This window comes from Artemia sp. Qi Xiang Cuo, chromosome 11 (assembly GCF_049724085.1).
Source record: "Artemia sp. Qi Xiang Cuo chromosome 11, ASM4972408v1, whole genome shotgun sequence".
NCBI lineage: Eukaryota > Metazoa > Arthropoda > Branchiopoda > Anostraca > Artemiidae > Artemia > Artemia sp. Qi Xiang Cuo.
This window is the reverse complement of record NC_142804.1, coordinates 59,620,840-59,685,867: the sequence shown is the minus strand read 5'-3', so window position 1 is coordinate 59,685,867 and position 65,028 is coordinate 59,620,840. Positions and strand designations below refer to the sequence as shown.

The window sequence follows — 65,028 nt, the reverse complement described above, 5'->3', positions numbered from 1 at the left end:
TGAACAGTGAATTTTCATCTAGAATGGAATTGTCTGGGGAATTTTCATAGCAGAGGGGGGGGGGGGTTATTTTCCGTGAGAAGAACTTTCCATGTTGGGAAGGAATTTTCCATGAAGGGGGAGCCGGATTTCTAGGCATTATTTAAAAACGATTAGAAATTAAATGTGAAACAAAACAAGTTTTTTTAATTGAAAGTAAGGAGTAACATCAAAACTTTAAACAAACAGAAATTATTACGTACACAAGGGGATTTTCCCCTCCTTAATACTTCACTCTGTGCGCCAAAGTTTGATTTTTTGTCCTAATTCTTTAAGAACGACTCCTGAAACATAATTAATCAGAACAATAAGAAGCTTTTATGAAATACTAAAAAACTGAAGCGTGAAGATCAAGGTGTTGCATCGCTAGGCAGCGTTAGTGTGATAACCTTGGCAGAAAATAAAAGAAGATTCATCAATGCTAACAATATAAAAAATTTAATTTCCTTTTTTTCAAGACTGAAGGCTCATAATCTCCACGTAGGAGTTTTTTTTTTACCATTGTAGTTCCAATATTGTCATTTTATTTCGATCCACAGTCCTTTTATGGGAGTCTCAAGCTATTTTTAAAAAATTTCGGAAGTTTAATTTCGTAAAAAACTTTTATTTTTAGACAACTTGTATGATAGTTCTCATCCTTGAACAATCTTTAAGCAAAATCTTTCTCACTTAACAGGCTTTTTCTCTAAAAGTGTTTTAAAATTTTGATTACTTTGGACCATGCACTGGGTTGCAGCTACTTCTCCAACCATGATATGCTGTTCTTGGTCGCTGCTTAGTTATCGATTGTGGCCCTGACATCTTGATATAAAACATGAGCTGTACCGGATTATCGACAACTTCTACACTACAAAGGTCCTTGCGTCCCTGTAGTGTGTTGCTATAGCCATGCTTGATATATGGGTCCTGTAATTACCAAGCTAAAGTCAAACCCACTGGGCCACCACATTACATACACGATCTGTTAATCTTATCTTCCTAAATTTTATAATATTTGCAGAGGATACTATAATTTTGAATTAAATCACAGCTGCTATTGATTCCATGATATCATAAATAAGTTTTTTGTATCTCTAATAAACAAGTACCCAAAGAACTGAGGATTAGACCTAATGCATATGGTATAGATTAATATTTAAATCTGAACACAAAAGTTCAATTCTCATCTTCAAGATACCTGCCACATATAACGATTGTGGAGTATGTACCATTCTTTATATATGAGAAAAATTCCTTAGAAGTATATTAGTTATTATTATCCGACGATGACAGTAGTGTCAGGCTTTGCCTTTGACCAACGCGGTAAAGGGCTTTGAATTTGATCAGCCCTCTCTCGATATTTCCTTTTGAAAAAACTGTAGCCCAAACCCAAAATCGTCAAAATAATGGATATAACAATAAAACACCGGGTCCTATTTTCATTTTGATTTATACAGATGGTTACGGATAAAAGTGACTGCGCTTTTATTATTGTTTCAAGTTCTGCATCAGTCTCAATCAGCTTAGTTTTATTAGATGTTGTTGTAGCTTAAAGGAATTCAAAGCTTTGTTAAGAAGACTTGAGCATTTTGAATTATCAAATTAATGCTCGTTGTCCCATATATTCTAGCCACATATTTTGATTTTCTACATCTTGTTAACCCTTAATTCAGACATTCTTTCCATACCATCGGTTTAGCGCTTCCGATTCATTCATTGTCTTTGATAATTTCGAAAAGAGCTACTGCAGAGAGGTTTGAACTTCAATCCTCCACTTTTCGGAGGAGAGTAAATACATCGTAGGATTTAACATCAATCCTCCGTGTTACCCCTAGACTGCAGTAGCTGATAATCAACGACGCATCATTGAACAGATTATTATAATGAAGCCATAGATAAATAGAAGAGTAAAACTAGGATAAATTATATTGCAAATAATGCATAGCCACCTGTTTGATAAATGATCGGTTCAGATGCAAATCTATTGAACCCTAACAGTAAGAAAGTTAAAAAGGAGAAGTTCTATTTGAAAGAAAATTGACACAATTCTAGTGTCCCTTTTTATGAGCCGAAAGTCGTTGTGGTCCCCCGTTGTGTTATTTCCCCCTTAGTCCATTTTGGGAAATTTTGGGATTTTGAGAAATTTTCAAGAAAGTAATTTTAATCAAAGAATAAAGATAAAAATAAAATGAATCTCAGAATATTGTGGGGGTACCAAGGAACTGATGAAATCAAATATCAGAAGTACTTGTCGTGGTCGTCTTTGGCTTCGTGAAATTAACAAATGTATCATTTTGAAATAAATAATCTTGGCTGCCCCCTTAATGACAACCAAGTAAAAATTAACCCTATCCCACAGAAACAGAAATTAAAAAAAAACTGTTGTATAAAAAAATAACTAAAGGATAACTATAGTCCCCATTATTTACTTTCTTGACTGTTAGGGTGTTATGGTGTTGTTCAAACTCACAGCTGAAACATCATTTCAAACAGACGGCTATGCATTATTTATAATAAAAAATTGTTGTTTTGTTTGATAAATGAGAAACATTTTGTTTAAGGTCGTTCAAGGATGAAAAGTAGGTTTTGTCTAAAAATAAAAGTTTATTTCGAAAGTGAACGTCCGACAATTATGAAAAATGGCTTAAAACTCCTAAAAAGGAACTATGAATCGAAATAAAAACTGCACTATTGGAATTACAATGGTGAAAAACCCTTGCCTGGAAATTTTGAGCCTTCAGTCATGACAAAATTTTTTTTAGGTGGGTAGCTTTGATATCTTCTTTTATTTTCTGCCAAGGTTATCAGACTACAACTGCTTAGTGAGGCCTAAATAAACAGCGATGAGGACATAATGCAGTATTATTGTTATTTTTTATACAAAGCCAATTCGTATAGAAGAAGTTGTCGTAGAAACTTCGAAAGGAGCTCATTCGATTGTCAGTTGAAAGTTCTAGTGCCCTTTTTAAGAATCAAAAGTGAATGATGGGCAATCAGCCCCTCTCCCACGCCCATCATTTCCCTAAAAAATCCAAAATTTTCTTTAAGATATCCATTTTGTTCAGCATAGTTACAAGGGCCAGTAATTATATCTTCAGGGATGACAACCCCCCACAGCCCTCATGGCGAGGGCATAAGGTATGCTAGTTTCTCATATTAGATTTTTTTTTGGAAAGGGGTGGTCAAATAAACTTCGGAGGAGGCTCATTCGCTTGGAGATCAGAAGTTCTAGTTCCCTTTCTAAGAGTCAATAGTGGTCAAACGACAAACTGGCCACCCCCACGTCTCCTTTTCCCCAAATGCATCCGATACAAGTTTTGAAATAACCATTTCGTTTCAAATAGTCCAAAGATCTTATAGCAGGGTCTTAGGGGTTGACACAACCCTCTAGACCTTGGGGGAAAGGGCTGTAAGCTATAAGGTTTTAAGGGACGGGATGGTTGTATAAACTTTAGAAGAGGCTCATTTGATTGGAAATTGAAAGTTCTAGTTCCCTTTTAAGTATCAAAAGTGATAGTTGGGCAACTTGCTTCCCCCCCCTCTTTTTCCCCGACACCCCCCCTCCAAACATATCTAATAAAAATAGTGATATAACCAATTCGTTCAAAATAATCTAAAGATCCTATATCAATGCCTCCAGGCTGACAAAACCCATCAGAGCCCAAAAACAAGGGTATTAAGTTATGCCCAGGGGCATACAAGGTTTTGTGGTATGGGTGGTCGTATAACCTTCAGACAGTGCTCATTTCATTCAAAACACGTTATGGGCATAAAGGTTGTCAAAAGAACGTAATTCAGGAATGTATATTAATTTGAACATTCAGGAATCGATAAGGGAGGTAATCATACTACCACTACTAGGTAGTAGAAATTCTAGGAAACATATGAATATACAGGTTTCCAAAAGGAAATATCGGCAATGTCATAGCAACGGCTAATTGTATTAAACAGAAACTACCAGGAATTGATGAGAGTGATGTTCAAGTGAACAAAAGGTAATATGTTAATACTACTGCTGCTACTAGTACAAGTGCTACTACTACTAATGGTGCAACTAACAATACTAGTGCGACTAAAATTACAACTATGAATAAGGGTAAGCAGATGAAATTTCCAGGGACTATTGAGGGGGGAAGGTGAACTAATACTACTACTAAAGCTAAGGGTCTACTATCAATTCTGAGGCTCCTACCACTACTGTTGCTACTATTATAACCGGGACTGCTACTACTTGATACTAAAGCTAAAGGTATTAAGGAGACAATTTTGGGGGGAATTCAAACCGCATTGAACAAAATCAGAACAAACTATACCCATACAGGTTGTCAAGAGGATGTATGAACAATGCTTCAGGAACAGTTTATGGTATTAAGCTGTAACTTTTAGCATGTGTTCAAGGTCTTTCAAGGTCTAAAAGTCTTTTAGCATGTGTGAAAACGCGCTATGTGCATACTGCTACAAAAATACACTACAAACTATTGCTGCTACGCCAGCTAAAGGTTTGAAGGTAAAGCTTTCAAGGAATATTTAGGTGGATTAAATCAAAACGAACTATGAGCATGTAGATTGTCAAAAGGGTGAAAGCAACATCTCAAAAACGGCTTACATTAATAAGTGAGACCTTTCAGGGTAAGTTGTAGCGGATTTCGAACTAGCCAGAATGCACAATGTGTATACTTTTAATACTATTACTACTACGATTATTGTTGCCCATTATGCTTTAAACTAAATCATAAGGCACTTTGTGGATGGTTGCCAATAAGAAACCTCAGCATTAGAATATGACTCTACCATGCACAAAATTCATTTTTAAGTGGTTCGCTTTTTTACTTTAATAAATGAAAAAAATTACTGAAAAAAATTAATGTGGATTGAAATTTTAAAATAAAAATAGCCTACTGATATTGTTTCCTTAAATTCTTAATTAAAAAAAAAAAAAAAAACTCTTTTTTTTGGTAGCTTCCGCACGTTTTGAGTTCGACTCGGTTATTTATTGTAATTTCTGTTCAGTTTGAGTTCCACTCATCTATTGATTTATAGTAGTTTTACGCTTGAAAAATTATCAGACTTTATTTCTGCTCACCTTTGGTATAATGTAGCTCTTTACTTTTCTGTGGAAAAAGTTTTTTTTAATTTATTTCTGTTGATTTGGATTGATATAGTCTTTTTCATTGGTTAAAAAAAAGAATATTTTAATTAATCTCAGTTTGCCAAATAGTTCGTGGTAACAAAATGTGTAATTGAGGACCGACTCGGCCCAATAGTAACCAAAACTCTGAAAAAAAAATTGCTAACAATTAATGGTCCTTGGAGATTTGGAGAGGGCTAATTCAAACGGAAATTAAAATTGCCCGAGGAGAAATTGCAGGAGGAATTTTAAAAAGGAGGAGGGGAATTTCCTCGCATGACTTGTAAAACGGTCAAAAACTAATTTAAAAAAATTCCAACTTAACATTCAAACTTTTGCCTGAAAACAAAGCTTAGTACCTTATTCTTTTCCTTAGACATAATTTGTAATCAATTTGATCCCCCATCCCCAACACAAGCACCCCACAAAGTATCAAATCAATCCCTCCGCTCTGAGACAAAACGGGGTAGATATGTACCCTGTTGGTACAAAAATCATAAAAACCGTTACCGTATCATAAGCCTTCACCAACAAGGCATATATTCTCAAAATTTTACATAAGGAAAAAGACCTAAATTAAGGCAAAACCCAAGACCCCAAGAATGTGAGTCTAACACTCAGCCATCTGAGCAAGACGGGCTTATTAGTTGGTTTTACATGTTTGGAGAAATGACATATATTAATAAAATGAATTCCTATAAACGGGTTTCTTTGGAGTAAAACACTCTATTTTACCAACTGATACTTACTTCTTCGGGTTTTGAGATAAGCTTCAAAATTCGACCTCTTAACTGTTCTAGTCCAATGTTTCCACCAATGACTTCAACAGGGCTTCCTTGCTGATCAATAAAATATATCGAAGGCACTAATATTACTGGATCTAGGGCATGAGGAGTTAAGAATAATTTAAACACAAGAACTGAAAAATGCAAAAAAAAGAAAATAACAGTATTTATCATCATTGCCAATGTTTGGGGAAAAAATATTAATTTGTCTTTGTTCCCACAAATACTGTTTACCACAAAACACGTCCTTTTTGGTCGCATTACGAGCTATCCACCAGCAAATTTACATTAAACGGTGCTGTTAGTTCAAGACTAAATTGAATCAAAGACAAGTAATTTTTATTTTCTGCAGCTGATTTAAATATTTACATAAGACAGAAAAACTGAAGCAAAAAGAAACAGAAATTTCAAAAAAAAAAAACGGGGTGCTACCATTTCGGCGAACCGTCACAAACACGAAACCAAATAACATCGAACCGTCAGAACCTCGAACCACCATAACATCTAAAAAAAATTTATAAGTATATAAAATAGTAATAAGTATATTATAGTTTAGAGACAAATTTCGGCTATATATTTACTCATCAAGGGGGGGGGGGGGGTAAAGCATAGCATTTATTAAATACGTAACCTAACCTTGGTACCTTTCCCCCCTAAACCCCAAAAAACCAAAGTTTTTAAATTTTCAATGTTATGACGGTTCGAGGTTCTGACAGATTTTTTTTGTCGATGCTATGACGGACTTTGTACTGCTCCTGACGGTTCGATGTTATGACGCCTTCCACATAAAAACAATCACCATCATCGCTGCAAATGGTTTTATCAAAAAAATAAATTTGCCGCACAGCAACAACTTCACGCAAATTTTTCGCTTACATTATGATCAATCCGCCGACAGATGCATAATTGTAAGCAGCCAAAAACACATAATACTAAACATGTTGAGAAGGTGTAGCTCTCCTTTTAAAGTAGAGGTGTCGTTGGAATCAACGGCTCGTTAAACCCTGGATTTTTACGAACGAGAAGCGTTTTAGAATTCAACTAACCAGTTTTCCTTATTGATTCTTGCCATAAAACATGGCAACACTGACAAAAATGTAACACTGTCCTAAAAACTTCAGTTTTGAGAATTAAAGCTTCAGTTTTAATGGATGAAGAATCGTATGAATGAAAAAAAGTGTTTAGGAAAAAGGAAGATAAAATGTACTAGGAGAGAAAAAATTATGTATGTGAAGAATTATAAAGTGGAAAGCAATGGAACGTCGAGTAAGAGGTAAGATAGATAGGTAGTAAAGGGAATGAATAATAGAGAAATAGGGACAAATTCGATTACAAATAAGCAAGGAGTCTTAGATAAAAAAAAAAAGAAGAAAGAAACAGATTTTTTATTTTTTATTCTTTCAGAAGTGCGAAAAGGAAACAATAATCGGTTTGATTCTATACATCACGTGAAGTATCACCGACCCATTATTAACAAAACGAACAGGAAACGTAGAAAGGAGGACCAAATACCGCTGGATAAAAGAAAGAAAAGAAGAAGAATTTTAAATATGCATTAGAAAATGATTTTGTGTTTTTTCAATATTATAGTCCTTTTTTTAAAAAAAAAAAAAAAAACTTCAGTTTTGAAACAAACAGAACAAAAATCTTACAAAATCCAAGTTTTACTCCAGCTTTTTTGCCCTATCTTGGCTCAAAAAGCTGTTATTTTGACGTTCTTGGAACATCAACGTCAGAACGTTCTTAAACTTCAAGCATTACTAGCCTTAAATTCCTAAGTTAAATATTATTTTGATGTTTTACAACTTTTTTACTTTTGAAAGCTCATATTTAACTTTTATGTTTTATAGATATTATTACGTTATTATTTCTTTTGAAATTTAATATCCCAAATTTATTTCTGCTTGGCTTAGGTTTTAAAATGGTTCTTTAATTTTCTTTGAAAAAATGCTCTATCAGAAAAAATTCCTTAAAATAAATTTCTGTTCGTTTTTGACTGCCATGGTTTAGTTATTGATTAATATTATGAATATTTATTTAGATGTTCAGGTTTACTGTTTAAGAATTAGGAAATTGGATTCATATATAAATTATACTTGAATTATCTAATATGACTTTGAATTATATTGAATTAGCCTAAACCAAATTATATTTCATATTTGAAAAAAATTATGGATTTCGTAAAAGGATACAAATCTGAGAAAACTGGCTGCATTCGGGCGTGTCTAAGGTAAGTTGAATTTTGACAAAATTTTCCGAGTCCAAAATCCTCGTCATCTCTTCTGAATTGAGAAGCGAAGTGAATTCTTCAGTCTTAGTGTCACCATCTTTACCTAAAAAAATACTAAAATCATTTTTTTTTTTAATTATAAAAAAAATATGGTCTAAATAGAAACCTTAGAAAACTAAGAAAAACTCTATAACTTAGAAAACTAAGAAAAACTGAACAGAATTGACACGCTGTCAATTATTCCATGATCTTGATGGTTTATTTCAGTGTTTCGTGAACAGAGTTGCTTCAATTTTTCAAATTGAAATTTTCCAAAAAAAATTTCAAAAATTTTTCCCAAAAATCTTGATAGTTAATTTCAGTGTTGCATAAATTATAAATGATAGTTAATTTCAGCATTGTGGACTATTTTGCGGTCATAATTCGCATTTCAGACAGTTCGTGGTAACGAACTGTAAGTAAGAAGCGGCATGGCTCATTAGTAACCGAAACCCTAAAAACCAGTATTTTCATATCAATAAATATGTCAAAAGAATCGGCTTATTATGCTGATTCCAAATATTCAATATTCATTAAGGTTCCATAAAAGGCTACAAACCTGAGAAAATTTGCCTGATTTTCGGAAAAGGGGGGAAACATCAAATTAAAAGTCAAAGAATCTGAATGAAAATCAAGTATCATCAGATTCAGCGTATCAGAGAACCCCACTGTAGGGGTTTCAAGCTCCTATCTGCAAAAATAGTTCAAGTTCCAATCTGAAGAAAGATCATGGATGCATTTTTTTTTTTCAGGGGTGATCACATCAAGACAATGGTCCTAGTACATCGGGAGACAGCCAAGTGCAGCCTTCTCCCGATGTAGGTTGTTGGGCAGCACACAGACATTTTTAGAGGGGGGGGGGAGATTTTGTGCTTTGGGTGATCGTATCAAAACAATGGTCATAGAACATCCGGAGAGGACTCATTTGAACAGAAAACAACTAGTCCCCCACCCCTTCCACAACCCTGTTCTTCCCCAAAATCGTCCCAACAAAATTTTCAGATAGACATTTTGTTCAGCATAGTTGAAAAGTCAAAAAACTACGCCTTCGGAGATAACATGATCCCCCCCACCCCAATCCTGGGGATAAATCTTTAAGTTATAAAATTTGTCCATTGTTTACCCATAATATTTGTTATTAGAATGTATACAGGCATTTTTCAGGAGGGGGAGAGGGAAAATTCATGCCTGGGCTGAATTTCCGTGGGGTTAATTATCCATGTTGATGGAAATTTTCGGGGTGAACTTTCCAAGGGAAATTTTACATTGGGAGAATTTGAAAGAATTCCTATCCGAAATCATTTTTATTTGTCTTACTTTCTCTTTGCCTACTCAATTTTGCACGTGGATTTGTTCCGGGGAAAATTTTCACCGTGTTTGGATTTCCGGGAAATAATTTCCACGGAAGGGGGGTTTCCGGAGTGATAAAAAAACGATTAAAACTTAGTCTTTTTCAAATGAAAATATACTAAGGAGAATTTTTCAGGCTGAATCTTCTGCGAGAAGTTTTACAGAGAGAGGGGATTTTCAGCGAGGATAGAATTGCCCGGAAGGAATTTTACGGGGGTGTATTTTACATGGGAGGAACTTTCCAGGGAGGAATTTCCCGTGAGGGAAAGGAATTTTCCATTGATGGTGAACCAAACTTACCAACATTTTTGACAAACAATCAGGAATTAAATAAAAAAAAAATTTTTTTTTCGGCTGAAAGTAAGGTGCAACATTAAAACTAAAAACGAATAGAAATTATTCCGCATATGAAGGGGTTGCACCCCCTCCTCAATACCTTGTTCTGTGCGCAAAAATTTTGATTGTTTATCCCGATTTGTTAAGAATGACGTTTAATTTAAATTAGAATAGGAAGCTTTTTTAAGGTGCTAAAAACTTTAGCGTGAAGAGCAAGGTGTTAAGGAGGGGGCAACCCCTTTACACACGGAATCATTTCTATCCTTTTGAGTTTTAAAGTTGCTTCTTACAGCTCCCTAAATTAAGGTACATCGACTCCCTAAAATCCGCCAGTTTAACGTTGGATTTTCTTGTTTTAAAACAATCGAAAGTGGATAAGAACACTCTACATTTGGAAATACAACAGAAATGGAAATACTGAAAATACTGACTTAGTATTTTTATAACAATATTCGTACTTTAACTAGGTAGGTCAAATCGGCTGTAGTTTGATTAAGAAAGTTGGTAGCAAATACGGAGGGGGATGGGGTCTGCTGTATGAATAATTTAATTGTTTTAATTTTTGCTTTTCTTCTAATTTTCATAGCTTTTGTCGTATTAGAAATGGAATTTAGACATGACTAATAGCAACAGCAACTAGCCACAGGGCTGATTCAACTAAGGCATTGACAGCTAAACATTTCCAAAAATGTCAGACACTCATCCTTCACCTGACCCGTTTCAAATGGTTAGCTTAGGAAAATTTCATTAGTGCTTCAAATTCTCTTATTTGCAAACAAAACGCCCAATAAACGTTGACAACATCCTATTCGTTGCGTTTTGACTTCATATACTAATCCATAAATGTCGAATCATCTCCATTTACAATACTCTGCTTATTTATCGCTCCTTTCAGTTTTTATATAGCCTATTTCTTTTCACCAGTTCTGAAAATAAGAATTAGCATAAATGTATTAAGAATTATTACTGAAATTGTAGCATTTCAACCAACACCAGCGCTACTTGTAGGACATTGTATCAGCACATTGCACGAAATGTCTTTGAAAGTAGGACACAGTGAATCCGAAGAGTACAGATATTTAGAAATATTCTAGGCACATATAAACGGTATTCTATCATGGAAAAGGTGGGGTAGCAAAGTAGCAATGCTACTTGGCAGTTTTTAAAATTATTGGCAGACTTTGTCTGATACCATTTTTACATATTAAAATACTTTTTGCTCAAAGAAAAACTGTCAAAACACAAGTTGCGCTGCTAAAGTATTGGCAGCTTTTAGAATTCTGCTATTGGCAGCTATGGAACTTTGTCCATACCTGGCGGTATCAACCCCTATTCTTTTCTATTGTTATTAGTTTTAACAGGCAGTACCAGGAGATCAAGCTTCATTCGGTGAAGGGAACTTTAGAAGTAAAAACGCCCCACCTGGAACGGTCCAGGTGGGAACGGTCCCTCATACCTGATTTCTGCAGAAAAAAAAACAGTGTAATTTTCCTAGATTTACTGTATTTAAACATAGATGCAAATGGGAAGGTCATTTTCAAACTCTACGGGTTAATTCCCCCCCCCCCCGACCGGCATCCCAGATAAGTTTTAATTATTGCAAGTTTTCTGCCCCAATACCACCAATAATTATTTTAATTTTCAGGATATTCACTATCAAACAATGCCCGATGGGTAAGTTAATACTTATAATTTTAATTAACAAACACTTTTAAAATAAAAAACACAAATGCTATCTGAAATTTGGAAAAACTTTCAGGGGGAATTTTCCGTGGAGAATTTCCATGGCGGCGGTGGAGAAATTTCCACGGGAATTTTTTCCCGTATTATTTTCATCTGCAGCTTCAGCTGAGTAAATTAAATAAGAACCCGTTCTTTTTTCAAAATATTTAAAATTTCTTCAAAAAGTCAACTAAAGATCATGCAGTTTTTGAGAAGTTTCAGAATAGTTTCGAATCTTCTTATGTCGGGGATGGGCATGTCCCATTTAAGCTTTGCCTACACTGTTGGACAACTTTGAAGAAACTCTGACAGGTCTAGATAAAATTTTAGAGACCGACCACGATGCAGAGGGACAAGCCAATTGTATTAAGAAGAGTTTAGCTTCTTGTCTGGCCTACTCCTTTTAAGATGAGTTTTAATGCCCTGCGACACATTAGCGTCCATAAGTATGACTTATGAAGGGGTAAAAAGTGTCAAGAACAGTATTGTTGAAGTTCTTCAGTCCCTTCAATCACAAGAGTTTTTCCTCAAAGCATTCAGTCACACCTCTGATTTAGCTTATTAATTGTGGTTTTAGGGATCCTGAACTGCCCTGAAAACGTACATTTCGTTCAAAATTCGGTTGTGGCACAATAATTCCATCTGAGAAAGCGCAAGAGTTTTTCAAAAATGCAGTATTATATCCAGTTATTGCCGTTCTAAATACAGAGATTGAAAAGTAGCATGGAAGATCCTTTTTTTGCCTTCGATGGATGAAGACTTACTGCCGCAACACCACAGGACAAGTTCGGTTTTCTCTACTTTAACTGTTGGAAAATCAAAGAGAAGTACAAATTACCCTTGATAAAGTGATAAATGAACTTGGCGTACAAAAAGGCACACAAGTACGCTTTTTGTGGCATGTCTGTGTAATACAGAGCCAAATCATTGGTTTTTTATTCCAAGATTAAGTGTGTATTGTAAGTATAGTATATTATAAGAATCTGTAATAAATATTTTCACTTATCCTGTATTTATTTTTTTTTTATATATTTTTTTTTTTGCCTTGCTTTAATGTTACCTAGTGATATCAATGTTATTTATTAATTAGAATAACAATTTTCAATGGGAAATATAAAATCAATATTCTTTTTTTTAATATGGCCTATTAATATTATTGTTATTTATTTATTTGAATATTATGTTTAAAGGGAAATAACCGGATATATATTTTTAGAAATTTATCAGTTTGGGGCCTAGGCCCCTAACTGATAAATTAGAAAATTGAAAAGTAATTTTTTTTTTTTACTAGCTACTTTGTTTCAAGTCCTTGAGGTTAACCAAATTCTAGTGACGGTTCCATACATTTTAATACAAGCAAAGAAAACTGAGGTAGTGTATAAAAGATCTCATGAAAATTCAGCATTTGTGGGTAGTTCTTAGTTCCAGTGGTGGTTTCTACTATAGGTTCACTGGTTTAGCGAACCCTCTAGCAAATCAATTTAATAAAAATATAATCTTTTTAATAAATCAAATATAGTAAGTTTCGATCCAATAAAATCTGTTCAAAATTGCATGCAACTGAATGATGCTAGACACAAGGCTGTTAGAATAGTGTTTGGTTTAACTGCGAGAATAAGCATCCTGTGTTGGGCGTGGGGGTTGGGGAAAATGGAGGGGGATAGGCACTGCAATATTAGTCGCAAAGCTGGCAGTAAAAAGCGAAGCGTATACAAAATTCACCTTTGCCTACCCGAAAACCTGTTTGCACTACCCTACTGTCGTCTACAGCAACTCATTGTAGACAACTTCAGAAAAGCCGAGCATCAGCACTTAACTTCATGTTTGATTGAAGGGTGTCTACTCTTAATTATGTATTGTGTAATGTTTTCAAATTAACCCAGTAGCGTCTTTGCCAAATAGTAACTTTTCTTTGTTACCGCCTGAAGAAAAATATACTATTTAAGAATTAGGGCAGGCACTGCAATCTTTACTTTGGTCCATTGGGTGTTCATTATCCATTATAAAATAACAGAATTATCCAAGGACAATCTATACCGTTGTTTGACTGACCATATGTGCAGCAATATAAAACGTGTAAAAAAGTGATTTGGTCCCACTTTCTATAGGATGAAGATGATATACTGCCAAAGATTAAGCTATTTGCCCAGCTATCTGGGGAAAAACAAAAATAAGATCTTCCCCAGAATAAGGTGAAAAGCTAATGTGAAAGGATTTAAAAGAAATTAAAACTTCATTTGAGAAGGTAGAGAGTGAAGATTCAAATCCATTGGGGTGGACGAGGAGCATATACAGCTTTGTTGCCCTCTGCAGCATCAGTCAATAGCAGTTAGAGAAGGATAGTTAAAGCACAAATAAAAAAAAAACAAAAAAAAAAAAAACAAAAAAATACCACAAAACCTTTTTTTGCATACTGACCAAGGGTCTGTGTTGCCCAAGTAGCGATTTAAGCACAGATAGGTTGAGCAAAAACATACATTAGAATTACCTTTAACATAGACAACAAAATAGGATTTGGTTGACCTTGCTTGGGCAATAGCATCTGCTATAGGGCCAGTAACCCAACGCATCCTAAAAATGAAACATGCAGGAAGTTAAAAGATATTGGCTTCTTTCCAAGTTCTATTGGTGTAACAAAACTGTGAAAATTAATTACTATTAAAACTCAATGATAACAGTTTTTGTTCTACTAACACATTTCTTTTGAATTGCTAAGAGAAGTGAACAGCAAGGATGTATAGTGAAGAAACAATAACCAAGTTAAGCCTATGACTGAGAGTACCTATGGCAGGTTTTAATTGATTTGTATTAATTGATTTAATAAATTAAGTCAATTAATTTAATTTAATTCAATGAATCAAACAGTTTAATTAATTTGTTATGATTGCAAGTATGAATTGATCTTGTCTGTTCATTCTTTGAATGTATTCAGTTGGTTAAGCCACTCGGCGCCACTCCCTGTCTGCTGATATTTTGAGCACATCTACAATGGTAGAGGTTATTGTATTATCACTGAATGAGTTCCATGAGCTCACAACTCTATTGGTAAATAACTTGTTTCTCAGTCTGATGTTTAATCATTTTCAGAAAAGTTTATGAGAATGACCTTAAGTTCTTATTAAATCTTCACATTAAAATAGGTCAAAGATGGTTTTATTAGTATTCAGAATTTTATAAGCTGTAATTACATGGCCCCGCTTCTTGACTATAAGTGAAGCATGACATTTGAAACTATTTGATATTTGAAGCACCTATGTTATGACTAGTATTATTCTGGCTAAGTTTTTTCTTCTGAATATGGGATATTGTTGCAGAATTCATATGAGGTTATTATCCAACTAGCTCTCTATCCTCTAACAATGTAAAGCAAGTATTTTAAAACCTTCTCCAATTATTGGTGTAGGTATTTCTCTCTATGAATCTTCACTAACACCACCTTTTTTTATGTAGATCAGCGGGCCACCTGTATTTATCAGTATTTATAGCGTCATCTATATTACATTACAGTAAGGTGCATTGAGTCTTCTCTGGAAACAAGCAGAAGAGGGAAGGGAACCCACCGTAAAGGCCGTATTTGTACCCACCAGCATTCATTTATCCATAAATTGCAGGGAGTAAGCAAATGAGTCCTGACATATCCCTTGTTCTAGGATTTATGATTAGAAATCCAGATAGTTTTTTTTTTATATCCAAATTTATTCAAAGTAAGGTTCATATGAGAGTCAATATTCCTTCTTGGATGTATAAAACAATTTCCCTTCCTTACTGTGTTGTTACGTTCCTGACTAGTTTGTATACTGGTATCTTAATATGTTCTTTGGTTAGAGAAACAGTAGTTCTTATAGGTATCACTTCACAATAAGCATAATTTTCTGACACTGTTGATGTGAAAACACACTCAATTTCTTGAAACTTTGAAATCGGGCAATAAACAATACTGAACACTAACGCAAAGTCTGTTTCAAATTGTTTCACTGCTTTTACTTTCAGAAGAAGTTGATGGTTTTTAGAACTTGGAAAATTGGTGATCTGTCCTGATCTTACACTATAAAAACTATTGTCTGAATATGTACTAAGAAAACTATCATTCGCTGATGCACAACAGGAGAAATTATTTACAAGGCTAAGGTTCAGTTGAGATGAACCTTAAAAGAACCACTTAAAGTTTCACTTGAGCTGGTGGGGGTGATGGGTAGTTTTTGATTCCACAATATCCCTCTCTTTCTTTGCTCGCCCAACCTGGATCTCTTCTTAGAGTTTGGTTCTTTTGATAGGTTGACTTTTGATACATCATTTCTCAATTAAATTGCCCCTATTTCTGTTTTGTATGACTTTTAGAGGATGTGTTTCTTTGCTGCAAGATTTGAAACAGAAAATGATGGGCGTGTTGCTAGTTGGGCGTATTTATTCAGCACTGTTAAGCTATCCCTGTCTGGTAATTCAATTCTCGGCATGCCTCCACTTTAAGCAAGGGAGCAAAAACAATTCTCTGCAGAAAAGCAACAAAAGGAAAAATGAATAAAAGCAAAAAAGCAACATGTTTTTCAAATAAACTGATAATTTTCTTAAACCTTCTTCAAACAGGTTTGCAAGAAATAAAAATCCAGGAATGTCAATCTAGGTTTATGTAAGGACTGTAGATATCTTTTGGGGTTTTAACTTCTATAGATTTTTACGGTAATCCTTTTAACTGAAGTCAGTTAAAAGATCAAACACTTTGGATCACGCAGGCGTTAATAAATGTGCCCAAATCGGGCTGAAGGACCATACCGATGAATGGTTATGCATGAACTGTCTGCAAAAAAAATTCCCGTGACTTCGAAATCGTAAGCATCTACATCCCCACAAAAGCCTAGTGCAAAGATACCTGTGAGAGGAAGTGGAATCGGCACCTCTTCGCCACAAATTTCTTCGGGACCTAAAACCAACTAGGAGCTACCGAAAGGGACTAAGCCGTCTGCGGTAAGTGTGGACATTCTTAACTATGAATCCGAAACAATTCGTCTAAGTGAGAAAATTAAGATCCTGTGAAGCCAGTTTATTGGCATCTCAAGCAGAAAATCTAGAAATCCCGGACAAGACACTTAATGTTTCTGTCAGAAATAAAGTGTTCTCAAGTCATTTGGAGGTTAAAGACTTTCTTATAGCCCAGCTGAAACAAAAACTCTCGGTGGCTATCGAAACCCGCCCTTGTGACCCTTTGCAAACTTCCTGGGACCAAGTTAACATGTCGACGCAAACGGACAATGATTTCGCTGTTGCTAACCGAAATTCACCCCCTGATAGTGAAATGCAAAACATAAAATCTAGCCCAAGCGTAGATAACGACTGTATGATCTTAACGACGAAATGAATCCTGGTGTTTCATCATCAACTAGTGCAAGTGCACCCATTCCAACTCTCGCAGAGAAGAGTGACGTAAGACAGTAAAACGGACAGTGCCAATCGTAAATACAATACGCTTTGCCGGTTCTTTGAACGAGGGTTTTGCAGACGGAAGAAAAAGTGTCGGTTTTTAAATATATGCTTAAAGTTTAGATCAAAATGTTGCAGCAAAAATGACTGCAGTTTTGACCAGGTAGATTTGTGTAGTGTTTTAACTTGTACTGACAGAGAATGCATTTTCACTCATGCCACTCCTGAATTTCGGGAAATAAGAGGGCGTTGGCCACGAGCGCGCCATTATCACTCCCTGGTGATCGCGCTTGCCGGTGTCAGCGAGAACCTTGCGAATATCAGACAAAAAATAGTTTCGAATCTATGCCAATCTTTCAATCACCAGAATTCAATTCCCAAAGTCCCCCCTGAATACCCCTACTTTAGCATCTCCGTTCATTTTTCCTCCCCCTCCCCATATGCACTTCTCCCCCACCTCTTCCCACCATGCCCTGGCATAACCCTTTTCGAAACTTTCAGATAGCAGGCAGAACGATCTACAGGTAATGGCTACGTGCAGTTTCTAAATCTTCAAATAGTGAGACGAAAACTAATATATTTTCTGCTCCTTTGTCACCGTTTCCACCTTGTAGCTGTTTTCAGCCCTTCATGATGAATAAGATAGCCTAGTTATTGAATTAGATGAGCCTGAAGTCTATCTCTCACACCTAAACAGATTTTCCCAAAACAGACAAAAGTAAACAAACGTCAAGATGTAGAAAAGAAGTCCCTCAATTTTGGAGTATTCATTCAGTCATTGGACAGTTAACATCTCAAATAAAAAGTACATTTCACGGATTAACCGTTTACATGTGATAAATTACATCCCACGGATAACCTGTTTACCTGTGATAAACCTGGACAAGGAGCCTATTGATTTTTGCGTGGAATGAAAGAAATATGTTAAGGTAATATATGATTACACAAGTAACGAATGACCTTGAAAAAACTTAACCTTTATTTTAAAGATTGTGGTTATGCAATCATTCCGTTAATATAGTTAATGAAGTGGGTTAATAGTGGCCAGTGAAATGAACGAATAAATAATAACAAAATGTCACAGTAAATATGAAAATATAAAGAACTTTTGAACCGTGTGGCATATATTGATTGAAGATTGCCTTTTTTTTAGAAATTTATTTTGCCGTAATCGTCCATTAGAATGGGGAGAAAGAGAAATGATAAGAAAGTAAAAACTGATGGTGGTAATGAGAGTGGTGATAAATCAAATGAAAGACTAGCGTCAACCCCAAAATCTCTAACAGGGAAGAAAAGGCCTTCGCCAGAAGATTCTATTCTGGATTCGAGTGGCGAATGCTTACGACAGGAATGTGAGAAAACAAATGCGGAAAATATCGTAAGAATTTTGGAGCTGTTGGAAATTTTACAATCAGACGTAAAAGAAATTAGAGAGTCCCTTCATAGCGTGAAGACTGATGTGCAAAATATACAAAAAACTGTTCGTGAATTGGGAGAAAGATCCACGCGGGTGGAAGGTGATGCAAGAGAAACTAATAATCGGGTAGATAGGTGGAAGTCTAAGATGGAAAATCAGGATAAACTCGTGAATGATTTTTTTACACAAGTTGCATCATTAAAAAATCAGTCTCTTGTGTTGCAGCATACGGAAAGAAAAAACAACATATTGTTTTGGAATGTGAGGACTGATTCTTTGTCAGATGCAAAAAATACCATTAAAAGAGTGCTGAATGAGAGATTAGAAATGGAAGTGAAGAATATTCCTCCATTTTCAGTGGTACATGAAGCGAGTAACTTTATCAAAATCAAAGTTACTGATTATAAGGACCGATACGGCATATTCAAAAATGCAAAGAAATTAAGAGGAAAGGACTTGCAGTTTGGAAAACCAGTTTTTATTAGTGATGATGTTAGTAGAGAGGTGCGCCAAATTAGAAAGGAATTGGTGGTGAAAAGAAAATATTTGATGGAGAGAGGCGTTGAGTGCTGGATACCACCCGTAGTACCGCCGGTTCTTTCTATTAAATCTGCAGGCAATGTTGGAAAGGTTGAATGGTTCAAAGCGTTAAAAATGTAAATAGTGGCTTTGAGCTAGTTATTTATAGTGTTTGGAAATTATTTTTTTTTTTAGAGAATACATGAAAAGTTATTAATTACGAAGGTTATTAAATTTTGGTTTGCTTATAAATGAAGTTGTGAGCCATATTAAGCCCACTGAATTTTATTTTGGGAGTTAATATGTGCATACACATCGACCAGTGTGTTTATTTGTTTTGTTTAATTTTTGTTTATTATGTCATCTTTAACGGATTATATTTTGTTATTTTTTTTTGTATTTATCTAGGTCTAGATATATGTTTAGTAGATAATGATTTTTTTCGCCACCGCAACCCTCTACCGTCACATACATTAACTTTTATTGATGATGGTTAGAGATATCGTTTTACCTCCTGGGATCAGCAATGTCCTGCAACTTGAAAGTCGAAGGGTTGATTTTTCCAGCCAGCTTAATGAAAGAATATATATAAAATTATATATTAATGCTACAGAGATTTTCACAAATGAATCATGAAGGTATGTTTTTAAGGTGGGGGCACTACCCTTGTATTGGCCACTTGGCCACATAAGGGCCACTTTGGCCTTAACATTTTTTATTTGAATTGTCAGGGACTGAATTCTGTGTATAATTTCTTATCGAAACTAATAAATACTAATGTCTTTCACGTGATCGCTTTAACTGAAACGTGGTTAAAGGATTATAACTCGCAATTACTACATATCCCTTGTTATTATTTATGTGTAAGGAATCGAAAATATTACCAACATAGAGGCCTAGTAGTTTATATTCAAGCTGATTATAAGGTTTCAATAAGAGAAAATCTTAAAATATAAAGAGAAAAAATTTGCGAGTGTTTTGTTTTACATATAACTAGAGAGAGTTTGAAATTTTGCATTGCTGTAGTATATAGACCTCCACAGAGTCTGCTCAAGACTTTAGGGACCTATTTGAAGAACAATTAATGAAACTTCCACTTAACACTATGCCATGTTTTATTAAGGGGGACTTTAATATTGACCTTATAGACCAGTCATATGCTAGTACTGAATTTATTAATAGAAGTTTATCTAATGGGTTTCATCCTTGTATAAATATTCCTACAAGAATTACGGGAACATCAGCTAAGCTTCTGGATTACATCCTTTCTAATGTACCCTTGAGTCTTCCCAGGGTCCTTATCAATGATGTATCTGACCACTTTGGAGTTTCAGCTAGCTTTAGAAATGTCATGAAGGTGGTTAAAGGCAAAAAATCAAGGATTCCAGTGATCAGTAAAAGTGCGATAGTAAAACTTAAAAATGATACAGAAAAGGTGAATTGGTATGATGTTCTAGGCGATGCTCAGGACACTAATTCAAAATTTGTTTTATTTCATGAAAAGTTACAGAGTTTGATTAGTCAAGTAGTCATATTGAAGCAGTTTAATAGAAAGCACTCAAGTAAAAAACCTAGGATTGGTCCTGTGATTTTGAAGCAAATAAATGTAAGAGATAAATTGTTTAGAGCTCAAATAATTAACCCGACACGAGAAAATAAGCAATTATATAAAATTTATCGAAATAGGTTGAATACATATTTTAAGAAATGAAAAAAAGAAATATTTTGAGAAAAAGTTTAGGGAGGTCGAAGGATGCCCTAAGAAAACCTGGGGACTAATAAAAGAAGTGATTGGATTAAAAATAAATAGTGTACCTGATGAATTAGTTAGTGTAATGGGAAAGACTTTGAATTCTGAAAAGGACATATGCAATGAATTTCTGAGTTATTTTTCGAATATTGGTCTGAATTTAGCTATGTCAGTTGTACCTGATAGTGGTGATCCAACGTCCGAGTCCTTATTGGGGGACCCCATTGATGTGTCTCTTCACCTTAAACTTCTAACAGTTGATGACATTAAAAAAATTACTTATGGGTTTCGTAGTAATTCATCTGGTAGCGACCATATTACTCTAATAACACTTAAATGTATTTTTCCTGTTATAGCTGAAGTTTTATGTGGGTTAATTAATGAGTGTTTTCGTCAAGGAAAATTCCCACACTGTTTAAAAGTTGCCCGTATAACCCCAATTCATAAGGGTGGTATTCAAAATGACCCAGGAAACTATAGACCGATATCTGTTTTACCTATTATTTCCCGTGTTTTAGAGAAGTGTTTTAGTATTAGAATGATGAGTTTTTTGGAGGATCATAAGTTACTGGCAGAGACACAATTTGGGTTCCGTAGACAAAGGACAACGGAACAGGCAATGATTTATTTGATGACTATTATTAATGATGTATTAAACCAAGGTTTTAAAATAGGTGCTATATTTTTTAGATCTGATGAAAGCTTTTGACACTTTGGATCATGAACTTCTACTTAAGAAGTGTGAGGTGTGTGGTTTGAGGGGCAAATCATTAACTTTTTTAAGAAGTTTTTTAAGTAATCGTTATCAGTATGTCCAAGTAAATGATTCTTCTTCCGAAAAAAAGCGTATTGAAATAGGTGTTCCGCAAGGATCAGTTCTCTGTCCTATATTATTCTTGATATTTATTAATGATTTACCAATATGTCTAAATAATTTATGCTATAGAATAAATGAACTAACGGTAAACCCGACTAATGAAACAGTTTTACTTTTTGCTGATTAGCCATTAGCACAGCTAAGACAGCGGAGCTGCTGCAGATTTCCATGAAGGAATCAGTTAATAGAATTGCAGCATGGCTTAGGGTAAATAAATTAAGGATTAACATGGCTAAGTCTAACTTTATTATTTTCTCGCGATCACCTAACTTTTACCCATGGATAAAGGAATTAGATATGCCTAATGGCCTTATAAAACGGACTGCGTCTTTTAAATACCTTGGGATTGTAAAAGATGAAACTCTATCTTTTAAGGAACATGTTACTTTAACTAGCAAAATTCTGGCAAGAAATCTCGGTATAATGAAGAAACTCCAACATTATTTTCCTAAGTCTGTCCTTCGTCATCTTTATTTTTCGTTAATACACCCGCATATACTTTATTGTTCAAGTATTTGACTCTCTACTTTTTCTTCTACCCTAAAACCAATAAGAGTTTTACAAACTCTACAAACTCAGTGGTGTCGGTGGCCAAGTGTTCTTTGTTTTAAATATTTTGTTTTCTCTACCTCCCCCACGGACAAGCTTTGCTTTTTAGGGGAGGCAGTAATAATTTTTTGTTGCTATGTTTTTTTTTCAATAAATCGTTATTCTTGTTAAAATCCTATTTTCCTTCTTTTTTAACTTTAAATGCCGAAAGTCTCAAAGTTGATAAAATGAGGGAACTTGAGGGTTATGTCCATGTAACCAGAGCTATAATTATAACAGTTACAGAATTACATAGACAAAGTCCTGAACATCTTACAATATAAGGTTACAAACAATTTATTAAACTAAGACATCAGAATCATCCGTTAGGTAAGATAGGTGCCGGCCTAGCTTGTTTCGTACGTGGACAGTTGGCGCCGCGGCTTGTGCAGTTCCCCCATATTGATGACGATGATGAAATGATTTGGAATATGATTCGATCAAAAAAGCTTCCGAGATCTGTAACTGGCATTGTTATTGGAGTGTTTTATTGCTTGTTTAGTATGGCATCTTTCAAAAAAAGGTCTTTGCTGAAAAGTTAGACTTGTATTTTGATTTTATTACTTCTAAGCACCCAAATGTTGGAATTTGCGTTTCTGGTGATAAGAACGATCTAAGAATTGAAAGTTTCCGACTACTAAAGGTAATACTAAACTCGACGTAATTTGCACCAATTTGTCATAATATTATAATGAACCTTAAGACCTACTTCCCCTTGGTGGTAGCCACCACTACACGATAAATTGGGCTCCACTGCCTTTGTATAAAGTAAAATATGTCACTGAGAAAGATTCCTACCGACCTCTTTTGGACAGGAGTCTCTTAGAATTTGGAAATTGGATTACATCCTAGTCCTGGGATGAGGCAGCAATTTTAGAGTCCTCTGATGAAAAAGCTAAATTTTTGCAAGATAAATTAAGAAACAAATATGAAGAATGCCTTAACGAGAAAACTTTCAAGCGGTGCAACACAGATCTTCCTTACATAACCCGAGAAATTAAAGATTTGATTCAGCATAAAATTCAACTAAAAAATAACTAAAAAATTCAACTAAAAAATTGATAACCTTTTTGAATCAAAGCCTAGCATGTGGTATAAGGAAATAAAACAAATTTGTGGAAAACCCCCTAGTGGCGTTGATTTTTGTTCAGATTCAAATAATGAAACAGTTGCTAACCAGTTAAATGGTGATTTGGCCAGAATAATTCAGTCTTTGCCACCTCTTGATGTAAATAAAACGAACCAAGAGTATCAGAAAATTCCACATGATGGCGCACCTTTACCTATTATTTCTGAGGATCAAGTTTTTAGTAAAATAAAGAAACATAAACGAATTAGTATAACTCCCATAGATATTCCGACTGAACTTATAAAAGCATTTCCTGACAAATTGACTAAGCCACTGACACAAGTTTTTAATTGCATTTCAACTTCTTCAGTTTACCCACAGATATGAAAAATGAGGTATGTTACTCCAAACCCTAAAAAAGATACTGAACTTAATTTCTATGGTGTGAGGCCAATCACTTTCACCCCCTTTTTCAGCAAAATGTACAAAAGTTTTTTAGCAAATTGGCTAAAAGTTGAAGTTGAACCCCTCCTGGATCCTCATCAGTACGGTAACAGAAAGAATACATTAACATTCCATTATCTATTCAGTCTTTTACATTTTATTTTGAAGCATGTTGATGAGCCTGGTAAATGACTAAACTTAATAAAAATTGATTTTTAAAAAGGTCTCGATTTGATTGATCACACCATTTTAATTTCTAAGCTTTTAATGGATTTTAGAGTGAATCCTGCTGTTGTGAAAATCATTCGGAGTTTTTTAATAAATAGGTTCCAAATTTTAAAATATAAGAAGTCTTTCTCCAAACCCAAGCCAGTTTTTTGTGGTGTGCCTCAAAGTACCATTCTGGGCCCTATTCTTTTTCTAGTTATGATCAATGATATTGCTAATGATTGTGAAGACTGCTGGAAATATGTTGACAACCTTACCCTTGGACAAATTTGTGAAGCAAATGAATGTAGCAAAGCTCAAATTTTAATTGATAGCATGAAGACTAAAGCTTCCAGTTCAAATATGACAGTAAATCTTCAATTTTAACTATTTCATTTTTAAATTCTTCCGAACCAAATTTTCTACCAACTATCTCTGATTCTCTTAAAGCCAGGAAGATTAAACTCTTGGGAGTTATGATTACCAGTGACTTAAAATGCGTAGCAAACACATTTAGTGAAAAGTTTGAAGGATCTAATGCACAATTAGCTTGTAGCCCAGAAAAAACACAACCACTTTGATAGTAAAATTTATAGTAAACTGGATAAGAGGAATTGTAGTTTGTTATTCCGTTTTCGATCAGGTCATGTAAGTACTAATGCTAGACTATTTAGGATTGGGAAAAGCGATGGCCCTGTTTGTAGAGCTTGTAATTTGCAGAATGAGACTGTACACCCCTATCTAATTGAGTGTCGTTTCTATGAGAGACTTAGAAGGGATATGAGAAATTTATGTCAAAGAGAAAAGCTAGGCAATCTCAATGTTAGTCTTATGGTCGGGATAGGGATCAATGATGATGTTATAAGACTGGAAATGATCATGTTGTTTTTGTGTTTTGTGAAATCAAGCGGTAGAATGGAGGATTTTAGCTAAGATATTATGTTAGTTTGAAATATACATATATATATATATATATATATATATATATATATATATATATATATATATATATATATATATATATATATATATATATATATATATAGACCTGTTTTGATTAGGGCTTAACTACTGAAGAGGGTAGACTGAAAAATCATTGATAGCTGTATAATGATTGTAGTGTGTGTTCTTTCTGTATTATTGTTTGTAAAGAAAAAAAAAGCAGATAATGGTATTCAAAGTGATATGATAATGTTGTCTCAAATAATTCGGAAAAATGAGAAGAAACATGAGGAAAATGAGAAGAAAAATGAGGAAAAAAACAAAAAAAATGTTGTTTGTTTCAGATTATCCCATCAAGAAACATAGAAAAGTGTGGAACAAAGAAGATCGTCTCAACAGAAGCTGGTTACTAGAGGAGACGTTAATAATCAACAACAACATCAAAATGAGTAATTTTCAGGTTAACCAGCAAATATGGTGATATTGCTCGTCTACCTTCATATTTTCCCACAAACATTTTCATATAGTTTGTTTTTTGAAAAAAATCTTAATCAGAACATCGGGTGTTTAAAATAGAAATTAAAGAGAACTAAAATAATTTAAGAAATTATACACTAATCATCACTATTAAATTAATTACCATGAATTTTTATGCTTTACTAGTAAGAGAAACTTGTGTGTGTTTTCCCTACACTAAGAAACAGAGAAGTAAGCATCAGGACAGAGCCAAGAGCTGAACTTTAAGAATTCTAGATAGTTGCACGTGCTTGATGCAAGCTGAATTGAGTATTTCACCCACAAACCATGGAAAAATGTTTAGGATTAAGAAAATAAAGAAGTCGAGAATGCATAGATTTCTTGAAAATTTTACTAAACACTTATAATATGGATCGAGGATTTAAAGTGTGATCTACACTGTGGTGGGTGGGTGGGTGGCGCAATTGATTATTAATAAGCAAAGCATCTGCGGCAGAAGGCTCTTCTTTTCTTATGAGACAGATCTCACTGTAGTATAGCCTACATCAGAGTAATGTACTTTGTAGTGTTTGCATTAGAATGAGGAGCAAGAACAAAATTGTAATTGCTTCCAGTATAATTACAACCAACCCCACACCCTCAATGCCTTGACATAGCCTGAGGCTACATCAGAGCTTTGCTTATTTGGTCGTTTTTTTTTCCATGAAACAGCTGCTGGTGAGAGGCAAATTCGAAAAAAATACATACAAAAAAAAAAATAATCAGAGCAGCAGTTTAGGACTATATTCAAGTAGTAGGTGAAGAGGAGGGGCTCTGAGATGGAGTTGTACTGGCAATAGTCATACTTTCGGTATCTGTGGATTTAGAGCTGCCCTGAATGAAACATACTCACAAAATATAACTAGTCCTATTACATTCCTTATTTTATGCTCTCATTAAAGTGATTTGAGGAGAGGAGGGCAGGGTGGCAACAGTCCACCTCCAAGATTTTGTCACTACTCCTAGATTTCGAAGAATAGCTTTTTTGTTATTTTTTTCATTGAAAATGGTTTTTTTGGTTACTTTTATTGAAAAAATTAAAAAACAACATCATACCCCCCTGGATTCTGAAAAATACATTTACCCCTCTCTAATTTCTGTGAACTTAGCTTCTTTCCCTTTTTTAATTCCATGGCCAGAACTACACTAAATAGCTCTTTTTACATACCTTCTTAATAAAAGAGTTCTTTCTTTAGCATCAGCTTTTTACCCAATCGCTTCGGCTTGTCTAAAAGAGGCGGTCGGAAACACTTCTTATATCAAACAGTCGTGGGAACGAACTGTGAGTAAGGACCTGCCTCAAGAGTAACAAAAACTATTATGTTGATTTCAAATTGATTAAGTTAAGTCATATCCATTAAAGGCTAGGAGCCTGATTTTCAAAAAAGCGCAAAGGCTTTAATGGATAAATTACTATATTTTCTAAATGGCTAAAGAATCAATGAAAATTACACCGTCAGATTCAGAGTATCAGAAAACCCTACTGCAGAGGTTTCAAGCTCCTATCTGCAAAAATATGGATTTTTTTATTTTTTTTGCGAGAAGAAAGACCACGGATGCGTGTTTATTTGTTGTTTTTTTTTTTCAGGGGTGATCGTATCGACTCATTGGTCTTAGAACATCGTGAGAGGCCTCATTTAAACGGAAATGAGAAGTTCTAGTATCGTTTTTAAGTGACCAAAATTTTTGAGCACAACTAAGCCCCCTTCTCCGCCCCTTTTTTCTCAAAATCGTCTGATAAAAATTTTGAGATCGCCATTTTGTCCCTCATAGCTGAAAGACCCAATAACTATGACTTTGGATATAACATTATCCCCTCACAGCCCCAGGGTAAAGATATTAAAGTTATAAAATTTGCCCATTGTTTACGGATAGTATTTAATATTGGGAAGTATGGATACATTTTCGTGTTGGGGGCGGATTTTCCGATTGGAGGTTTTCCATGGGGAATGTTCCTTGAGGAGGGAAGTTTCAAGGGAGTGAATTTGTCAGGGGAAATCATGCACTGGGGAATTTTTTCAGAATTCCTATACAAAATTATTTTTATATGTCTTGCTTTCTCTTTTCCGTCTCAATTTTATGCGTAGAGTTGTTAAGGGCAATTGTCCCGGGTAAATTTCTAGAGGATATTTCCATGAAGGTGGGGCCAGATTTCCTGGCATTACTTCCAGATAGAAAATATGTTTTTGAGGAGGAAACTCCCCACAACCGTCAGGGCAAGGGTTTTAAGTTGTGCCCGGGGGGCATATAAGAACGATGTTGGCACAATGTATTATTTATCATTTTTTTTTCCTTTAGAGTAAGAAAATTCGTATCGAAGAAATTGTCGTAGAAACTTCGAAAAGGGCCCATTAATTGGAAAATGGAGTGGCTTGTGCCCTTTTGAATAGTCGAAAGTGATTGGAAGGCAACTAACACCTCTTCCATGCCCACTATATCCCGAAACACATCCAACCAAAGTTTTAGATTACCATTTTGTTCAGCATAGTTGATTTCCAGATAGAAATAATGTTTTTGAGGAGGACCCCAAAGCCCTCAGGATAAGGGTTGTAAGTAATGTCCTCAGGGCATATAAGGTTTTTTTTTATAGAAGGCGTTGTCGTAGAAACTTAAAAAGAGTTCCTTCGATTGGAAATTGAAAGAGATACTGCCCCTTCTGATGGTCGAAAGTGAATGGATGTTAACTAACCCCCCTCTCACGCCCACCTTTTCCCCAAGCATATCCAATCAAAATTTTGAGATAGTCATTTTATTCAAAATAGTTTCAAGTTCTAGAAATTGGGTCTTTGAGGATGACAACACCCCCCCCCCACAGCCCTCAGGGCGAGGGTTGTAAGTTATACCCTGGGGGCATATAAGGTTTTGTATAGACAACGTTGTCGTAGAGACTTCAGTAAGGGCTTATTCGATTGAAAATTTAAATCGTCATTTCCTTTTTTAATAGTCGAAAGTGATTCTAAAGCAACTGGCACCCCTTCCACGCCCACCATTCTCCCAAACACATCCAATCAAAATTTTGATATAGCCATTTTGTTCAATATAGTTGAAAGTTTTAGAAATTACATGTTTGAGCAGGACACTCCCCCCACAGTCTTCAGGAGGAAGGGTTATAAGTTATGCCCTGAGAGCATATATGGTTCTTATGGAAGGAATGCTCGCATAAACTTAGAGAGGGCTCATTTGATTGTAAATTGAAAGTTCTAGTTCACTTTTTAAGCGTTAAAAGATATCAGAGGGTAACCACCCCCCCCGCCCCAAACCCTTTTTTCCCAAATGCATCCAATAAAAATTTTAAGATAGATATTGTGTTAAAAATAGTTCAAAGATCATATAACAAAAATTCCGGTGTTGACACAACCCCCAGGGCCCGGGGCAGGGGTTGTAAGTTGTGCCCTGGGGGCATATATGGGTCTTATGGAACGGATACTCGTATTAACTTCAAAGAGGGCTCATTCGACTGGAAATTGAATGTTCTAGTTCAATTTTTAAGAGTCAAAAGAGATTAGAGGGCACCTAGTCCCCCCCCCCCTCCACGCTATTTTTTCATCAAACGCATTCGATAAGAACTTCGAGATAGCTTTTTTTCAAATAGTTCAAAGACCATGTAACGAAAACTCCGGGTCGACACAGCCCCCCCGGGCCCGAGGGTAGGTGTTGTAAGTTATGCCCTGGGGGAATATATGGTTCTTATTGAAGAGATGCTCGTAAAAACTTCAGAGATGGCTCATTTGATTGGAAATTGAAAGTTCTAGTTCAGTTTTCTAGAGTCAAAAGAGATTGGAGGGCAACTAGCCCCCCCCCCCCCCGCGTCCCTTTTCTCCAAATGTATCCAATAAAATTTTGAGATAGCCATTAAGTTAAAATTGCTTAAAAGTCAGATAACAAAAAGTCAGGTGTCGTCACAATCCCCCAGGGCCCGGGGTCGGTGTTATAAGTTATGCCCAGGGGCATATAAGGCTCGTATGAAAGGGATGCTCCTATAAACATCAGAGAGGGCTCATTTGATAGGAAATTGAAAGTTCGAGCTCAATTTTTAATAGTCAAAAGAGATCCAAGGGTATCTAGCCTCCCCCACCCGACGCCTTCTTTTTCCAAACCCATCTGTTGAAAATTTTGAGATTAACATTTTGTTAAAAGTAGTTTAGAGGTCGGATAAGAAAACCTCCGATGTCAATACAACCCCCCAGGGCCCAGGGGAAGGCGTTCTAAGTTATTCCCTAAGGACATGCAGGGTTCTTATGAAAGGGATGCTCGTATAAACTTCATAGATGGATCATTTGATTGGAAATTGAATGTTCTACTTCAATTTTTAGGAATCAAGAGAGTTAGGGGCAACTATCCCCCCCCCCCATGCTCTTTTTTCCCAAAACCCATCCACTACAAATTTTGAGATAGCCAGTTTTGCTTTAAATTGTTCAAAAATTAGATAACAAAAACTCCTCCCAGGGTCCGGGGGATAGGCATTGTAAGTGTTGTCTTGGGGGAGTCTATGGTTCTTATGAAAGGGATGCTCGTATAAACTTCAGAGGAGGCTCATTTGATTGGAAATTGAAAGTTCTAGTTCAATTTTTAAGAGTCAAAAGATATCCGAGGGCAACTAGCCCGCCCCCCTCACAAACCCTTTTTTCCCCAAGCCCATCCGATAAAATTTTTATAATAGCCATTTCATTAAAAATAGTTCAAAGGTCAGATAAGAAAAATTCCTGTGTCAACTGAACCCGCCAGGGCCCGGAGGCAGGCGTTATGAGTAATGTTCTAGGGGCATATATAGTTCTAATGGAAGGGATGCTCGTATAAACTTCGGATAGGGCTCATTTGATTGGAAATGGAAAGTTGTTGTTCACTTTTTAAGAGCCAAAAGAGATCGGAGGGCAACTAGTCCCTCTCCCTCTCCTCCACGCCCAAAATGCATTTAAAACGACCAGAAATTACAATCGAAAAACAAATGAAACCCAAAGCGAAGGGAGATTGAAATAAACAATAACATCAAGCATAAAGTTAACAGATACTGATCTGTAATAAATAAATCCTAAATTAGTGAAAATTAAATTTAGTAATCACGTTAAAATTCAAACGAAGCAAAACTGCTACAAACAGGAGTTTGGCTACTGCCTCCCTCTACCTCTCTTAACAGTAAAAAATTAAAGATTATTGTGGCATATCCGCTTTATTAAAAAGTGTATGTATTTGGAACAATGTATTTTACTTTTTCAAAACTTCAACAAAAAATAAATCACTAGAATATCCAAGAAAACTGGAAATAAATAATGAAAAAATAAACGGAATATTTAACATATGACAGTATTTTTTTCAGCTTTTTAATGTTATCAATGTAAAATAATGTGTATAACCTGTTTTGTTTTCAGTAAAGCACAAATGACACAAAACATGATTGAAATTTCACGGTTAGGAGGGTAGAAGTAGTAAAAAATGTGTCTCTAGTAAATTAAATTTCTTTAAAATTGCTTTAATGTTGAATTTTCAATTTATTTTACTTTTTTTAGAATCTCTTTATTCATCTAGGTCACCGTCTCATATCTTTATGATTGAGTACTTGGAGAGCAAAAACCTCCCACCTCTTCCTTTTGATATTCTCCCTCCCCCTTTAAACTTATCAAAATTTAAAATGTTCACCCCCAACTGTCAATCTTGTCCAGTCATTTAACGTTGCAATACTTATGTATTCCTTCACGAATCTTATCTTAAAACAAAAAATAACTAACTTAAGGTTTATTCTGACTTAAACGTCACCCCATTCTAGACTTCCTAAATGACCTTTTAATCAATATAAATTTGATTCATTCCAAACAAATATTTCTCGTTATTTCTATGCCACTAATTTACCAGCCTGAAGTAATAGCCCATCGCCCTATGTTCAGTGTTGCCAAATTTTGAAGAAAACATCCCTCGCCGATGGTTTTTGGATGGGTAACAGTAAACTGTAAGAATTTCAAATTTAGAATTAGCATAAAAAGCCAATACTGCCGGCGTAGTAATTGTCACAAGAATCAAGTTTTTATTTTGTTGAATATTGGTCCAAGTCAATCTTTACTTCCAGTATTTTTTCACAAACTATTAGATAAGATTCTCTTGTGACAAAAACTTTTTAAACTTGTTCATTTTTTTAGTTGAATAGGACAATAAAAAGTAAGAGGGTCAATTTGACAGCTGGATAGTAAGTTTAAATTTTGTTTTTCTTTTGCTACTCTATTTTTTTTCTTAATGTAGGAATAAATAATGGATTTAAGTTCAAGGGGAAGAACTGTCCTGTTAAGAAAGAGGTATATTTTACATGGCTGTTATAAAATCAAAAAATGGTATCCATGCAGGAAGGATGATTTTTGAGTATCTCTACTCCTTGTGTAAACTATTCTAAGGCATAGGAAATTGTATAAATGCAAGTCTATATCTGTTATAATCTATGAAAGCAATCTTTGTGTAATTTTGGTTTGAGTTTCTTTTAAAATTAAATGTTTAATAATTACATATATTGTTGATTAAACGAATTGATCCTTTTGTCAGGAATCTTTGCGGTTTAAAATTTATTGTATTTTATTTTATTTTGCAGGCAATTTAGTTGTTCTTTTTATTTGAGAGTTCTTTTCTAAAAGTATTTAAAAATAAACTTATTCATACGAAAAAAAACAAATCCCTGAAATATATTCCATGTCACCCAACCACTTCTGACCCCCCTTGGAAAATTTTCTGCTGTGGCCTTGTAGGCTAGGCTGTAGGGGGTAACTTTTGTCTAAATTAAAATGTTGAGAAATAGAAATTTTCTAAGACCGTAGTCAGTTAATCCAAACATGTCTAGTCTTAATTATCAGCTAGTCCCAAATATTATTTTCAGATTGCATACTCTGAGCTCTATTCTGTGTTTTTTTTTTTTTTTTGTAGTTTTGACAATTCATCTCCAGCACCCTCTCTATATAGCTCTAAGTTATACACAAAACAAAAACAAAATGAAAATTGCATCATTAGATTTCTTGTTTTATGGTCCTTTTCAGCATAATAGTTGTTACCCTGACAATCTCCCCCTCCCTGATAACATACATATAGCCGTAATAATATATTTGTTTGTGGTTTTTTCTATGGATTGATCTATTGTACATCAGGTTAATCTGAGTGGACTGTATATAGTAAGAACTTCATTGTTTTTTATGTCAGTCTAGGGTTATAGCCTATGAGATTATTAAGATAACTCAACAACATTGTCAGAACATGAACATGAATTGTCAGAAACATGAGCAAAACCATCAATAAGTGTGGTAAAATTCTACTTTAGCTACTGTTGGCTATCTTGGAAAAGGGTTAGGTTAGAAAAATAAAATTTTCAGGGATGGGTCTATAGAATAAAGTATGTCATTTGAAGGTATTTTTAAATGCCTACTTCCACTCTTTCTCCCTCTAGAGGGTTCTGAAATTTGCCAACATGACAGGTCTATACTTATTGAAATTTTGACAAAACAACATTTTACCTTAATTTTCAGTTATCAGTTTCTTTTTCTCTGGCTTTAGTTCTGAAAATGCAATTCCTGTTATTTGAAAAGAATTTTAAGCCATATCAATGTTTTTTTCAAAATTTAAGAAATGTATTTGCGTATCTTTAAAACCTTATAAATTGGGATTAAGTAAAGATGTGAAGCCAAAGCAATTTTGCTGTACTTCATTTAAGCTAAAGATCTATTTTGTAAGGTTTTACTTTTATAACACATGGATTTTTAAAGGTCATCAAAGGTCAGGACCCTCTAGAGGGAGAAGGAGTGGAGGTAGGTACTTCAAAATACCTTCCTGAGACATAAAAGCCTGTGGCCCCATCCCTGAGTTTCATTTTACAAACCTAAGCCCTTTCTAAGATAGTCAAAAGTGTATAGACTTAACAATATGAAAATTTATTTCTTTATGTTCTTGCATGTTTCCTTCTAGAGAACTGCTAGGCTATTCTTAACCATTACAAAAGATACTTTTCAATCAGGACATCTGTTTAAGCTTAGACACTGTCTCAGTATTGGGGTCTTAATCTAGGCTAAGTAAGCATTTTAGAATCTCATAAAGTAATTTTCAGAATGTTTTGGTGTTTCTTTGTGAGGAGGAGCAACTGTGAACTATGATCTAATAAACCAAGTGAAGATTTACAACTATGACACCAGAGAAGCTCTAGCCTTTCCTTGCTAGACACCCCAATTTATCATACCTATTATTATAATATCAACCTTAATATGTATGGTTGATGCAGCCTAAGGTTATGAGCTCAACTATTAAAGTCTCTCTGACCTGAGAGATTTGAGTCTCCTCTTGACAGCAATGTCAGTTGAGACTTCTTTCAATATGACTAATTTTCTTCCTTCTCAGCACAATGCCATTAGCTGCAACTGCTTTCAATACATCAAGTATCAATTCACCTCAGCTTCAATCTAAAAAAGAGCAGACAACCTTCCTATATAGCATTTTTTTTACATGGACATATACAGGGTTGCCAACTGGGCATATTTTATGTCCAAATGACATATTTCTATGTGCCTGGACATAATAGAGAAAAAAATGGACACATTTTAGACATTTGGGACATAAAGTGGACACATTTTCCAAATTTATGATGTAAAACAAATTAGTTTCATAAAAACATGTCACTCATCACCAAATGAGTGCTAAGACTTATATCTACTTATTTTTAAGCTCTGTATTGTATTTTATGGGGTTGCTTGCTCTTCTCTGAAGCAAACTTGCTGAAAATGCCTTCAAAAGTCTTTCACCAATAAATGGTATTATTAACCATGATTTTTACTTGCCACAGTCAAGATAAAGACAAGCTGTCACCTTTTTCATATAAACTTACTTCTGGCTTCCAAACGTCACAAAAAAACCTCAATGAAAAGTTAACAAAATGAAACCTTTTGATTGTTGATGGTCTGAAACTAAAACTAAGGCCAAGTGGTCAAGCACCCGGGGTAAATTCCTTCAATTTGAAAATTTTAATCATGGGAAAGGAGCTGAGAGAACTTACTGCACTTACTGCACATTTACATCAGAAATAAAATTTAACCCCCCCCCCCCTAATGTGCTAATATATACCCTGGACTGGTATATATAGGGGTGGGGTTAAAATTCATTTCCAACAAAATTGATTATTATATTTGGAAAGAGCATAAAAGGGCATCAAATGGTATCTTTACTTTATTCATATGTCAATAATATGAATGGCAAAAAATTTACCGATGGGTCTCCATGTCTGGTTCCCTTATACAGTATATAGTGGTGGGTACCGCATAATGCATAAGTACCTATATAGACATATAGTAGTAAATATACATAGTATACATAAATACTATATATATTTACTTAGTTTCTAATACTATAAAGTAATATATAAAGTATAAGCCAAAAATTGGGGCACTTCCTATTTTTATAATATGCAAAAATTGTAGTTATCAAACTTTGAAATTGATTTTGGTATACTTACTACCCAGCGCCTCTAATATGCAGATGTATAGATAGACGAATTGTATTATTCCCATGTTTCCCCATTTCTTGCTTTTGTCAGCATTTATTTGATTATGGTTATACTAGTTGAAAAAAGTATTGCATGGCAAAATGCATAGAAAATAATTAATTTTTACTATATTTTTTGCACATTAAGGAGGGAAAGCATAGTGGAATCACTTTAAAAAATTATATATATATATATATATATATATATATATATATATATATATATATATATATATATATATATATATATATATATATATATATATATATATATATATATATATATGTATTTGAGGAGGGGACAACCCTTTTCATATATGGAATAATTTCTGTTTATTTGAAGCTTTAATATTGCTCCTTACTTTCAGTTAAAAAAAACTTGTTTTTTTTATTTAATTTCTGAACATTTGAATTAATGCAGCTTTGATTTTGGCTCACCGTACATTAATAATTAAAACAAGATTTGCATATTAATTTTACTTTTTTGGCCAAATGGCTTTTGCATACTTTTGATCTGAAGTAAATTACAAATTAACTTATGTAACCCCCAGTCAATACTTAATGTCAATATTTAAGTTTTAATGTCACTCCTTACTTTCAGTTAAGAAAAACTTGTTTTTTTTTTTAATTAATTTGTGAATGTCTTTAGATTAATGCATGTTTGAATTTTGGCTCACACTACATGAATAATTAGGACAAAAATTAGCACATTAATTTTACTTATTTGGCTAAATGGCCTTCTCAAAAGTTGTTTAATATTCTTTACAAACGTTTCTTATTAGTAATAACTATATGTAACTTACAAATTAACTTACATAACAAATTTCTATATTTGCATATTTTTATTACATATATTAGGGGGTTTGCCCCCTAGTTAATACCTTGCTCTTTATGCTAAAATTCAAATTTTCTTCCAGTTTTTTTAAGAATGGCCCCTTAATCACAAATGCCAATAATTAGAATAAATAGCTCTGATGAAACTAAACAAAAAAAAATTAGTGCAAAGAGCAAGGTAATGACTAGGGGGCAAACCCAATCATGTATATATTAATTTCTGTTTTTTTTTTAAGTTTTGGTGTTGCTCCTTACTTTCAGTTGGAAAAATTGTTTTTTGTTTAATTTCTTATTGTTTTTTAAATAGTGCTGCGAAATCCAGTGCCCCCTTCATGGCAATGTCCCTTCCTCCATGGAAAGATCCTCCCATGAAAAACCACGCCCCCCCCCAACTATCAGAAAAAAATTGCCCTGAAAACTTCTGTCTACTTTTCCATAACCAATATTATATGTAATCATTGGACATCACATAAAGAAAGAAAAACGAGAAAAACTATGTCATTGGACATAGTTCATAACTTGCAGACCATCCCCTGGAGACTGTGAGGGTGATCCTCAAAGATATAGTTATTGTATTTTTCAAACATGCAGAAAAAAAAATGGCTATCTAAAAATTATGATCCGGTGACTTTTGGAAAAAAATGAGCATTGGAGGGGGCTTAGTTGCCCTCCATTCTTTTTGGTCACTAGAACTTTTAATTTCTGTTCTGAATAAGCAAATTTATCAGTTTTCTGGTCTACCCTAAGAAAATGTAAGGATAGAGAAAAATACAAGGATCTTTGTGATTTTATGCTAATATTATACAGCCTGCCACACTCTTCAGCAGCTGCTGAAAGACTTTATGCTGCTTGGTAACATGAAAACTAAATTATGGAATGGTCTTCTAATGCAAACAACTAGTTGTTTAATGCATGTAAAGCAACTAATTTGGCATTCTGGAATGTTGCTGGAATCCAGGATTATATATTTTGAAATGCAAAAGAAGAAATAAGGCTGACTCTCATGCTGAACATAATTTGCAATAAATAATAAGATTAATACCAGTCTAATCGAAGGAGTTCAGAGACGTACCACAAAGTGCATAGCTGGCCTACAAGATCTCCTGTACAACAAGAGACTGGAACACATGCAGCTGCCAACACTCGTCTTCAGACGCCACCGTGGTGATATGATGCTGACCTACAAGTATAATGCACAACCAAATAACCCCCTTTTTACCAAACATTCAAGTCAGCACCATACAAGAGGACACTCACATAAGCTGTCAAAACACAAACGCAGCAACACTTCTTCTCCAAGCATGTTGTCAATGATTGGAATAGCATTCAAGCTGAAACAGCAACTGCACCCACTGCTGTGTCCTTCAAGTCCAGACTGGACAAGGAATGGAATGACAAGCCATGAAAATATGAGTGGGACTGTCTGTCCCACTCAACTACTGACTAATGCCAAATTCATCATAATGAGTGTCTTGCTAGGAGGCTGATGCCACTTGTCATGCCCAACCATCTTGCATACTCGATCCGAAGTTGCTGTTGTGCAGTGGTGTCAGCTCTATACCACTGAGAATGGTCATCACAGGCCATACCTATCTTGTGGCCACTGATACCAAGTGGGCTTAAATTGCATCTCTCCAGCAGACCTCTCCTATGGCGTGTCACTGGGCCCTAACAGAGTGACAAATTTTTTGCCATCATTGACCACGAGCACAACAGATCCAGTATGGACCTTAATTTGCTCTGAAGTGCAAATTAAGGTAATTAGAAGACTAATCTTAAGCTCCCACAAATTATTTTTAGTGTTTACTTGTTTTTACAAGTTTTGTGCTTGTATTAAATGTTTTTTTTTTGTTTTCAACATATCTGATGTTGATGAGCTGCTTTGAAAGATGTTTCCAGAGCATCTTTTGGTCAATATCCCAATTGATAAGAAAAATAACCTTGAGGTTCTGAAATTTCAAGATGGACATATTTAAGACAAAATATGGACAAATTTTGGCTAAAAATGACATAATTTTGGATACTCAGGGGACATATTTATGGACCAAAAAGTTGGCAACCCTGGACAAATATCATTGCTAAAACCATCAGTCAAACATATTCCACATACAATCCCTTTTTTCAACACTGACAATGCAGCAATTACATTACTATGAACATCAGATAAAATCTTTTTCTCTACCACACTCCTGTAGCCTATAAACTTAATAAACAGGTCTGTCATCCTATACTCCAAAAAAATCATCATCAATCGAAATTCCTAATGCAAGTGCTACTGAAAACTCTCCTAAATTTTTCTCTTTGCACAAATTCATCAATTCTTTTCTCAAATTTTCATATTCCTTATATTCAACAACATAGCCTAATGCAAAATACTTCCTATCTCACAACAATGATCACACTGAGGATACCTACATGGTTTGACCAAAACAGAACATTAAGCAACCATATTTTCTTTTTAATCTAGGCCTACTATAATTTTTCATATCAAAGCCAGGCTTCTTTTTCTGGGTAAGAGCTATATTACTACTATTATTCCTTATTTCCTCAAAATATTTTTGGTAAATCCTTCTAACCATCTCTCTAATCTGTTTATATGTTTCTGTAGGATGTGTAAGAGTCATATTTTTTCATGTCAGTTTGGCATATTTGTCTGCTTTTTCATTACCTGCAACCCCCACATGGGCTGGATACCACAAAAATTGTATAACTATTCCTTTCTCAACAATCTTCAGAAAAGAACTATAACACTTATGGCCCTCATCATTTGGTTTATTTGGAAAATTCTTTAGGGAAGGAAACTTACTTTTTAATATTTCAATTTTATGCCAATACTAACAGCATTAGCTGTGTTTGTTTTCATTGTTCTATGGAAATCAAATCCTCAGTTTTACAATTAAGCTGTTTGTTTTTGCCATTCTATGAAATGTTTTGCTTATAAGCCATTCTTTGAAATGTCATTCTTTGTCCTTAGTACTGTTGTTCTTAGAACAATGAACTGAGCCTTATACTCTGTTCAACAACTTTAGCATTACTTTTGGGCGCCAAGTTTTAAAATATAAAAAACATGACAGAAAACAAGTTTATTGTTTATTCAATTTTGTATATTTTGTCAATGGGGTCTTTCATCTAAAAAGTGGTAGTGATTTGTTTTTTGTATATGTGGCACAGTTTTCAAATCTTCAGCAAGTTCTGGAAGCATTTTTGGTATACATTGCTTTCCAAACTTTCAGGCTAAGTGCCACAACTATGATTATTGTCTAGTCTATAGGCTAGGTTCTATGAAATTCATGAATTTCTTAGAAAAACAAGGAAAGAAGTGAAAATGAAAGTTCTTTCACTGCAAAATATATTAACTAGGATTATTGTACATATTGTGAAGTTAGAAATCTTGGTCAATATCTATGAAATCATATTATTGAGTTAGGAATAAAGTGAGTACACCATTTGATGCCTTTTTTTATGCTGATTACAAATATAATAAGCATTTTTATCGGAAATGAATTTCAACCCCCCCCCCCTATATAGCCTATACCTGAATTGGGTTGAACTCATTTCAAGGGGGAGGCTGAAACTCATTTCCAATAGAAATGCTTGTTATATTCGTAATCAGCATAAAAAAGGCATTGAATGGTGTATTCACTTTTGTCCTAGGCCTAACTCAATAATATGATTTCATAGATATTGACCAAAATCTTTTCTTAACATGCCTCCTTAGGTGGTGGACTGCTTTTACATTTATACCCTTTAATTTTATAGGACATATCTTGGCCCTACCTCTTCTTCATCATCAGATTCCTTGTCTAGCCATTCCTCTTCTTCCTTTTTTGGTATAGAAACAACACCAGGTGAAGGTTCTTCTTTGGATGCAACTGATGAATTTTTTTAGGACCTTCTTTAGCTTTACCTGAACTAATCTCATCCTTCTTGGTTAATTTTGACTCATCAACATCATCATCTCTAACAACATTCTCTATTTTTTCAGTCTCTTCTTTAATGTCAGGTACATCACTTTTTACATCAGCTGCTAGATTTAAAGCAGCTTCAATCACAGGATCACTGTCAGTTTTAGCATCTTGGTTAACATTCAAAATCTGAGATACTTCCAAGTCCAAATCTGAGCCATTGGAGTCACTCCGGACTGCAGGTACCATCACAGGAGACTCTGATATACCAGATGGTGGCCCAGAGATTATTTCAACATCATTATTATCCTCTTCTATATCATTTACTGTGGTAGCCATTTGTGTAATTTTCAGTTTAGCCTAGATTTTCTTGTTTTTAAAGCTTTACTTCTTATCAAAAGGTGTAGCGGCGACGATCGAAATTTGAATTGCCATCTATTTATTAGTTTATTTTATTAACCTAGATAACAATTTTTGATCCGACCACCAAACCCTGTTTCCTTTACTTATTTATAGACATAGCGGAAAGCTAATCAAAAAAGTAAAATGTGAAAAAACTGCATTTTCAGTGGAAAAATGCAAGATGATTCATTAGCAAATTTAAATTTAGAACTTCTATGAGATAAACATGATCTTATTAATTTAAGAACCAATCCTTGTATTCCGCTGTTTTCCAACTTATCAAAAGTCAATTACATGAATAACTGTTTCAACAGGTTTTTAAGGTAAAAAAAAAAGTTGCTGCCAAATGACTATCATCAATAACCTGTAAATAAAGATATAAGGCAGCTAATGATAGCTAATAGCGTCAATAAGCCATTCAGGGATAATATAGATTATCTCTAAGATTTGTATTTATTAAATTCTAATGTTAAAGCCATCGATTGATTCGTTTTATTTTTTCTTATAAAAAAAACTCCTTAAAAATAATTATTCAGTTCCAAGAATGACAAAAAAACTTGAATGTTGAAAATTAATTTCATTTTAAAACATATTTTATTAAATATATTTCAAAATAACTTCGGCTTGTAATCTTTACTCAACCATAACAATGAACATAAAATCCAGAATACCCCCCATCCAACGGATAATTAGTGAACGGTTATCTAAAAATATCATTTTATTTTACTTATTCACTTTATGAGGTCGTTTTAATAGTATTTTTATTTTATCTCCAATTTTTTCCGTCGAGTCATTTGCAGAATTTTATTATCAGATGGCTCTATGAGTACTTTTGACTATTGCAAAGGATATCAAGAACAAGACAAAATAAATTTGATAATTTCTTGCTATCAATAAAAGAATAAAGCAAGCTCTCTACAATAGTCCGTCACGGCCTTTAGAAATGAGGAGAGATACACACATTACAAGAACACTAGCCAAAAAATAAGAAAGAAATACAAACCCCGAAGAGAAAAAAAATGACTAGTTATATTGCAAATTATATTGTATCGAATGTATTTCTAAATTCATGTATTTATAAAGTATTCAAAAATCATATCAAAACTAAAAAAATCCTACATAATTCGAGCATCCACTGTAACAGATCGGATTCTTTTAATATACCTTTGCCTTTATGGTACATATAGCTCATTTTTTACAGTCATTTTCACTTGACTTTAGAAAATTGGTTCCAACTTTGTCCCCCCCCCCTTCCTCTATGATCTTGCCAACGTTACGTCATTTGGTCTATTGAAGCAACTTTCAGCTTTAATCTTGTCGCAAAACCGTATGCTTCGAAGAGAATATAAATCTCAAGGATACCCAATAACCTTGAATTAAACTGGAAACCTTAATTTAGCCAAGGTTAAATTCCGGTTTTAACCTTGGGTTAAAACCAGAAAGGTTTCTTTGACAATTGTTATAAGGGCTTAAAATATATAAATACCATAAGGGCTTAAAAATTAAAATATCTTAAAAATTAAAAAAAAATAATACATAAAAATTAAAAAAAAATAGAATATCACAAGGGCTTAAAATATTTTTAACAGGTGCATTATTTTTTTCCGATATCAGCACTAAAGTTTCTTACTTTCTCTACTGTGATACTTTTGGGATTAATCATTAAGCATTTCTACCAGCGCGTGCCCCTAGCGCAAAAACTAAACTTACCCCGACTTAACTCGGACTCGATTAAGACTCATTAAACTCTAAGGAACTCTCAAGTGCCTTCTGCCAAATTTTCTGCCAAGGAATATACAGCCTGGCTCGCGCTGCGTGAAATTAAATGATCAGGGATGTCCAATTTATCAAGAGGTATGCATTGAAACTGTATTCCTAATAATTTATATCTTTCCTTCCTTTGTGAATTATGTGGGTTATCATTGCTTTCAACTAGTACTCTTCAGAGCTTTTTTCTTTTCCTTTCGATTTTCATCCCTCCGCTTATCCTCATTAAAAAAGAAGAAGAAATGTGATTTCTCGACCGTATTTTTTTATTCGATAATGTACGGTTTTCTTTGTTTTGTTTCTTTTTTCTTACTCTTCTTTCTTCTTTCAATGTATTTGATGTGGCGATAACTCTTCCACCAGTTTTTCCTCTATTTCCCTGTTAAAATGTAACAAGTAAAATATGACAGCTACTGACGAGTTATCATGCATGGGGCAATTAAGTGTTATTACGTTGCAGTGTATTTTGCGGCGAGATTTAGTCAAACCGCCCATGGATATGAATGATAAGTAAAGATTCACCCACAGTAATTGCCACCAAAACTTCAAAGGAAAAGCTTGATAACGAAATATAGATTTAAAAAAATTAACTTTTAACGTTGGTTCTGAATATGTGGCTTTTTAAGACTTTAGAATCACCTTTTAATGTTTGTTACCTTGAGGATATATATGTAATATTGGAAAACAATAAAACACCCCAAAAGAAGGCGTGGTCTTGATGAAATGTAAACATTTATTTTCATTAAGTTAGGATAACCAAAGATTGCAGTTCCTTTTTTAAATAAACACTGAGTTCTATATTTTCCTTGTGAAGAGTATTGTTTTCTTGTTGCTCAGCTTTGTGTGTGAAGGTCTGCTTGCTCTAACCACATTATTGATTCTGGAGATGAAAAGCAGAAATCTTTGCGCTAAAATTTATATGTTTTACGTAAGATAGTTTAGATTAGGTAATATAATTTGTAGTACCCTTTAATGATCTTGAATATAAATACTATAAAGTTTTCTGGTTTAGGTGTGGCAATGAGAGGATGCCCTCTTTTTATTGGGGAAGAAATTGGAATGAAACGGAGAAGATGAAGTTTATTTAAATAGCTCTAAACAAAGTGGGTGAATAGAAAAAAACCTTTTCTCTGACCACATTGGTTTTCTGAGACCACATTGGCTGTACATGACATACGATGAAATGAAGAAGAAACGAAAAGAAAACAACTAAAAAACAAGATAAAAAAGGAGTAATTTTCAGTCAGTGAATGTAACAAGAGAAAACGCAAAAGAAAAATATTTTTGTTACTTCTGTTTATTTAACTCCAAATAGTTGGTTTTTTTTTTCCTTTTTTACTGAGGACGGCTTGGCGGAGATCTTTGATCAGGTGTATGCTTAACTTTATGTTGCATGCACTTGCTGCGAATTACCCTCGCCTTTTTTTCTTATCTCGATTGTTTTTCTTTGTTTCTTCGATGTTTTATCGTATAAGTGATGAGTTTCTCCGTCGGTGGACGGGTTATGTAATGTAAAAGTGATGTACCGCAAGCTAAAAACTAAAATAAAAAGAAATTAGCCTGGTTATACAAAAGCCGAGGAAATTGAGGATAGTCCCTAATGGGTCAGTCAATGACTTCTAATTTGTCGTCCAAAGTTAACTTTTAAATTTTTTAACTCAGAAAGTAATTATTGCACCGTCATTTTCCTTATAACCGATTAATATCAAACTTCAAACATTTTTATGATCCTGTAATGCGTTAAATTATGTAATTTTTATGTAACTTTCCCTTCAAAAACGTAATTCATTGGAATACATTACTCACCAAATTAAAAATTTATTTAATTAATCATCCCCAAAAACGTTACTTGACAAAACTGATTTTTTTTGCTGTAGGATTGAAACCGATGATTCTATCTTTTTTACGCCGTATTCAAAAATACAAATTGAATTTCTTCATCACCCTTAATTTTGTGCAATCACTTAGAGAATTTACATATATTTTATGCTAATAAATTTTTATATTACAGATATTTTAATGGTTTTCAAGCTCAGTAGAGTGAATTTTCAAATACAGTTTAAGTTACGAAAAAGTGACTTGATTATACAAAGCTTTCATTCTTCTTGTGCAATAGCTTTTTTCAGGATTGTCTTTTGACATAACTTGCGTGTTAAACTTGTGTGTCTCCAACAAAAGTTCTAAAAATCACGCGTAAAAACCTATAGGAACTAGGAGGAAACCGATCCAAATTTGTATTCTTTAGACAAAATCGCATTAGAAAATTTTCCTGGACTGCTCAAATTTATTTTTACAAAGAAGAAAAATCTCTCTTGACATTGCTCCAAATTATTCTTTAAAAGTAGCAGGAAAAACTATGGGTATTCTCTAACACTCCACGGTATAGCCCTGATCTCATTCCCTTTTATTAGTACGATTTCTATTTTCAAAGCTTATTCAGTGTTTAGAAGAGATACGTTGTCAATCGATAGAAGTGACAAAAATAAGTCAAGACTTGCTATACGAGATCTGTCTGAAATTTCAACATAACATTAAAATTGATAATGATAAAAACAAGGTTCAAATGTTAAGGTTATTTCAAAATTTAACCAAAAAAGTGTTAACTAATTCTAAATAAAATTGAGAAAAAGAGAATAATCAAAAACTATCAATTTAGTTTCAGTTAGGTTCTATGGGGATATTTAGTTTTATATTTAACCAATAATACTTCTCCTATTATGGATGGAGAGTTTTCGAAATCCCCAGACAAAGAATCTAAAAGTTCTGGAAACAGACGTAGAGGTAAGGACTTGGTTACAACTCTGTTCCCATCCCAAGAAAGTGTATAACTTAAAAGTTTCTGTCTTTTTTCTATCCTGTACAAAGACTATTTAAATATCACCGTAGCATCAAAAACCTGATGTAAACGAGCAGAGAGGTAGAGAGATAGAGATGATAGATAAATAGGTCTTGAAACCTCCATTCCAGTTCTACTAATGTGTCCAATATCCACCTCTCTGCCCTTCTTCTATAGTGTGCAAAGACTATTTAACTAATAATAGTACTAGTAACTTACTTCAGGATAAGCAAATATGCTTCTATTCTCTCCTTTGACCCCTCCTCACCCCATTTGAAGAGAGCTATAAAGTAAAAACATCACGAAAAGACGCAAAAATGTAGTAGGTCTGTTTTGTTTGTTTTCTAATTTTGAAAATGTAAATGCAGCCTGTACATCTTAATATTTTCTTTGTAGATGAAACATTGTATTCTTTAAGCTAACGTTATTAACACAATATTAAAATATGGTCTTAAAACGTTGTCTATGATAGTAGGTTTCCTAAAAATCATTCAAGTCTAAATCTCTCTTAGAAACAAATGGATTGAAAAAAAAGAAAAGTCTAACAGAATACTTTAACCTTATGGAAAAAATCGTATTTTTTGTTTTTTTGATAAGTTGAATACGGCCTAGCGTTAATAAATCAGCTTTTATTAAAATTAATTAAAAACACTTTTTCCACAAAATAAGTTCTCAAAAAAAAGTAAAAACCTCCATGAAACCAAAAATGAAAAAAAAATAGAATCAAATAATCTACCAAGCATACAACTACCACAAATCAGTATCAGTAAATAAATGAAACCCAAAACAAACCGAAATTAAAATAAATAACAGAATCAAACTCAAAATGAGCAGAAATTGATGTGAGTAGGGTTCTAAAATCCTATGCTTTCTAAAAGCCAGAATATAATTTGTGCTTTATTGAAAAAAATTCAAATGAATTTACAGAAAAAAATGTGCAATGTCAGTTTAATATACTAATGCTGATATTTATTCCGTTAAATCTTAATTAATTTTTGATTTTTTAAAGTTATAAAAATGAAAACGTTTCAAATAATTTTTTTTCAGTAAAGTACAAATTATATTCTGGCTATGTTTGGGGAAATGATGGGAGTGGGGGGAATTCACCCTCCGATCGCTTTTGACTATTAATAAGGGTACTAGGTCTTTCAATTCCCAATAAAATGAGCCCTTTTTGAAGTTTCTACGACAACGCATTCTATAAAAACCTTGTATGCCCCAGGGGCATAACTTAAAACTTTTGCCCGGGGGGCTGTAAGGGGTGTTCGTCATCCTCAGAAACATAATTTCAGGACCTTACAAAATGGCTATCTCAAAATTTTGATTGTATTTGTTCGGGGAAATGGTTGGGGTGAAAGGGGGGTTAGTTGCCCTCCAATCATTTTCGACTATTAAAGGGAACACTTGCCCTTTTAATCCCTTCCAACTACGTTGGACAAAATGGCTATCTCAAAATTTGATTGAATGTGTTCGGGGAAATGGTGGGGTTGAAAGGGGGGTTAGTTGCCTTTCAATCACTTTCTACTATTAAAAAGGGCACTAATCCTTTCAATTTCCAATCAGGTGTGGTGGTGGGTGTGGTGGGTTTGTCATCCTCACAGGCCAAATTTCCAGAACTTCAAACTACGTCGAACAAAATGACTATCTCAAAATTTTGATTGGATGTGTTTGGGGAAATGGTGGGCATGAGAGGGGGGTTAGTGGCCCTCCAATTACTTTCGAATAATAAAAAGGGCACTACCCCTTTCAATTTCGAATTGAATTAGCCCTTTTTGAATTTTCTACGACAACCCTTTTCTATAAAATACCTTATATGCCCCCAGGGAACAACTTGCAACCCTTACCCTGAAGGCTGGGGGGGGGGGGGGGGGGTCATCCCCACATACCTAATGTTTGGAACTTTCAACTACGTTGAACAAAATGGATATCTAACAATTTTGATCGGATGTGTCTGGGGAAATGGTGGGCGTGAGATGGGGGTTAGTTCCCCTCCAAAATACTATTGAAAAGGGCACTAGCTCTTTCAATTTCCAATTAAATTAGCCCTTTTTGAAGATTCTTTCGCAACGCTTTCTCTAAAAAACCTTATATGCCCCAGGGCATAACTTGGAATCCTTGCCTGGATATCTCAAAATTTTGATTGTATGTGTTTGGGGAAACGGTGGGCCTGCCTTACAATCACTTTCAACTATTAGAAAGGTCACTATCCCTTTGAATTTCCAATTGAATGGTCCCTTTTTGAAGTTTCTACAACAGCGCTTTCTATAAAAACCTCATATGCCCTCGGGGCATAACTTATAACCCTTGCCCTAAGGGTTGTGGGGGGAGTGTTCTCCTCAAAGACATAATTTCCAGATCTTTCAACTGCGTTAAACAAAATGGCTATCTCAAAATTTTGATTGGATGTGTTTGGGGAAATAGTGGGCGTGGAAGGGGTGTTAGTTGCCTTCCAATTACTTTCGGCTATTAAAAAGGACACAAGCCCTTTCGATTTGCAGTCGAATGAGCCCTTTTCAAAGTTTCTACAACAAGTCATTCGATACAAAGTGCCCTGGTCTAAAACAAACCAAAAAACAAACAAAATATAAATAACACAATGTGCCAACATCGTTCTTTACTTAGGCAGCGCTATTGCGCTGCCTATGATCGTCTTCGATTTCAGAGTCTAAGAGCGTAGACGGTATTTTATTAGAACCATTACTTAAAAATTTATCTCGAAAATAGCAACATAAGAATCGCAACATTAGAATAGCAACATAAGATCACATTTTCTATCAAGAATCTCTGTATTAAAGAGCGCAGATATATTAATACTTGTTTCAAGTAAAGCTTCAACCTCATTTTTCCAAAATCCAAACTGCATCATTTTGGGTATGTAGAGTATCTATTGGGTATCTTTGGGTACGTAGTGGGTAGTACAAGCATTTTTCCAACGCTTTGTTGCTGGAGTTTTTTGCTAAAGAATTCCTTAGCAACTATCCCTAGAACATTTTCTTAGATATTTACACGAGGTTAAAAACTTTTATTGCGGTATTATGCACTATGAATGAAATTGATATGTTTAACCATATTTAACTATATGTATATATTTACTATATTTAACTATATATATTAACTATATGTGTATATTTGTGAGTGCTGGAATTGCTTAGGAAGAACCACGTTCAGAACTCGGAGTCGTAATTTAAGCTTGTTTAGGAAGTATTTAACATCATATTTTGTAATTACGAGTGTTCAAAGTTTAATATTATTTATATTTTTACCATTTTGATATTTTCAAACTATGTAGGTGAGTGTTTTCATTTATAGCGGATTTACCTTGGAGACTTGGGGTTGGCAGCCTCCCTTGTATATAGAAATACAACTGCTTATTTGAAGTTTCAAAGTCACTGTTTGGTTTCATTTGAAATTATTTCTGAACTTGAAATTAGGTATAAGATAAATATAAACAACAAAAACAAGAAGAACAATAGGGAGTTCTTTTTTTTATAAGACAGTGAAGATAATTTGAGTGAATATTAAAAAAATCCCTATTGTTCTACTTATATTTTGTTGTTTATGATGGAAAAGTAGTGTGGTCTTCGTCGTTAAGATAAATATGTAAAACAGTGAAATTTTCTGAGCTTTTAGGGCCCAAATTCTACCCTTCCTTATCTATTTGCTTCTACGTACTTGCCTCGTCTTACCAAACAAACAGTCAGAATATATTATAAAAACGGTAATTAACGTGGAATTTTTATATTTTTACTGGCGTTTTAAGTAGGCCAAAGGATACTGCCAAACTGAAGGATGTTCTTCGGAGTTATAGAAAAAGATATAAAATTTGGACCTCCTCAACCCTAATATAGGGGGTATGAGATTTGAAAAAACAAAAAAAAACAAGGAAAGGTTCAACACTTAGCTATGAAACACTGGAGCATCCAGTAATAAGCTCCCATGCAATGGCATATTCCCTTCCTAAGCCTACGTTGAAAATCATATAACAAACTATACGCATTGTAAATCATGGATACACCTTGTTAAGAGGACAACCCGTCATGGAAAACTTTACAGAGTAAGTGATTAAGCAAGGGAAGGGGCTATGGATAAGCGATGCTTTGCTGGTACATCTTCGGAACAATTAGGTGATGACGAAAATGACGATGATTCTGGTTAATTTGAAAACCATAAACAAATAATGATCTTGTGAAGTTGACGACGAGCCGACATTGCTCTTTTGTGGTTTCTACCTTCCTCAAGAATAAAATAAGCTGGCAAACGTTGGATCCAAGTCGGTCTATTTTTACAATAAAGATTAAGGATACTGTCGACACATAACTGGAAGGCAGAGCCAGAAAATCTCGAAGGTGCATACACGTGCTGCGTATCGAATTGCGTTATTTTTCATTAGGGACCATTGTTTCCGAATTCGATCAAGGAAAAGATAAATTAAATGGTAGTTTTTTTCTACCTTTGAACTAAAATAGATTAATACTATCACCCTAGTTTTTGTTATATTGAAGCTAGGTAAAAATATTTTGGAAAAGATATTATTGCCATGCTATTTTCCTTTCTTTCTAAGCCAAATTTATCTTTATCACGCGTTCAATTGATGAACACTTTGAATTTATATGTCAAACAGAGTGCTGAATTCATAAACCTAGAATTAAGTTTGAATTTTTTTAAAATAATTTTTCCTTTCAATTCTTATAAAATTCTCTAAGATACTAAAAACAAATGAGAAGACCGATACCAAAAATTAGTATCGTTTTATTACACCAATTTTAATTTGTCTATGAATCGAATATTTTTCTATTAAAATAAAAAAAGAATATAAACTTGTTTTTTCCATGAATGCGTTTGCTTTGATATGGATCACTTCCTTTTTTTCAAATGATTTAAGGTCTGAATCTGATGACAGTAACTCGAATTAAATGAAAATTATTACAATCTTTAGAATGGGCTAAATGTATGGTTCTTTCCATTGCATGTTCTTTGGAATCTGGGCCAGTGCTCTTTGAGATACAAAACTGGAATAGTTTACCAATTTTCGGATCCAAAGGCTTCTAAGACCAGGATACCAGCTTGATAATTCCAGTACATCGGGGAATTCTGTAAATAGAGTAGATTCCATGGTAGTGTCATCCTGAATGTGAAGAGCTCAATGTGCTCCATTTCGTACCTAATATACTCAATTGTGATGTGAAACTCCAAGAATGCAAGTTCGTCGCGATTGTATGCTACTACATTATGACATCAATTTTTTTTGCAGTCAAGTTTAAGTTTTATGAGACACATATCATATCAAAAAATAAATTACACCTAAAAAGAATACTCAGTCCATTCTTGGATACTGAGATCCTCAACGCTACCATTCTAAACGTATTACGCAGTATAATCACTGCTCCTACACTCAGAAATAATCTTACCTCTCAATTATCCAACAAAACTACCAATTATCCTCCTGCCCTTTGCCCCAGGGGAAACCGCCTCACCATCATATCAAAACAAAATAAAATTTTAAATTTATTTTTATTTATTTATATTTAATACACTATTTATTTTTTTTTACCAATATTTAACTAATCTTTTCTAATGCTAATAAATGATTTTTTACTCTTCTTTTAAATGACGCGAGGGAGCTCCTATCTCTCAGTTCTTCTGGGAACAGTTTCCATGACCTTGAAGAAGTTATATCCAGAGCAAAATCTTATCCTACTGTTTGGGTGAAGGGCATTCACATTTTTGATGATGATCGGGTATTTACATTATGCTGGTCTGAAACTGGTCGAAATAATATTTCAAATTTTTATTGGGGGTCATCAGCTAGATATATAAAAAACTAAGATGCTGTCCATTTTTTCCAATTAATTTCAAAGATCATTTATGAATCAAATTGAGCTTCTGCAGGTGAGATTTAAAAGCCAATTGCCAGATCATTGCCCAGTACTGAAAATTGAGTTTGATAAAAGCGTTGTATAGCAGGATCAGACGGACCCATATGTGGCTGTCGCAGACTGTAAAGGTATTTTCCTCTGATGGTTTTGAACTTTCAAATGCGTGTCGCCTAGGAGTAAAAGCTGAATACGAAATATTAAGCGTTTTGGAGTCCCTCCGTACTCCTAACCAGTGCAGTAATTGTCAATCACCCGTTGAAAAACGAAGTGTACCGCTGTTCTTGTTGCAGTGGTGCCCATTTGTTGACGAAAGATTCCCCATTCTTGAATGAGCCTAAGCGTGTGCTGTGTGATGTAGTTCATGTGGCGGTCAGTTTGAAGTGCCGTTATGTCCGTAATATCCTAAAAAAAAAAGAAATGAAGGAAGTCGTCATTTTTTGGTTTATTTTAAATGGCACTAAGGTTAATGATTATCTGATAAATTAGAAACTTGGCAGTTTCAGCATCCTGTTAATGGTACAAGCTTACTGGAATTAGTAGGCTACTATCCTGACTTAAAATTCTTAGGATTCCGAAATTAGCAAACTATAACCTCCGTTTTAGGTCCAAAGCGACACTGGCCGGGGTTCCAAAAGTCTAATTTTAGAGTAACTGTACATTTAACTCATTCTACAGATTGTGTTAATTTTTTGTTTCATTCGAGAAACTTTTTTCAGATTCAGACTCTAAATCATTTGGAAAAATGAAAATTACTCGTAGTCCAAAAAACAGCGACGCATACATAAAAAAAAACAAATTTATATCCCTTATTTTTTTAAAATAAAAAAAAACATTCTAATTACGAAATAATTAAAGACTGATAATAAAAAATAAATTGGTGTTGGTCTACTCATTTGTTTTATGTTCCATACAAAATGTTACAAGAATGGAAAGGAACATTTATTTTCAAAAAGTCGAACTTAATTTAGGTCATTTTATTTAGCTATTTCGCAAGTCTAATCGAAACATGTCTTGCTTTGTGGATTCAAATCAACGTTTGACAGACAAATTTATAGTCTACATCAATTAAACGCGTGATATAATTTCTTTTTGACTTAAAAAGCAACAATAAGAAGCATAATAAAAGTATCTCCCCGTAAAAGTCAAATCAAAACAAGTCTTGTATTTCTCGGTGGATGTCTCATTTCCGCAGCTATTCCTAGGGTTGCTGGTACCCGGAAAAAATTAATTACAGTGCCCTCCTCCTGGCTCAAATATAAGCAAAAAAGCTGAATTAAAGATAAAAAAAATTGATCAAAGTGGGCACCCCAACGTGGCTTCCCCCAACTGTGGCGCCCAGTACATCTGTGCCGATTCCTCCCCACCTTTTGAGCGGTTGTGGTTTTCACCAAAGATGGTATTCAAGGTTTTCCGAGCTTGCTTATTACAAATTTGGGAGTAAGGTCAATTTGCGTGTATTGCGTCAATTAAACATCCTATATTAAGATTTTCCCCCCTAGAAACTTGTTCAGTGTTTTTTAACCTTGTTTTCATTTAAGTAAAAATAATGCCGCAAGGTATTCAGATAAAAACTCTCTGAAATGGCTACTAGGGTCGCGGTAGACGACCGAGGTTTTGGGTTGAAAGATGAAACAGCCGATCTGCCCAGGTGAGAGAAAAGTTTTGAAAAAAATTCTTTGAATACAGGCTATGCTTTTAACACCGAAAAGGTAAGATAACAGGACAATTCTGAGATACTAAACAATCAGGAATCAAACAGTTCGCGGTAACGAACTGTTAGTAAGGAACGAACCGGCTCAATATAAACCGAAACTCTAAAAAACAAAATTTTGATACCAATAGACACATCAAAAGAATCAGATTTTATGCTGATTTCAAATATAAACGTTTCATCAAGTTTAGTTTACCTATCAAAAGTTACTTGCCTGAGAAAATTTGCCTTATTTTGGAGAAAAGGGGAAAAAAGCCCCTAAAAGTTATGGCACTTTACTCACACCATCAGCTTCAGCGTATCAGAGAACCCTACTATAGAAGCTTCAAGCTCCTATCTGCAAAAATGTGGAATTTTGTATTTTTTGAAAAAAGAAAGACCACGGATGCGTTTTTTTTCCCAAAGGGTGATCGTATCGATTCAGTAGTCCTAGAATATCGTGAGAGGGCTCATTTGAACGGAAATTAAAAGTTATAGTGTCCTTTTTAAAAATTGGAGCGCAACTTGGCCCCCTCCCACGCTAATTTTTTTCCCGAAGTCACCAAATCAAAATTTTGAGATAGCCATTTTGTTCAGCATAGTCGAGAATCTAATAAATATGTCTTTGAGGATGACTTAATCCCACACATTTCATGGGGGAAGGGCTGCAAGTCATGAACTTTGCCCAATGTTTACACACAGTATTGGTTATTGGGAAGTATACAGACGTTTTCAGGGGCGATTTTTTTCTGGTGGTGGGGGGGGGTTCGGAGTAGGGGGTTGAGGGGGAGTATATTTCCATGGAGGATGTTTCCTTTGGGGAAGGGACATTTCTATGAAGGGGTTGCCGGATTTCCCAGCATTATTTAAGAAACGATCAGAAATTAAATAAAAAAACAAGTTTTTTTTAACTGAAAGTAAGGAGCAACATTAAAACTTAAAACGAACAGAAATTATTACGTATATGAGGGGGCTCACCCCCATGTCAATATCTTGCTCTTTACGGTAAAGGTTTTTTAGCACTTTCAAAAGTGCTATCTATTCTAATTAACCGGCCTTTGTGATTCCGAAGTTTGTGATTCGAACAAAATTCGAACTTTAGCATTAAGGGTGAGGTATAGACTAAGGGGCGAACTCCCTAATATACGCAATAAGAATATACGAATATAGAAGTTCGAGAAAGCCATTTAGCCAAAAAAAAGTAAAATTAATATGCAAATTTCGTTCTAATTATTCATGTACGGTGAGCCAAAACCAAAGCTGCATTAATTCAAAAACGTACAGAAATTAAATACAAAAAACGTGTTTTTTTTAACTGAAAGTAAGGAGTGACATTAAAACTAAAAGCGAACATAAATTATTCCTTATATGAAAGGGGCTGTCCCCTCCTCAACGCCTCGCTCTTTACGCTAAATTTTGAATCTTTCTTAAAACTTTATTTTTTAAAACAAAAAAAAACTTTAGCGTTAAGAGCGCGGCGTTGCGGAGGGGACAGCCCTTTTCATATACGGAATAGTTTCTGTTCGTTTTAGTTTTAAGATCGCTCCTTACTTTCGGTTAAAAAAAACTTGTTTTTTTTTTTAGTTTATCAAGCAAAGAATGAGTGAAGCTATGTACAATGAAGGAAAGAAATTTGTTTAAATTAATAGCAGTATCTTGAGCAAGGGTGGATCCAGGATTTTTATTCGGGGGGATTAATATCTGGGGGTTTTAGGATTTATTAATAAAAACACATAAAAATTTGTTTATTTGCGTTTGTTACGTTTTTACGAGTCGGAAAAATTTTTGGGGTGCGGCTTCAAACCCGGTGGCCCCCCCCCCTGGATACGGTCTTGATCTTAAGGCTACTCTTGGTAGGGACAGATTCGAAATTTAAGTTGAGATGGTGGCACCAATAAAATTTGAAACTTCAATCAAGTTTTGGAAATTGATGATTTGAATTTAGTTTTAAGGAGATCCAACCGTGATTCATTTCCGATCTATAATCCGAATCATGTAAATTAGAATTAGAAAGTGGCGCATTACAAATTGAACAGTAGAGAAAGTGTGATTAAAGCTGGAGGAATATCTCATCAATAAATACAAGTGACACACCCACCTAAGAGTATAGGGAGGGCAAATATACTGCTAGATCTTTTTTGACGGAGAAAGGATTCGGGATCCAGAAGGTACAATAGCCCAGCTCGCACTGTTGGCAATTCCTAACGTGAAATATGTAAGAAAAGAAAAAAAAAAAAAAACAGTTGCCATTCTTTGGCGTATGTGAGATCTGCACTTTCTGGGAGAGCAATAAGGGGGACAACTGCAGGGAAAGGGTCGTGGTTGTTTTCATTTATCTATAAAACTTAGTAGTTTGAAATGATTTTCGAATGTGCATGTGGCTCTGATAGGTCTTTTATACGAAAGCAATGTACAATTAATGATTATGATGAGTTGAATGTGGCGGACCATTCTTGCCTTTTTTATTGTTTCTTAACTAATGAGTATATCTTGCAAAGGATGTAAAAAAGGGGGATTTTTTAACACGAGCTTTAATGCAATGTTTTAAAATACATTTCAAACTTTTAAACTGCTCCGAATGACAAAATATGCAAAGTACAACAGTCTATAGCCTAGATTTATAAACAGCTCTTATATTTGAAATTTTAGGGATTCAGTGCTTTGAAGAATTTGTTGTTATTAACGATAAAGTTATATGTTGGGCTCCTTTCTTCTCAAAAATTAAATAAGTATCTCACTATCCTTTTCATTTGGGGAGTTCTGTTGGTTACCATACTGCACCGATGTGTCAGTTTTGATTGTTAATACTTTTAGGTTTTCTAAGGTTAGTAATATCTCTAGCTTCCACAGAAATTGGTTTCCATTTGTGGACATCATCAACACTTTTGCGAATGATAAAATTAGAGTCACCGATAGTGGCTATATAAAGACAGAAGGGTGGGATGGAAGAGGAGTGTCTTCAATATCTCCAACCTATGTTGGAGATATTGAGGTGTTTAATTGAGCAGTAGAATCCAATATGTATGGTAATTTTCGTGTTAGAAATAACAGTAGAGATGTATAAGTAAGATATATAAGATATATAAGCAAGATATATAAGTAATGCCGGTGCCACATTATAGTCACACTTGTCGATAAAATCAAAATTACGCACGACTACAGCGCCAATTACGTTCGCCGTTCGTAATTTCTCGAGTAGAACATTGTTCAATTATAAACATAAATTTCTTGACTGACCAATCAGAGTCAAGGTTTAAGGCATAATTTTTAAAACTAGAAAAGATGAAAAATTAGAACAGCGGTTTTTCTATCTGGGAGAGGAATTTGACAAAAGTTAAGAAGACTTGGTATTAGTAGAGAACAGTTGGACACAAATTACTGTTGGTGCAAACTCTTTAAACTAATTTCCTGTAATTTAATTTTTAGCTTTTTAAATACAAGTGTGACGCTAAAATCAATATTGCCTTGCCACTCATGATATTTGGCTTTCTTTATCGATAGATGTGACTATGATGTGGTACGGGCATAATATAAGTAGAAATATTTTTTAGGCCAATAGTTGAGAATATTTTGGAGGGCAGAGGTGTGCGGTAGTGGAGTCGTGTACTTCAAGAACGGTTCTATTCAGCAAGGAGGCTGCAAATAGTAGGACAGCAAAGTTATCAGGAGGATCCAAGCTGACCCTCCTATGCGTGTTTTGAACAGAAATGAGGAATTCTTATTGTTTATACGTTTTAGAAATAAGGCAAGAAATAAGGTATGGATTCGGTTTAAGATCAGAGAATATGGGCTGAAAAAGTAATAGACGCTTTAGGTAGAAAGGGCTTTCAGAAAAAAAAAATCCATTATGCGATACGAACATGGGTCAACTGTTCAAAAGTTTGGTAGGAGACATTATTTAAATCTGAGTTTGTGTCACAAATTGATATCTATCACTTTTTCTGTCAGCTCCTCTTTTGCAATGGATGTCTTAAATTGGTTTATTTGTTAGTATTTGACTTCCAAATTCTGTTTAATTCAATTATCGCTATTGCTTGAAAGACCTAATGAGTTTTGACACAACTTTACAATATACATCGTAAATACTATTTATATCTTCGACTTTCAATCCTAATTAGCTTTAGTAACCGACCTGTATATGCGTTTGTTCTTACATGCCGAGATTATGGCCTATTTGGACAAAACCAATGTTTTATCATGAGAAATATTTTCTTAATGCTTGCTAGCGCATTTCTTACACCTGATCGTACATCACTTGTTACCTCATATCTGGAACAAGAATTCCACCCTCGCTGGAATTTTCCCTAGATCTGTTTAAAGACGGTTGATTGAAAGACAGGTGATTCGCTTCCGAAAGCTTCAGGTATTTGACTTAAATGATCTTTGATTTGATGAAAAGGTCTGTTCGCATATATTGTATTATTTTGTGTTAGTTGTTGTTTTTTTGCCATGGCCCAAAGTGGCTTTTGTTGCAATAAATATCTATACCTATCTATGCAATTGGACCCCGGCGCCACACCGATGAGAGAAGACCGACGGCGGCGTGGCAAAAAAGAGCGTGCCGCGCCGCCGGTAAGAAGTCGGTGGCGCACCGCCGGTAAGATGTCGCGGCACGCTGCCAGCGCGATCAATGTTGACCGCAAACATTAATGTTTTCATCAGTCTTTCTGAAATCACAGCTTGAATTTACAACAGATTAATGAGTTTAAAAATTCACAAGTCGCGGGCTGGAAACTGGTCTTCTTCGGTATTCATCAAGAGAATTAGAAATCTGGTAGAAACGAAATGGCTGTGGCGTTTCAGAACTCTTGCATAATACGAGTAGTTGAAGTATCTATTAGCTATGTAGTCTTAACATAAATAATTATCCAAAATAGTAGTTTTTTTTTCATCGAGCATTACTGCATACAAAACTTCAAATACCGTATCACAAAATTCGTCAGTTATCTTTGTAAAAACTTTGAATATAACTTTGAACTAAGAAGCTTAATTTTTTCATAATGCCCTTTGCCTATATCTGTTTTGTCACCTTTAAAACAGTTGAAATGGGCGACTTTGATATTGTTTTTTTTTTTTTGCTCTTTTGGATTTCTAAAAAGCCTTCTTGTATTTAAAACTCTTTTTAAATAATAATTTAAAAAAACTGCATTTAAAAATTTTTTTGGCTTCTTTATAGAATGTATGTCATGTAGGCTAAGGCTGAACTCCTACTTTTTTATTGCTTTTGGCTGCTCTTTTGGGTATTATTAATTTTATCTTTTGGGGATTCATTCCAAATTATAAACTCGTAAATACCTAATATCAGTCAAATTATAAACTGCATCTAAAAGGAGTAAATTTATCAAATTGAAAAATATATGATGAACACTTCACATGAAAACACTTCAATTACACTGAAACAAAAAATACGTAAATGTTTATTTGATATGAAGAAGAATTCAGTGCCAAATATTTCCGAAGGTAAAAAATGAAAAGCTCATCGGTTTTAAATCTAATTAAACGAAATACCATACAGACTGAAGTAGCTCCAAGAAGAAGTTGAGATTTTCTTCCCAGTTCGTCACTTTTAATCCAAGCAAAATGTTAGGACACTTAGTATCAGTTATTGAGTTTAAGCTTTGATTTCCAAATGCTCATAAAAATTACCAAATTGAAGAAAGCCGCAACAATAAGTCACCTGTGGTCAAAATACTCAAAGACTCCTCTTTGATCCCATTCCAGGCTCAAAGCTTCTGCTATGGTCATATCCATGGAAATCTCCAAAGTGTTTCTTTTTAAAATAGCTTTCAAGCGTAGTTAGGGGTATTTAGCCTTTTTTGCTTTTCTTCAAAGATTTGAAAAAAGTGTTATAATGTTCCAAATGTTACATTTGTTATATTTGTGCATATTTTTGGTAATCATTTGTGGGGTGATCGAATTTTTTAAACCACTGTAGATACGTAAGAATGTTGCAACATCTGGTACCCTGAGGTCATAAGACTGTCAAAGACTCCTCCTTGAACCTCCCAAATTGAAAGCTTTTATTATGACCTGGCCTTTTAATGTAACTTGGGCACTGGACCAAGGGCGCCATTGTCACTCGAGCGCAACTTTAGGGGGGATGTCGATATCTCTTTCGTCACACCAATTCGTTTTAGTGTAAATCTGCCTGGTACTTATGAATGAATGATTTAAAAGTAAACCCGTTTCATCAATCGTAGGCAGCGCGCTAGCGCTGCCTAAGTAAAGAACGATGTTTCCATAGTGTATTATTTATGTATATTTTTTTCCTCCATACCCGGGCACTTTCTATCGAAGGAGTCGTCGTAGAAACTTCGAAAAGGACTCATTCGATTGAAAATTGGAGTGGCTAGTGCCCTTTTTGATAGTCGAAAGAGATTAGAGGGCCCCTAGCCCCCCAGCCAAGCCCATCCTTCCCCCAAACCCATCCAATCAAAATCTTGAGATAGCCTTTTTGTTCAGCGTAGTTGATTTCCAGATAGAAAATATGTTTTTGAGGAGGAAACTCCCCCACAACCCCCGGGGCAAGGATTTTAAGTTATGCCCTGAGGGCATGTTAGGTTTTTATAGAAGGAGCTGTCGTAGAAACTTCAAAAAAGGCTCATTCGATTGGGAATTCAAAGGGCTAGAGCGCTTTTTAATAGTCGAAAGTGATTGGAGGGTAACTAGACCCCCCCCACGCCTATCATTTCCGCAAACACATCCAATCAAATTTTTGAGATAGCCATTTTGTTCAGAGTAGTTGATTTCCACATAGAAAATATGTTTTTGAGGAGGACTCTCCCCCCAGCCCTCAGGGGGTGCGTTTTAAGTTATGCCCTGGGGGCATATAAGGTTTTTAAAGAAGGTGTTGTCATAGAAGCTTCAAAAAAGCTCATTCGATTGGAAATTCAAAGAACTAGTGCCCTTTTCAATAGTCGAAAATGATTCGAGGGCAACTAGCCCTCCCAATGCCCATCATTCCCCCAAACACATCCAATTAAAATTTTGAGATAGTCGTTTCGTTCAGCGTAGTTGATTTCCAGATGGAAAATATATTTTTGAGGAGGACACTCCCCGACAACCCTCAAGACAAGGATTATAAGTTATGTCCTGGGGGCATATAAAGTTTTTATTGAAATCTTTGTTGTAAAAACTTGAAAAAGAGCTCATTCGATTTGAAATTCAAAGGGCTAATACTCTTTTTAATAGTCGAAAGTGATTTGAGGGCAACTAACCTCTCAAGCCCACCTTTTCCCCAAGCACATCCAATCAAAATTTTTAGATAGCCATTTTATTCAACGTGGTCGAAAGTTTTGGAAATTAGGTCTTTAAGGATGACAGCCACTCCCCCTACAGCCCTCAGGGCAAAGGTTGTAAACTATGCCCTGAGGGCATATAGTTTTTATTGTAAGCGCTGTCGTAGAAACTTCAAAATGGCTCATTCAATTGGAAATTGAAAGGGCAAGTGCCTTTTTTAATAGTTAAAAGTGATTGGATAGCGACTAACGCCCCTCTCACGCCAACCATTTTCCAAAACATATCCAATCACAATTTTGAGATATCCATTTTGTTCAACGTAGTTGAACATTCTTGAAATTAGATCTTTTAGGTTGATAGCCCCCTCAGAGTTCTCAGTGCAAGGGTTGTAAGTTATGCCCTGGGAGCATATAAGGTTTATATAGAAAGTTGTTGAAAGTCATTTCCCCAAACACATCCAATCAAAATTTTGAGATAGCCATGGTGTTTAACGTAGTTGAATGTTCTGGAAATTCGGTCTTAGAGGGTGACAACCACCCTAACAGACCTTAGGGTAAGGATTGTAATTTATGCCCTGGGGGCGTATAAGGTGTTTATAGATGTCTTTGTCCTTTCCAAAAGGGCTCATTCGATTGGAAATCGAATGGTTTAGTACCCTTTTGAATAGTCGAAAGTGATTGGAAGGCTTGACATTTTTATAGTAAAGAACGAAGTTGGTATAATGTATTATTTTTTGTTGTTGTTGTTGTTTAGACCAGGGCACTTCGTATCGAAGGAGTTGTCGTGGGAACTTCAAAAAGGGCTCATTCGATTGAAAATAGAAAGGGCTGATGCCCTTTTTAATAGTCGAAAGTGATTTTAGGGTAACTAATCCCCCCTTATAAATTTTGCACTTTCAAGAACTGGAATATTTCCCAGGGGATCCATTACTGACCCAATTACTCTTTGATTCAAATTCTCCTTGTTGCTCTTATCCTTAATTGGTGTATCTGTTATACCATCCTTAGGATTATCCCCCATATTTATACTACTTCTTAAAGTGGCATTTTCTTTGGCCATTTAATTGCCCACAATAGTAAAAAATTTTACGATTGAAGTGGGATTGTAATCCTGACTTGAAGAATCATACTTCAAAGGGATATATAAACCTTTACTTCTTATTTCTTTGAAAAAGGATGAAGCAATATCTTTGTCAAATTCAGGATCTGAAGGATCTAAAATTGGAATCGCGCTCATTTTAAACGAGAGAAAAAAAATATTAGTAAAACAAATTAATTGAGTCAACGCTGTAAAAACAAGGACAAATCGTTATTCAACACTCCTAACAGATTTCCTACTCGCTTGCGAACTTAAATTGCATGACTTACTTTCGTAAATTGTCCTTCGACGTTCTTCACTTTTTCTCAAAAACTGAAATCTAGAGCGGGAACCTTAAATTAGAGCGGGAACCTAGAACCTGGAACTGAAGATGGAACCTGGAACTGAACTAGAACCTGGAACTGAAGCTTGAACTGAACTGGAACCTGAACCTGGAACTGAACTGGAACCTGGAACTGAAGCTGGAACTGAACTGGAACTGAACTAGATCTGAACTTGAACGTGGAACTGAAGCTGGAACGACGACACTGTAGGTGACGGGCCTCAAAAGAATATGTTAACTGCAATCCTCTCCGGCGAAAACCGCTGCACTACTTTGTAAACTTTCTGTGTTTACTTCTCTGTGAGTTGTCTACTTCTCTGTACAGTGAGACTTCATCTCTTTAGGGCCTTATGTTAGCGTTGGCCAATTATCTGGGTTTTACCGGTGGAGGATGTCTAGAATCTCTAACTATCACATAGTTTATGTTTAGAGCATAAAATGTTTATTTGTACATATAATACAGTGAATGTACATATGGCGAGGACAGGTACAGAATTCGAACTGAATCAAATAATCTAAATTGGTAACTTATATTCAGCACAATATGCAGATACATATCCGGGCATTTGACAGAACTGTTCCATCTTAACCAGTCATCTTCCGGGAATTACAGCAAATATTAAGAATTAATTTAGTTATCAAGGAAATGGGATTTTAACTAGGAAATAAACCTTTTGACAGATACTTAGAATTTTAATTATTGGTTTTAACCAAGAAAAACCTATTTCCAAAGTTTACATCCTTCCTATGCTATTCTAAGGGTTTATGTTCCTTCCTATGCTAATCTAAGCAAATTGTAAAAAAGCGAGCAGTACAAGCGGGGATTCTCCACTGGTTCCTGCACATTGCATAAAGCAAGGTATTTATTATAAATTTAGAAAAATATCAATCTATGGAAATGGTTAACGATAACAAACATGTTTTCAACCAGATGGGTTTTTGAAGCACATTCAGCATGGCGTGTTTTATTTTTTTCTTTTATTTTGGCAATTGGCATTTTTTTCTGATAACAAGCACCATTCATTGCCATCATAGCTCTAAAAAAGGGTTTAGCATTTGGGGATTTGATCTTATGAAGGGGGAGAAAAAGAAAAAGGGTTTAGCATTTGTGAATTGGACTATACGAACTAAATTAATTTATGATTTTTTGGACAATTGCCTTAACTCGAGAGTAGTTTGTTATTAAAAAATTGGATTCTACAATTAGAATTGTTTGATTTACATTTGCAAAGAGGGATAAGGGATTCGCAAATTGGACTGTACGAACGATCTTATTTGAATAATAGGAAAAAAACAGAGCTAGATAACATTTGTGAATGGGATCGTATGAAGATGGAGAACAAAAGGATTAAATTGATTAGCAGTTAAGGTAACCTGGAAGAGCATGTTAATTCATACCTTATTTATTATAAATTTGAAACAATATTAATCTATGGAAATGGTTAACGATGATAAAATGGTCTTATGGCTTGATCTTGCTTTACTTCTTCGATTTGTTCCGTATAATACACACGTGGTGTTTGAACAGTATTGTCAATTTAAAATAGAGTCTAATGTTATAGTATACTAAAAAGTTGATACTAAGAGAGATGTAGATGGCAAGAAAAGAATTTTAATAATGGATAGCTTTACTTCTTCGATGTACGTATTCTGTATAATACACAAGTGGTGTTTAAACAGTGTCGTCAGTTTAAAATAGAGTCTAACGTTATAGTATACTAAAAAGTTGATGCTAAGAGAGATGTAGATGGCAAGAAAAGAATTTTAATAATGAAATTCAGAACAAACCTCAGATATCCTTGCAAATCAAGTAGTAAGGTGTATGTGAGTACGAACCGTCAAGGATCATAAGCACCAACAACCCTAACCAGCAGAGACATCAACCCCCCCAAAGGTCCCCTATCCCTGAACTCGAAGGGCGCCCCCTCCCTCCAACTTTTAGGGCCCCCCTCTCCATTTTGTTTTTATTTTTTTTAACATGATATATTTTTTTCAACTTTTTCTTACATGTCTTTGAATGAGATGAAACATACTTAAATTCAGTAGTGTTTTGTTGTGGTTTACATTGTTACAGTTACATTCTCTTGATTTTTAAAAGTTGATTTTGGATTTCTTTCATTGAAATGAAAGAGTTGGAATATTTAAGTAGCGTTTTGTTGTGCTTTACTTTGTCACAGCTACATTCTCTTGATTTTTCAAAGTTCATTTTGAATTTCTTTCATTGAAATGCAAGAGTTGGATTATTTCAGTAGTGTTTTGTCGTGGTTTACCCTGCCACAGTTACATTCTCTTAATTTTTCAAAGTTCATTTTGGATTCCTTTCGTTGAAATGCAAGAGTTGGAGTATTTCAGTAGTGTTTTGTTGTGCTTTACATTGTCACAGTTACATTCTCTTGATTTTTCAAAGTTTATTTTGAATTTCTTTCGTGAAATGCAAGAGTTCGAATATTTCAGTAGCGTTTTGTCGTGCTTTCCTATGTCACAGTTACATTCTCTTGATTTTTCATTGTTCATTTTGAATTTCCTTCGTGAAATGCAAGATTTGGAATATTTGAGTAGTGTTTTGTCTCTTGATTTTTGAAAGTTCATTTTGGATTTCTTTCGTTGAAATTCAAGAGTTGGAATATTTCAGTAGTGTTTTCTTGTGCTTTACCTTGTCACAGTTAAATTCATTTGATTTTTTCAAAGTTCATTTTGAATTTCTTTTGTGAAATACAAGAGTTGGAATATTTCAGTAGTGTTTTGTCTCTTGATTTTTCCAATTTAATTTTGGATTTCTTTCGTTGAAATGCAAGAGTTGGAATATTTCAGTAATGTTTTGTTGTGCTTTGCCTTGTCACAGTTACATTCTCTTGATTTTTCAAAGTTCATTTTGAATTTTTTTCTTGAAATGCAAGAGTTGTCACAGTTACATTCTCTTGATTTTTCAAAGTTCATTTTGAATTTTTTTCTTGAAATGCAAGAGTTGGAATATTTCAGTAGTTTTTTGTCGTGGTTTACCATGTCAGAGTTATATTCTCTTGATTATTCAAAGTTCATTTTGAATCTCTTTCGTCAAATTCAAGAGTTGGAATATTTCAGTAGTGTTTTATCGTGGTTAACCTTGTCACGAATACATTCTCTTGATTTTTCAAAGTTCATTTTGGATTTCTTTCCTTGATATGCAAGAGTTGGAATAATTCAGTAGTGTTTTGTCGTGGTATACCTTGTCACAGTTACCTTCTCTTGATTTTTCAAAGTTCATTTTGGATTTATTTCCTTGAAATGCAAGAGTTGGAATATTTCAGTAGTGTTTTGTCATGGTTTAATTTGTCACAGTTACATTCTCTTGATTGTCAAAGTTCATTTTGGATTTTTACATTCTCTTGATTTTTCAAAGTTCATTTTGAATTTCTTTCGTGAAATGCAAGAGTGGGAATATTTCAGTGGTGTTTTATCGTGGTTAACTTTGTCAAAGTTACATTCTCTTGATTTTTCAAAGTTCATTTTGGATTTCTTTCCTTGAAATGCAAGAGTGGGAATATTTCAGTATTGTTTTGTCGTGGTTTACCTTGTCACAGTTACATTCTCTTGATTTTTTAAAGTTCATTTTAGATTTTTACATTCTCTTGATTTTCCAAAGTTCATATTGGATTTCTTTCGTTGAAATGCTAGAATGGGAATATTTCAGTAGTTTCTTGTTGTGATTTACGTTGTCACTGTTACATTCTCTTGATTTTTCAAAGTTCATTTTGGATTTCTTTCGTTGAAATGCAAGAGTTGGAATTTTTCAGTAGTGTCTTGTTGTGCTTTACATTGTCACAGTTATATTCTCTTGATTTTTCAAAGTTCATTTTGGATTTTTATATTCTCTTGATTTTTCAAAGTTCATTTTGAAAATTTTTTCGTGAAATTCAAGAGTTGGAATATTTCAGTAGTGTTTTGTCGTTCGTTACCATGTCGCACTTACATTCTCTTGATTTTTGAAATTTCATTTTGAATTTCTTCCGTGAAATGCAAGAGTTGGAATATTTCAGTAGTGTTTTGTCGTGGTTTACCCTGACAAATTTACATTTTCTTAATTTTTCAAAGTTCATTTTGAATTTTTTTCGCTGAAATGCAAGAGTTGGAATATTTCAGTGGTGTGTTGTTGTGCTTTACCTTGTCACAGTTAAATTTGCTTGAATTTTCAAAGATCATTTTGGATTTCTTTCGTTGAAATGCAAGAGTTGGAATATT

General features: G+C 34.5%; 1 pseudogene across 1 annotated transcript; it reads right to left on the bottom strand.

Annotated features, from left to right (window-relative positions):
• Nucleotides 1–7,496: 7,496 nt before the first annotated feature.
• Nucleotides 7,497–39,944, bottom strand: LOC148947190 (uncharacterized; annotated as a pseudogene). The gene is made up of 3 exons (XR_016142467.1): nucleotides 39,453–39,944; nucleotides 14,097–14,179; nucleotides 7,497–8,264 (listed from the first exon to the last, which is right to left on the bottom strand). The product of XR_016142467.1 is annotated as an uncharacterized LOC148947190 (transcript).
• Nucleotides 39,945–65,028: the final 25,084 nt, after the last annotated feature.